Consider the following 62,521-nt stretch of genomic DNA (forward strand, 5'->3'; position numbering starts at 1 on the left):
CCCAGAGCCCTGTCTCGGTTTACATAGCTCTGCTCACTTCCTCTCAGACTCCCAGGGGAAAACAAGATTCTCATGGCCACGCTGCGTCTCTGGTAAGGTTCCCTGAGTCTTGTGAGGGCTCGAAACTTGAGACGGGCTTTGCTCCACGTTCTGCCTAGGAGATGGCGGCCCCCGAACCTGGACCTCCAGACCCACGTCTTGAGTCTCTCAGCTTTGATGAGCCCTGGAGGGTCTCCCACCCACCCTAGCCCCAGCCCCCCGCACAGTCATACAGTGCCTCAGCCCAAGCAATGTGTTCAGCTTGTTCCCACCTGTCCCTACCCCTAGTAGGCTCTTCTATCCCCCGCCCCCGCCCCCGCCACCGAGGCTGCTCAGGCACTCCCCGGAAGACTATAAGGCAAAGGCTCTCCAGCCCCACACCCCACCAGCACGCCTCTCTTTCAAGCCACGGCAGAGCTGGTAGGCTCTAGCAGTCATCCTTCTCCAAGAAACCAAGCATAAACTAAGCATAAACCTCTGCACACGTGCCCTCCCCCTCATACCCTCTGCCATCTTCCTCCCACTCAGTCTGCCACCCTATACCCTCAGCCATTTCTTCATGTGGCCCCTCCAACTCTTGGCTTAACTTGTTGATTCTCAATCCTAGCCGCACATCAGAATCCTTTGAGGGGATTCCTTCCTACCTTCCTTCCTTCCTTCCTTTCTTTCTTCTTTCTTTCTTTTGGGGGGGAAATTATATATATTTTTTTTAATTTAAATTCAACTTAGTTAACATATAGTGTATTATTAGTTTCAGGGGTAGAACTCAGTGATTCATCAGTTGCATAGAACACCCAGTGCTCTTTACATCAAGTGCCCTCCTTAATGCCCATCCCCCAGTTATGCCATCCTCCTACCCCCTCCCCTCCAGCAACCCTCAGTTTGTTTCCTAGAGTTCAGTGTCTCTTATGGATGCCTCCCTCTCTGTTTTCATCTCATTTTATTTTCCCTTCCCTTCTCTTATGTTCATCTGTTTTGTTTCTTAAATTACACGTATCAGTGAGGTCATATGGTATTTGTTTTTCTCTGACTGATTTATTTTGCTTAACATAATACCATCTAGTTCCATCCACATCATTGCAAATGGCAAGAGCTCATTCTTTTTGATGGCTGAGTAATATTTCAGTGTATGTTTGTGTGTGTATAAAAGATATGTAGATGCATATATCTATGTAAAGATTTTTTTATTTATTTGACAGAGAGAGAGATCACAAGTAGGCAGAGAGGCAGGCAGAGAGAGGGGGGGAAGCAGGCTCCCTGATGAGCAGAGAGCCTGATGTGGGGCTCAATCCCAGGACCCTGAGTTCATGACCTGAGCTGAAGGCAGGGGCTTAATGCACTGAGCCACCCAGGCGCCCCTGAATATATCTGTATAGATGGATAGATATAGATATATACCACCTCTTCTTTATCCATTCATCTGTCAATGGACATCTGGTCTCTTTCCATATTCTGGCATTTGTGGACACTCCTGCTATGAACATTGGGGTGCATGTGTCCCCTTCGAATCACGTTTGTATCCTTTGGATAAATACCCAGTACTGCAGTTGCAGTTGTAGGGTAGATCTACTTTTAACTTTCTGAGGAACCTCCATACTGTTTTCCAGAGTGGCTGCGCCAGTTTGCATTCCCACCAATAGTGTAAGAGGGTTTCCTTTTCTCCACATTCTCACCAACATCTGTCGTTTCCTGACTTGTTAGTTTTAGCCATTCTGATTGGTAATGAGGTGGCATCTCATTGTGGTTTTGATTTGTTGGAAGACTTTATTTTTAAGTAATCTCTGCATCCAACGTGGGGTTCAAACTTAGAACACCGATATCAAGAGCCGCCAGCTCTACCGACTGAGCCAGAGAGGCGCCCCCTCTTGGGGAGATTTCGCAAAGGATACCGCCACCCAAACAGGCCTGATTACCCAAATTTGTGAGGTCCAGTGTAAAATGAATTTGCAGGGCCCTCTGTTCCAAAATTATTAAGAAGTTCAAGATCGCATGGAACTAAGCCTCGGGTCCTTCCGAATGTGGGGCCCAGTGGGACTTGTTCCTATGAAGCCGGCCCTAGAGGCAGGCATTTTCCCTAAACATTCAGATTTAATTAGCCTAGGTGGGGCCCTAGAATCTGCATTATAAAAGCTTCCTAGGAGTGCTAAGGTGACCAAGCTGGCTGCTGCTGGCCGACCCAAAAAGAGATATTGCATCTGCTTCCCAAATGGAAACTTTATTCTTGTGCTCTTGACCTTGGGGCTAGGAATTGGGTTTACATCTTCCTTCAGAACATTTCTTTCCTGGTTTTGCAAATTACCTGCTCTACTGAGGCTAAGGTCATTCAGGTGTTTTCCTTGTCCTAGTCTAGGTCATTTCTCCACTTCATTTGGTACATTTCTTCATCCAACCAATATTTAACAAATGGTTCACAACTTTCTCTACCCCCATTCAGGTTGCTGCTTCAGAATCCTTACAACTGGCCCAGGCATGATCTTGGCCTCTTGTCTCCTTGCCCTCCCATCTCCAGTGACCTCCGCCTTCCTCCTCCTCAGCCCCCACTCCCATGCCCATGTAGACTTGACTGACACTCCAGACTTCTCCATCTCTGAATCTCAAACCCAAGTCCTCTCATCCATATGCTAACTTTTCCCTCAATCCATAACCCCCCTACGTCTGTTACTCGAGTCCACTGGGGACCTTGGACAATGACCCCTCCAGATATTCCTTGTCCATTGTTTTCACTCTCTTCAGCTTCTATTCTATCTTGCTTAGACTCAATGGTCTAGTCATCTAATTACTCCCTTCCACATACTAAACAGTCTCTTTCTCCTCTGTCCTCACATCACTGATCTACTAAAATTCAAACCTGGGATGAACGTCAGCATCCATCTTCCCCACACCTGCTCTTGGCTGGCAGAGTCCTGCTGGAGGCAAATCCCACAGCTGCATGGACCAGCTTGCATCCTGTCACACTGAGAAAAGAGAACCAATTGCCCAACACGCATTCCCGAGTTTGCACCCGACTCTCTGTCCTCCTGTGGAGGGCCAGCTCCTTCGCAAATGCTCTCTGCCTCCCTCACCTCCTATCTTCTCGGGAGCTGTTTGTAGGAACTATCTTCCTATTTCTTCATCTCTTCTCTGTTCTGGATCCTTCCCATCAGTAGGTAAGTGCCCTGGATTCTGCAGTTTTTAATAAGGGAGCAAGGGAGAAAAAGAAAAGGAAAGATGAGGTGAAATTAAGGAGAGGAGAGGAGAAAACAGAAGAGGAAAGAAAAGAAGTCTCATTTCCTTCCAGCTCCTGCCTTCTTGCTCTTTCCTTCATGGCCACACTTTCTGAACATGTTGTCTCTCTCTCTCTCACCTCCCATTTACTCCTCACTCCCTTCCCCTGGCTCTCATTCCACCACTACAATGAAACAGTCCTTGTTAAGATCACCATTTACTTCCATTCAAAACAGAACAGCCATGTTGGGCGTCTTCTTCCTTGACCTGTCTCACCACCACTGGAACTGGAACTCTCTCCTGGCCTGAAATACACTCTCCCAGTGGCCATTCCCCACCATTTTCCTTTCCTAGTTCTCCAGCCGCCCCTCTTCAGTTCCGTTAGGCATTCTTCCTCCTCTATATATCTGTATGTTGGACTTCTTTAAGGCTCCATTTGTAGGCCCTCTCATTTCTCCCTCTACTCTCTATTCCTGGATAATCTCATCCATTTTCATCATTGCAAATATCATGTAAATGCTGACTCGTTTTATCTGCCGAGACATGAAATGCAAGTGTCCATTTCTCTCACATTACATAAGCATCCTGGGCTGATATGATAATGCTATGGTTTGGGGGTACCCAGGATCCTTCTATCTGGTTCCTCTGCCACTCCAAATGCATTGCATTCATCTGCATAGTCCCAGATAACTCCATGCCCATATTCCAGCCTTCAGGAAGAGGTAAAGTAGCAGGGAGCAGACAGGCCCCTTCTTTAAGGACACTACCCAGAAATTGCAGGCATCACTTCTGCAAACATCCCATTAGCCATAACTTCAACAGCTGGTCACACCTAGCTCCAAGGAAAACTGGGAACTGTAGGCTCTATTCTGGGTGGTCGCATGCCCCCTTAAATTTCTCTTGGCATGGAAGAAGGGGAAAACCAATACTTAGAGAAAACTAGAAGAATTGGCCACAGGCATCAGCTGGATGTGCCAATTCTTTATTTTGTCAAATAAGGACATTTAAAAAAAATACCACCTATTGCCATCGCTTCATAAAAGAAAGGACATTTTTAATACCCAAACTGGAGAAGACATAATCTCAAAATAGAAAACAGTCTTTTAAATTAAACAAATTTAGAGTTATGGAAGATGGCATTGTATCATCCTCCTTGTTCTCATTTCCCTTGAAACTGGCACAAGCGTCCATCTCCTGGCCTGAACCGGAAGCCAGGACTGAAGCACGGCTGTTAGAGCTTTGTCAGCATCACCTTTATTTCTCCAGGCTGCCCTGATTTAGGGGGATGGCTACGATCACTCCCAGCTGGTAGCACTACAGAAATACAAGCTTCCACTCCTTCAAGTCCCTTCCCATTTCCAAATGCTCCAGGGCAGTTCACGTTCACTGCTGTGGCTTGCAGGACCTAACCCCACTGGAGGACTGTACATTACATCAGGGGTCTCTAGAAAGCTTGGCCAAGTCAATGCCATACACCCCAAGAGGGGAATTCCCCAGCAGAGATAATGCCATCTCCTTTTGCCCAATCTTAAAAAGTCACACCTTTTCTAACAATGGTCCTTTCTCCCCAATATCCTTTCCATGTAGAACAAGTCCAGGACACCACCCCAGAGGTCCTCCTAAAGGATGCTGAGCAGTAGATGCTCATCAAGCAGTAGATGCTCATCTAGCAGTAGATGTTCATCTATCAATAGCCACATCTATCACAGAAGGACTCAATGGCTTGCCTTGATTTACTTTAAGGTGAGTCCCTTCCCCAGACCTCTTCCCTTCTCTGTTGTCAAGAGAGTCATCCCCAAGCTCAGACCCCTCAACACGTTTCTCGGACACACCTGCAGGTAGAGAGTCATTCAGATTAGGTCACGGAATAGAAGTGAAGCTAAATGGCTGAGAACTCTCCCCTGGCTCAGGGCAATTAAGAAGGGGTGCTCTGCACCCTGTTTCTTTTCCTCCCTTTGTAGGATATATTTTGGGGCATTGGGGGCAGGCTTTCTGCTGTGTTGTTGGAAAGGAAGCCTTGGGTGAGTTAGTTTTCTGACCTACTTCTCTTGTGTCCTACCTTCCGAAAATGAAATGTTTTGATTTCACATGGGATCCTTCACTGCATGTTCCGGATCCTAAAAACCAAGATTTTGTTGTTGCTCTTGTTGTTGTCAAGAATCCTCCCGGCTTTTTGCCATGTAGACATTGCTAAATTAGAATCCTAAAATTTCAGTGCTAGAGGGAGCTTAGGGATCATAAGATCCTACAGCTTCGTTTTATGGGTAAGGAAGGTGAGGGGCAGAAGGTAAGAAGGCCGCCTGGGATTCCACAGTAGTCAGCCCCAAGGTCCAGGTCCCAAGATTCTGTGTCCTTGGCCAGGACATGGGGGGGAGGGGGCACCTGGCCTGAGAAACTGGAGCATCACCTTGAAGGATGAGACACCGGGACCGGCATGTTCTCGACAGCCTCCCCTTGCCCCTGAACGTCATAATAGCTGCTTGCCCTCCGTGCCACATGAAGCTGATAAACAGAGGGAATTCTCACGGGAGGGCTCTTCGAGATCAGTTAAGAAAAGTTTCTCTTGTTTACAGCCGAGTGCATCCTAAGATGCAGCGCCAACAGGGTTTGTTTCTTTGTTTATTTTAACCAAGAAGGGAAATTAGTGGCAAAAGAATATTTTGATAATGAATGGAAAGTTAGTCATGACATTTTTGAGGGGGGAAAATATAAATAAACTTTTTTAAAAACGGAGCTGTCTCAACGGATGATAGAGAGGACTCATGGGTTTCAGCCGGCATGAAGAGACACTTGGGGTGCCCTGCGGGACCTGCTGTGGGGCTCTGCTTCCCCCGTGCACGTACTGGAAGCCTGGAGGCTGGGGGGAGTGAGGTGTGTGTGGATGCGTGCGTATACGTCTGCCTGTGATCTCCTAAAGCAATCCTTGTTAATGGAAAGGTTTTTAAATATTTGCAAACGGATCTCAGAACTTGACAAAACACAACGGTATCTATTTCAAAACAACCTGGGAGTATTTGGTGTCTGCTTGGGCCTGGAAATTTCCACTGTGGCCAGCGCTCCGCAGCATTTTCCTTCCAGCCCAACTCACTTCAAGTGGCATGATTTGATTAAGCATTTCTTCACTTTTAATTGCATGCCAAGGCCCCAGGGCATCATTTGTTGGGTGGCCCTAAGTGGGCCGGAGTGGGGGCGGAAAGACATGTCAATCAGAAAGGTTTGTGCCTGACTTGCTCCCCAGTGTAATTCTGCCCTGTACCTGGCAAGCCTTCCCATTATTAGGAACAGGCCTGCCTTGGCTGATGATGGTTTTCAACAGTTCAGGGCAAGGAGCATTCAGGGGAGAGCCTGCTCCTAGGGATCTCCTGGCCCACAGGAAGGTGGGAGGGCATCGCCTTGCACTTGGCTGAACTCCACTCACCACCTGGGAAATTACATCCCTCAGCTCCCCACTTGCAAACTCTCTTACCACAGTATTTTAGAAGAAAGGTTGTTTAATAATATCGAAGAAAGATCTTAACCTCCAAGCACCGTCTACGCCTCTATACAATGAGGTAGTGCTACAACCTCATGGGGTGAGGTGGGTGTTACAAATATCATAGATCGAGTTCTGGAACATGGTGAAACTCTGCAAATCATATTTATAGATGGCACCCTGGACTGTCTCAAGATCTATTATTCCCTTCCTCCCTCTGCAGAGAAGGCCCATCCTGTTCAGACATCCGCCCCACTCCCACATAGCTGGGGAGCCCGGGGCAGCGCAGAATCAGAAAGGGGCCCTCCGTTCTCAGTAGCCAGCGATTCCTTCAGTATGACTCTGCAACACACTGATGGCCAGTGAGACATGAACAGGACCTGCAGCTGGGGGTACAGTGAAGCAGGAAAGGGAGAGTCCTCTCCACCGAGAGAAAGCCACAGGAAAAATCTCCCTCACTCCTCAGGAGGCTAGTTCTCAGGTTGATGCTGCCATCTTGAAACCAGCTGGAGGATGAGGCCAGTTTCCAAGGATGACAAGGCATAGAGAAGGAAAAAGACTGAGTCCTGGAGAACCATACCATCGATGTTCCCAACCGAATACACTCAGTGGGACTGGTCTTCTCTCAATCTTCTCCAGCTGGAAATCTTCATTGCCCCTCCACTAGTGAACTGCCCCTCCCACTAGTGAGCCACCCCCCACCCCCACCAACTAGGGAGCCATCCCCCCAACTAATGAGTCACTCCCCCACAACTGAGTGCCCCCCCAACTAGTGAGCCATCCCTCCCACCAATGAGTCTCCCCTCCAGTAACGAGCCATCCCTGATAGTGAGCCGTCCCCCCAGTAGTGACCTGAGCCTGACTAGTAAGCAGTGATTCATTCATCCTTCCTCACAAACAGGAGCCTGAAGGGGAGACAGGCCTGGGTTAGAAGGGTCTTCTGGACTTTCCCAGGAGAGTGGGAGCCAGGAGGACGGAGGAGAGAACCCTAGCAAAAGTAGGAGCACTGGCTCACCAGAGGAGAGAGTAAAGGAAATGTCATCTCAGAGAAGATTTGCAAACGAACAACACTGCTGTGCGTTTTCAGATACTGCTCCTGGGACGTGCTAAGAAGTTGTGGACTTTATGGGGTTTTGGCATTATAACTCCTCCATCCACTGGGAGGTTCTGGCCTCAAAGAACAGAAACCCTGACTGGAACTGGCATAATCAATATGGGAATGTATTATTTTATATCATAAATATTCCCTGTAGGGAGCCTCAGGGCCAGTTGAATAAGTGGTTCGAGAATGTCAACAAGGACCCAGTTCTTTTCCTCTCTCTGCTTTTGGTGTGGGCTTCATTCTCTGTCTGGTATCAAGACGGCTGCAGGAATTCCAGGCATTCTAATAATGACCCCCACCAAGGAAACAGCTGCCTTTGCATTCCATGCCGCTCAAGGACCGCTGACTACAGAGGAATGGGTTTTGAATGAGGACAACATCCAAGGTCCCAGTGCCCAGAGTGACATTTAGGTCCAGGGAAGCATTTGACAAACCATGAAAAGACAGCCCGCTGGCCCTGCACCCACCAAGGACAAAGAAGGAGGCTCAAGATCACGGTGGCCGGCTTGGAATGTGGAAACAACAGGCTCCACATCCCAGGGCGTTCAGGGCAGCCTCCATCCCAGATCACTTGATTTGAGCAGGATCACAGTAAGACACTCAACAAGCAACACAGACCTTGGTAAAGCAATCCTTGCCCAGAGCCCCCATGGCCTTGCGATCCTATGGAATGACGGTTGACCATGACCTGACTTGGCTGCCAGACCCTTGTCCCCAGCACCCCACTAGCATTTCTCAGACCCTGGGCTTCCGGATCCTCTGCAGAAAGACAGCTGCTAACCAACCTGTAGCCAGCTCACAGGATGGAGAGGGAGGAGACAGACCTGACTCTGTGTCAAATCTCTTTCAGAAGATGATCAAGAAATTCCCCCCGGAAAATGGAAGATATGTGCAACACACACGAGAAAGGTTTGATTATCCTTATTGTATTATGAACTCTTACAGACCAATTTATCTAAGTGAACACCTACATAAAAGATATAAAATTTACAACATATAAAAATGCTAACACTCACTAGTAATAAAAAAGTTTAAAAATGAGATGCATTTGTTTTTCTTTTCTTTTCCTTTCTTTTCTTTTTTTTTTGTCCTGTTTATTTCTTTCTTTATAAAATGGTCAAGAAATACCACACAGTGGCACTGCTGTTATTATGTCCTGCTAGGGGTGATACAAATTCATGCAATCTTTCTAGAGGTCAGTTTGGCAAAATAGAGCTAAAATACTTAAACACATATGTAACCTCTGAACCAGTGATTCCATATTCAAATATGTATCCTGAGGAAATAAGCAAAGGAGTGTGCAAGGCAGTCCTGCATACTCATGAATATTCACTCTGTGCTACTTTTGACATTGCGATGTCAAAATGTCAAATTACCAGAACTCTACTGGTATTTGGATTAACTAAATGGATGATGGCACATCCCTTCTGTACTCTGCAGTCACCAAAAAACAATGCAAAAAATAATAATGATTCATCAGAGTTAAAAGAGAAAGTTACAGGGGCGCCTGGGTGGCTCAGTGGGTTAAGCCGCTGCCTTCGGCTCAGGTCATGATCTCAGGGTCCTGGGATCGAGTCCCACATCGGGCTCTCTGCTCAGCGGGAAGCCTGCTTCCCTCTCTCTCTCTCTCTGCCTTCCTCTCCGTCTACTTGTGATCTCTCTCTGTCAAATAAATAAATAAAATCTTTAAAAAAAAAATCGTTGAAAAAGAGAAAGTTACAGATCATCAAGGCCAGTGTCAATTCTGGTAACCATTTGCACAGAACAACTTTGCATTCTCTTTACATTCAAACTTCATGCATATACAGTACACACAGAAGAAATTTTAAAATGTTTAGCAACTGGTTTCCAAGAACAAAGGGCCATGGCCCCAAATCCAGTTTGTCTCTGTGCTAGAATTGTTTTCATACCTTCGTATGCCAACTACCCCCCAACAAAGTGGTCTTACTTAATTATTTAATAGATTAAATAATTATTCAAACAAATAGCATTATTTAATTGCCCACATATTAGTAGCTTTATTAACTCTTTTGTGTGTTTTTACATTTTCCACTTTTTTTTAAAGAGATTTTATTTATTTATTTGTCAGAGAGAGAGAGAGAGAGAGCGCTAGCACACAAGCAGGGGAGTGCCAGAGGGTGAAGGAGAAGCAGGCTCCCCGCTGAGGAAGGAGCCTGATGTTGAGACTCAATCCCAAGACCCTGGGATCATGACCTGAGCCAAAGGCAGACGCTTAACTGACTGAGACATCCTAATACCACTTTCTTAAAATAGTGAAATTATGACTTATCCAAATAGTTGAGGAGTTCAGTGATAGGAACTCTTCATCTACTCTCCTCTATTCTGCCCTCCCGGCTTTGCCCCATGTCTGCTCTCCATTTTGGGAATCCCAAAAGGCACTCAAGCAACCACTTTCTTCAAAAAATAAGAAGCATCTGATCTTGGTTTCAATAACCAGATTTTTGTCCTCAACTGGGGGCAACATCCCTGCACTCTCTGGGGATGCCAAGCAGAGGGTCCAAATCTGGAGGCTCCTTAAAGTCCTGATTACCAGGCAGTTCTCCCACCATTGGGTGACAGTTCAAACACCTACTACACTTTGGGAGGGCTGTCCAACCCTACCCATCAAAGGCTTAAATGCACATTTCCCTTCTAGATTCTGCTCACACACTTACAGAAAGATGTCTGCACAAGTACACTCCCTGAATTGTTGTTGGAAATAGCAAAAAATATGGGATGTAGACTCACTGTCTATGGAGAGAGGATTATGATTGTATGGGAAATCCCTATGGGAAAACATGAGGCACAGCTACATGTGCTCATAGGAAAACACACTCAAAAGGTAGCAATAAGTAAAAACAAAACAAAATAAAAACCCCCCAAAAAACAAAAAAGAAACTAAATCTACAGAGCAAGTATGCTAGGATCCTATTTATGCTAAATGGAAAAAATAAATCCATGTGCACATAACATTTCTGGAAAGGTCCATGAGAAGCTGTAAGCAGTGTGATCTCTTGGGAATCAGAGGGAGAGGGAGGGGGTACTGGTTGGGGCTCCTTTTCTTTCTACTTTGTAGTGTTTTGTAATGTTATAACTTTTTGTCATGGGTAGTAATAATTTTTAAAGGGGAGACTGAGTGGCTCAGTTGTTAAACAAACGTCTGCCTTCAGCTCAGGTCATGAGCCCAGGGTCCTGGAATGGAGCCCTGCATCAGGCTCCCTGCTCAGCGGGAGGCCTGTTTCCTCCCTCCCACTCCCCCTGCTTTTGTTCCCTCTCTCATGGTCTCTCTCTCTGTAAAATAGATAAATAAAATCTTTAAAAATAATAATAAATAGTTTTTTTAAATATATATTTTAAGATTTTATTTGTTTATTTGGGAGAGAGAGAGAGAGCATGAGAAGGAGGAGGGTCAGAGGGAGAAGCAGACTCCCTTCCAAGCAGGGAGCCCAATGAGGGACTCAATCCCCAGATTCCAGGATCATGACCTGAGCCAAAGGCAGTCGCTTGAGCAACTGAGCCACCCAGGAGCCCAATAATAATTTTTAAAGATCTGCTTCCTGATATTTTACAGAGGGCCTAGGCAAAACAGTGGATGTGGACCACTGAGCTGGGTGAGTGCTCTTCACCTTGGGTGTTCATTTACGTGTCAGGGACTTGCCCACAGAGTGATTTCCATTTCAGCAGTCAAGGTCATCTCAGGGCAATGTTTCTCAGACTTTTCCACAGAAGTACCCCTGATGACAAAACAGAACAAACACGTAACCTCAAGGGATGAAGGAAATTGGCCCAAATCTCTGCCTCCAGCAAAATTTCTTTAGTGTGCAATCTATCTTAAAAATTCAAGAACGTTCTGAATTTTATTCCACCATAGAGTTGTCTTTGCCTTATAGTAACAACAAATTTTTCTCTTCAAATTTTATTTGTGGAATTCGGGTCACTGTCTTAGTAAACCCCTCCCTCCCACTTTAAGTGGATAAAAATCTCCAGATGAAACTTAACAAGAAAAAGATTTATTCATAGTCAGGCTCTGAGGCAAGAAAAGTTTAAGTGATAGGGGGAAGTCAAGATGAGAAATTTCTGGAAACCAGGACTTGATACCAGCTGAAAGGTGCAGATTCCATGTTCATGTAGAAGAGGAGCTGATAAAACATGGGGCTAGGGTTTGCAGAGTGCTGCTCCTGATGGGAAATGAGAACCAAGGATTAGAAATATTCTACCCACCAGTCTGAGAAGTAGCAAGAACACCCATCATCTACTCAGACTTTGGGGAAGAAAGAGAAAAATACTAGAAATCAGACACCCAAGCTGGCACTGTTGATGAATATAAATTCACACTATCTGCCCTGCACAGTGGTCCCAAGCCACAACATCAATGTCAAAAGTAGTTCCATACTAAAGAAATCCATAAGGGTCCTGGTGGAAAAAAAAAATCAAAACTGCCCTGTAGAGGTGGTCCTCAAACTCAGACAACTGGGACTTACCGTGAAAATATGAGCCACACTGAAGATAAACAGAAATAGTAAAGTGCGTGAGGCATGAATCGCCATGAGGGAAAATCACAGATGCCACAGCTGGGGAAAAGTGAATATCAAGAACCAAAGATGGGGTGCCTGTGTGGCTCAGTTGGTTAAGCGACTGCCTTCAGCTCAGATCATGATCCCGGAGTCCCAGGATCGTGTCCCGCTTCGGGCTCCCAGCTCCATAGACAGTCTGCTTCTCCCTCTGACCTTCTTCTCTCTCATGCTCTCTCTCACTCCCTCTCTCTCAAATAAATAAATAAAATCTTGAAAAAAAAAAGAATCAAAGATAATAGGACAATATAAAAGAGATACCTAACGTATTCAGACATATAAAAGAAGAAATATAAGCCACAGGCCCAGAATGAAAATAGAATGGGGATAGGCCCAAAGAACCCAATAGAAGTTTGAGAAAGAAAACATATAAACTTCCAATGGGAAACTAGAGTTGATGTAGTGTTTCTGTCACAGATGAGGAGAGTATCAGTGAACAAAAAGATCAGAGGAAATTACCCAACATGCCTCAAAAAAATAAAGAGATGGAAAACGTGAGAGAGAAAATGAGAAAAGTGAACATTTGAATGGGAAAAACCAACTTATAACTAAGAGAAATCCCAAGACAGAAAAGAAAGCACTGAGCAATTTTCAAAGACATAAGGGCTTAGATCTTCAATATCAGAGTAAGATATGAACCCTCAGTTAAAGAAGTACACCAAAATCTGAGAATGATCATTAAAATAAACCCATCCTTACATGCATCCTAGTGAAACTACAGACTACCAAAGACAAAGAGAAAAATCCATCTTCAAAGCTTTACAAGGCAAGTGGGAAAAAAAATTAACAAGGCTAACGGAGAACTAAATCATATAATAAATAAGAGAAATAGAGAACATCTCCTTTTCAAGTGGCCACAGAACAAACCTCAAAATTCCCAAAAAACAAAAACAGAACAGAAAACATCCTTTAATGACAATGTAGAAATTAACGTAAAATATGAAGACAAAAAGCCCTTACTTGCTGGAAAACTTTAAACACTCAAACAACTGTGGAGTCAAAGGAAAAAATACAAACTGATAGCACAGAACAAGAGGGTAATAATGAAGATATGACTGTTAACGCTTACAGCAGTAGAGCAAAAGCAGCACGGAATGAAAATGCATATGCCTTATATAGTTTCATTAACAAACAGAAAAATTAAAAATAAGTGAAAGAAATAACATAATAAGTATGTTAGAAAAATCATCAAATAGACTGAAGGATAGGATAGCTAAAGGAAAAAATTAATAAAAATGTAAATAAATAAAATATAATGATTATGAAATAGAACACTATGGAACTAGTTAATTTAAAAGCTGGGGTTTTTTTGAAGAACAAAATAATAAAATATACAAATTTATGGCTAATGAAATCGAGGAAGGAAGAAAGGGCAAATATATAAAATAAGATTAAATGGATCCAATAACTGGAAAAACCATGGAAATTAAACAAATCATCTAAAAGTAGTTTGTCCGGCATCATAAAAATAATTTTTCAAATACATTTGGAAACATGGATGAAAAGGACAGTGTTTTAGAGCTGAGGTCTCCAATACAGCAGCCACTAGCCACACATGGAAACTGAGCACTGAAAATGTGGCCAGTCTTAGCCCGGTGTTGTAAGTATAAAACACACACTGGATTTTGAAGAGTTATGAAGCAAAAAAATGAACATTTCACTAGTAACTACAATTGATCATGTGTTGATAATATTGACAATGATAATATTTGAGATATATTTGGTTAATGTAATATTATTTAAAAGAACTCTACCAGCTTTTTTCACTTTTTAAATGTGGTTACCAGAAAACTTTAAATTGTATGTGTGACTTATATTATATTTATGTTTGAGAGTGCTATGAAAGAAAAAAATGTTTAAAACTGACTCCAGAAAAGATGGAAAATCAAATAAACTAATAGCTGCACAGGAGCAAAGAAATTTGTCCCACAGTTTCTCCCTGCCACTCTGCAATAAAAACTCCAGACCAAGATGATTTTCTGTTACAGAGGAATAATTCCAGTGGTATTATGCTACAGAATTTTTCAGAGAAATGTTTTTAAATGCTCTTCATGAAATAAGCATAATACCAAAAGCTGACAAGGAGTGCTCACCAAAAACAAAAACAAAAACAAACAAACAAAAAACCCCACAAACAACAACAACACCCCCCCCAAAAAAGAAAAAGGAAACCCAACCCTCATACATTACTTTCACTTATGGATACTAAAACAAGAAACCAACAAACAATGACAACAACAAACACTGCATAAAATACTGACAAACAGGGTATTTGGGCTTCTAGGTAGAATACAATAGGTCAGAAAGATCGACATTCTCTGTAAGGTAGTAACAACAACTGGGTAAGTTTGAAATAACTGTTATTTTCAAGACAGTCGAGAACCATGAAAACAGGGACTAGATAAACAGAAAATTCTGGAGAAGTAAAATATCATCATACATGAGCTGATACTCACCAGTTGGTTGTGGGCTGATGTCAGCTTGGCTCAAACACATTACACAGAAAGAGAAAGCAGCAGAACTTTTGGTTAATGCAATGGATTAGAAATTAAAAGAATCCAAAACATGGGATGCCTGGGTGGCTCAGTTGGTTGGGTATCCAACTCTTGATTTCGGCTCAGGTCATGATCTCGAGGTCCTAGGATCAAGCCCCAAGTCGGGCTCTGCACTTGGCAGGGAGTCTGCCTGAGATTCTCTCTCTCCCTCTGCCTCTCCCCCAGTGTGCTCGCTCTCTCTGTCTCTCTCTCTCTCTCTCAAATAATTTCTTTAAGAAAAAAAAAAAAGAGTCCAGGGATGCCTGGGTAGCTCAGTCAGTTAAGCATCAGACTTCAGCTCAAGTCATGATCTCAGGGTCCTGGGACTGTGCCTGTGCTCAGCCAGGAGTATGCTTGTCCTTCCCCCTCTGCCCATCTCTGCCTCATGCTCTCCCTGTCTCTCTCAAATACATATGTAAAATCTTTTTTTTTTAAAGAGTCCAAAACACAAGGCTAATTTTCCTGAGATGTCTGCTAAGTTTGGGGCAGGGCTGGGGGTGGTAGGGGATGGGTGGGTCCAAAAGGCTGGGACTGGGCTAGAAAGGCAGAGAGAAATATTCTGCAGTCTTGTAGGTTCTTAGGAAACAGTCCCATTGAGTGGAAAGGCCTGCCAGACATGTGATCAGTCTCTCCCTCAAGACATATGCCAAATTTTAATGTGCTTGGAGTGGTTGCTTAGCTCAAGCCTCCAAAAAGCAGGACTTCCAGGGCAAACCAGAGGCAGAATGCATCTTACTAACCTGGAATCCGGCCCCAACTCAGCTCAGTCTCTGATCAGACTACAGCAATCTGCTTTTCACCTTATTCACCTATGAGAAGGAAAAGGCAACTCTCACTGGTGAAGATACCATCTGCAGCCTCTGTGCTTCTAAAATAACATGATAAATGTGTTAAAGGAAATAAATGGAATCCATGAAGATAATCAGGTGGGCATTCTACAAATGAAAATATAATAGCTGAAATTAAGAACTTGGTTTTAAAAGAAGGCTGTATACAGCAGAAGACAGGACTGGTAAACTCAAAAATAGATCAACACAGAAATCCAATATAAAGCACAGAAAGAATAGAGCGCAACTGATACGTGAGACATAGTCTAAAGGTCTAATATGTGTATAATTGGAGTCAAGAGAGGAAAGAAACAAGGGCAGAAGCAAAGTTTGAGGAGACAATGGCCACGAATTTTATAATATTGATGAAAGATGTCAACCCATTGATCCAGAGTCTCAGTGAACCCCAAGGAAGATAAATAAAAAGAAAAATGCATCTAGACATATCTAAGTAAAGCAATGAAGATCAACAACAAAGAAAATCTTAAAGGCATCCAGAAAAAAAAAAAATGCACATGACCTTCAATGAAGCAACAGTAAAATTGATGATTGACTTTTTCAACAGAAACTGTGAAAACCCACAAGACAATGAATGGAATGATAAATTTAAAGCACTGAAAGAAAAAAAAATATCAAAGTAGGATTCTATAACCAGCAAAAGTCCTTCAGATAAAGGCAAAATCAAAAATTTTCAGGCACCAAACAAACAAACAAACAAACCTGGAAATAATTCATCCCCTGTGGAAAAGCACTACTTGAAATACTAAAGGACATTTCTTTTTGAGTAAAGGAAAAATGTTCCCAGATGGAAGCACAGAACTTCAGAAAAGAACAAAGAACAATGGAAACAATAAATACATGGGAAAAGAGAAAAGAATATTTTCTGATTTGAAACCAGAATAATAAAAAGAATGTCTTGTGAGCTTTACAACATATGTAGGAGGTAAAATTATACAACAATACCCTAAGTGTGGGATGGAGTAAATGGGCTTAAACTGTTGTAAGATTATTGCATTATTAATTAAGAGATAAAAGTACCAGTTTAAGGGCCCTTGAGTGGCTCATTCTTTTAAGCGTCTGACTCTCAATTTCATCTCAGGTCATGATCTCAGGGTCATGAGATCGAGCCCCACATAGGGCTCCATGCTGGGTCCCTCTTTGTCCCTCCCTCTACCACTACCTCCCTCTCATAAAAAAAATACCAATTTAAGGTCAAAGATAATAAGTCAGAGATGCATAATGAAATCTTTAGGGCAATCACCCCCCCAAAGAAGTATAATTAAAAAGCTAAAGGACCATGAGGTGCCTGGCTGGCTCAGTTGGAAGAGCATGTGTCTCTTGATCTTGGGGTTTGTGAGCTGAAGCTTCACATTGGGCATGAGAGTACGTAAGTGAATAAATAAAAACATAAATTTTAAAAAGCTAATGGATGCGAAAATAGAGTAGAAAAATATATGATTAATTCTCAGCTCTGGTTGTTGATTTATTTCTTTAAAATTCTGTTCATTTCTATTTTGAAATCATGTTATCAAGGACATACAAAGTTCAGATTCTTGGGTTTTCTTGTTGAATTGACCCTTTTAGCAGAAGGAAACACTTCCTTTTCACTCTAGTAATACCTCTTGCCTTAAAGTACAATTAGTCTGTCATTAAGTCAGCCAAATTTCTTTTTGCTAGTCCTGTGTCGTATAACTTTGTTACCCTCTACTTTCATCCTTAACCTGGTCCTTATATTTGATTTGTGCTCACCGTAAACAGTCTATGCCTGGGTCTCAACTTTTTAAATTTAGTCTGACTGCTTTATTCTTCTATTTGGAGCATTTTACATTTACATTTCAACTAATTACCAATAGAGCTGCATGAAATCCTACCATTGCTATTTGTTTTTTATTTGTTCCATCTGTTCTATTCCTTTGTTCCTCATTTTTTGCCTTTTTTGAGGATTAATCATGTATTTTTCTATTCCATTAGCTTTTCATACCTTCATGTGCAGACTCTTATGCAAATATTGCTTACATACATTTATTCCCACACACATAAGCACACGCATAAACTCATTTACTTATATACCTAAGTTTTGTGCACTTTTCCTATCAACAAAATGTTAACCAATATACTAACAAACAGGGTTTATCAGCAAGTGACAATAATAATGCACACCAGGACCAAACGTGGCTTATTCAAGAAGCGAAGACGATTCAGTATTAGGAAACCCACTTAATTCTAAGGAGAAAATTAGGTAGTCACCTTCATACATGTTCAAATAGAATTTGAGAAAATTTGACAATTCATTCTTTATTTTTCACAGGCAACAACATGGGAATAAATAGATACCTTTTAAGTATTTATCTGAACCTCAAAACCAAAAACACACTCAATCCAGAAATACTAGAAGCTTTTTCCCTTTAAGTCAGGAATAAGACAACTGTTTGCTCACTACCACACTATTATTTAATTTTGTACTGGAGGTACTAGCCAACACAACTAGAAAAAGAACACAATTGAAAGTATACAAATCAAGCAAAAAGAGGTAAAACTACCACTATTTGCAGGGGATTTGTTTTATTCCTTGAAATCCTAAGAAAAATGAATGGAAACCACTACAATCAATAAGAGAATATGGTAGGATGGGAGGATATGTAAAATTAATCTACAGAAATCAATAGTTTTTGTTTATACAAGCAAATCAATTAAGTAATATAATGTAAGAAAATACATCATTTACAATAAAAAAGATAAAATAACTAAAAGTAAGCTTAACAGGATACTGTTAAGCAAGGCCTACATAATTTTTTAAATGTTCATAAGTGAACCAAAAAAAAAAAAGAGAGAGAGAGAGAGAGCGAGAAAGAGAGGAAGAGATTGGGGTGCCTGGGTGGCTCAGTTGGTTAAGCATCTGCCTTTGGCTCAGGTCATGATCCCAGTGTCCTGGGATCAAGTCCCACATTGAGCTCCTTGCTTAGCAGGGAGCCTGCTTCTCCCTCTGCCTGCTACTCCCTTGCTTCTGCTCTCTCTCCCTCTGACAAATAAATAAATAAAATCTTAAAAAAGAGAGAGAGAGGGACGCCTGGGTGGCTCAGTTGGTTAAGCAGCTGCCTTCGGCTCAGGTCATCATGCCAGCGTCCTGGGATCGAGTCCCACATCGGGCTCCTTGCTCGGCAGGGATCCTGCTTCTCCCTCTGCCTCTGCCTGCCATTCTGTCTGCCTGTGCTCGCTCTCTCTCCCTCTCTCTCTGACAAATAAATCAATAAAATCTAAAAAAAAAAAAGAGAGAGAGAGAAAGAGAGAGGAAGAGAAAGTACAAGAATTGAGTAGATTAAAAGACATACCATGTCCTTAGATAGGGAGACTTTGCCTTATGTCAATATCCCTCAACTTACAAGTGTTAATTTATAAATATTATTGCAATAAAAATATAAAAAGAAATTTTTATCTATTCAAGGTGATTTTAACTTTCACATGGATAAATTAACAAGAATAACCCAAGTAATTTTGATAAAGAAAATAAATGAGGAATAGCTACATCATGTTTTTAAATGCACATAAAATCTTCAATAATTAAAGCATTGTAATTATAGAATATGACTAATCAGACTGACATATGGCACAGAATTGAAAAACCTGAAAAATATCCAAATACATACAGAAATTTTAAGATAAAGGTAACATCTCAAATACATAGGGGAAAGATGGACCAGCCGATAAGTGGTTTTGCTAACAAATATTTTGAAATTTTTATTCATTTGAGAGAGAGAGAGAGAATGAGTGGGGTTGGGGGGGCACAGAAGGAGAGTGAGGGGGACAAGCAGACTCCCTGCATCAGGGAGTCTTAAGTCAGACACTCAACCAACTGAGCCACCCAGGCGCTCTAATAACAAATATTTTGTATATAGACTTCGCATCTATGGTAGAATAAATTCCATCTGCATAAACCTTAAATATGAAAATTTAAAACATAAAAAAAATGGGAGATGAAGAAAGTCTTGCTAACTATGACTCAAAATCTGGAAGCCACGAAACAAATGGTTGACAATCTCAACTACATGAAAATCAGAACCTTCCGCGCAAAAGAAAGCAAACAAATCTTGGAAACCTCCCAAAGCAGGGGCACCCGGGTGGCTCAGTGGGTTAGGCGCCCGGCTCTTGTTCTTTGCTCAGGTCTTGGTCTCGAGGTCTTGAGTTCAAGCCCTGCATTGGGCTCCATGCTGTGGCACCTTCTAAAACAGAACAAAACAAACCAAACAAAAAACCATCCTAAGCAAAGTAAATAAGTAAATGACAAAATGAGAAATATGCGTCACTCATTCCACAGGGCCTTTGCTTCCCCACAGAGCTGCTGCACATGCATAAGTCAAAGACCAACAAACCAATAGGAAAATGGACATGGATATGAACAGTTTGCAGGAAATACGCTTGGTTCCTAAACATATGAAAATGGGCTCAATGTCAATCATAACAAGAACTCTACATCCTAAAACCATACTGATCTAAAAATAACTTATCAGAAATGGCAAAAATCCAAAAGCTTGAAAACCAACTTGGTTGGGGAGCTCTGGAGACACAGGCGTGCTCTCTCCTCAGGCGTTTACCAGGAACAGACTTTGGCATGGGCCCTGCAGAGGGCAGTTTGGCAACATCTGTCCACATTAGAGATGCATTTACCTTTGACTCAGCCATTTTACTTCTAGGAATTTACCTTCTGCATAAACATAATTACACACTACGTGAGTTGCAAAGTTATCCATGGCAGCTGTGTTGGAAAGCAAAAGATTGCGAACAGCTTAAATGTCCTTATACAGGAGAGTGTTTAGGCAACTTTTGCATAGTAAGTAAGCATCAGTGAAGGAGAAAAATGACATGCTTTACGTACCATGATGGAAAGATCTCCGAGACACAGTTAACTGAAAAGAACAAGGTACAGAACAGCAAGTAGGAGTTGGAAGTGGGAGAAGAATATATAGTCAATTTGCTTGTATGTGCAATAAAGAAAGGAAGGGAGGAGGAGGAGAGGTGGAGAGGAGGGGAAGAAGGGAGAGAGAGAGAGAGAAGGAAGGAAGGAAGGAAGAGGACAGAACGAAAGAAGGAAGGAAGAAATATTTATCTAAAGATAAATTAATAAAAGTGGCTACTTTTTGAGGTGAGGGATGAAAAATGAGCTGATGAGAAAAGGTGTTTTGCACTATGTAATGTTTTATAACGGTTGGTTTTCTGAATCATATGCTATAGTACGTACTCAAAACTGTGAAATCAATAACTGTTTGGCTATGAGAAGAAACACAGGACAATGCCCCCTCTCCCTCCCTCCCTTGTCCCCAGAGCAACCTGGCTCCCATGGGGCTGAGCTGAGGGACAAGCACATGGCTGTTGTGGTTTCACAGAGCCTGGGTGGGTCTAGCTGAGGCCCGGAAGGGTTTAGGACGTGTTCAGGCCTGTCCAGGGAGGTCAAGGGTGCTTCTAGAGCTGGAAGCACGGGGCTGGGAGACTGCGGTGAGAAGTCCCATGATTTCAGAATGGAGACTTGGCTCCCATGTGACGAGGAGGTGCCTGGGGGTTCTGAGGGCTGACCACTGCTGCATTCTAGCGCTGCTAAGAGCCAGCCCTGGGCCAGCCGGCCAACTCTGCAAAAGGCTCTGAGTGGCACAGCATTGTGCCGTTTTCTGAACCAGCTTCAGCCAACTTCTCTATCCCTGATCACCCTCCTTGCCTGGCGAGATGCCTCAGGCAGAATTACAAAAGCAAAGAAGACTCAGCAACATGGAAAGGAGGCTGGCCTGCTAAAGGAAGTCACTTCCCCGCCAGCGCTGACCCCAGGACCCTGGTGGACTGGCCCAGTGAGGGAGTGAGGCTGAGGCCTAGACACCTGACTGCTTATGTGATTTCTCCAGGGGAAACATTCCATTCAGCAACGGCGTAGTCATTTCCTTCTTCACGAGACCTTTTATCACCGTGTGGCTGGAGGGCCACCCGCAGTAGCCCCAGTGGTGGTCTGGCAAGGCCGGCCTCCGTGCCTCGGGGTGGCTGCCAGCAGCTGCCGGCTACCCCAACCCAAGAAGAGACAGGTGAGCCACAGAGCTCTCCCTGCTTGTCAATGTCAGGCATGCCTTGGTTCACAAGCACCTGCTATGACCCCCCACAGTCCCGGGGTACCTCTGGGGTTCCTCCCCAAAGCTCCCGGTCTCTTCACCCCTTCAGGGCCCATCTGCACAATTCAGCAAATGTTAAAAACTGCTTTGTGTCGGTCACGAATTGCTTTTGCAGCTCAAGACCGTGCGTAGCCCCTATCAGAGCAAGGGTCTGTGTTATCCTTCCTCGTGTTCTCTGGAGCCCCGCCCCCCTGCACAGGCTTGAACACACAGGGAGGCTTCCAGTGAATGCTGACTGGTTGCCCGCCAGTCTCCAAGTTAGTGATGGAGTTACAGTACAGTCAGAGAAGCCCCAAGGGGGAATCTTCAGCACTGCTGTCCACTGGCTGTCCCAAGGCTCACCTCATCCCCATTGCCCACTCCCTCTCCAGGGACAGCACCTGCCTTCGGTTTCCTCCAGCTGGGAGGGCCACAGTCCCACCTCAGATCCATTGCACTGGCCGGCCCCCCACCCCCACCCCTGGAAGGTTCTTCCCACAGAAATCCATAGGGCTCAGTTCCTCACCTCTTGGGTCTCTGCTCAAAGATGGCCTTTTCAATGAGCCCTTCCCTACTCACCCTATTCACTAATCCCTCCCTGGGGTGCCTGGGTGGCTCAGTGGGTTAACCATCTGACTCTGGATTGTGGGTCGGGTCATGATCCCAGGGTCACAAGAGAGAGCCCAGCCACGAGACTCTGAGCTCAGAGGGGGAATCTGCTTAAGATGCTCTCTCCCTCTCCCTCTGCTCCTCCCAGCCCTCCCCACAATGAGCATGTGCACACACGTCCTCTTGCTCAAAAGAAAAGAAAAGAAAAGAAAAGAAAAGAAAAGAAAATCATCCCCCTACCTTCCAAGTCCCTACCCCCCTTTCCTGCTAGCCACTGATCATCACCTCGAATATTCTATAGCTCTGGTTTATGCCCTGTGTTTCCCACAACAATATGAGCTTCCCAAGAGTAGAGATTGCTGTTTTTGTTCATTGCTGTCTCTCCAGGCATACAAGAATGTCTGGAACAGATTAGGTGCTCAGTTAATATGTGCTGAAAGCATTAATATATGCACCAATCCATTAATTCAGCCATGACTCTTTGTCAAAGTTAATTCAACTGAGTTTATATATTATTTGCATTTGTGGGTAAAAATACTTCCATATATTTCCTGACAAGCAGTTTCATAGATACCATTTCATTTCATTTTAGTTTCAGAAACTGTTATAATCCTGATTTTGCAGAGGTGAAAACTAAGACACAGAAAAGTTAGATTTTCCGGGACCTTTAGCTGGTCCCTAGCAAAACTGGGGCATCCAGCTTTTCTGTCTCCCTGGGCTTGGCTTGGTTCAGCCACTTCAGGCTTTTGGAATGGGGATGGCCCCTTCTTTCTGTATCATGGTGCTTCCCGAAGATTCATACTCTTCTTTAAGAAGAAAAACCTGTATTTTTCCCTTTTCCTTCTCCTTTCTTCCTCCCAGATAGCTCATGGCCCATTGTCCCCCTCCTCCCTTCCACTTCAAGAAGAAGCCCGTTGTGATTGCCTGCTGGCAGAACCAGCTCTTGGGCAAGGTTGCATTCTAATTTTTGGACTCTCTTCCCTAGGTTCTTTCACATTGCAAGGACCAGACACAGGCCCGGATCCCCCTGAATAACGTGGATTTATTGCAATAATTCACGTGGAGTTAAGAAAGATAGGAATCTCTAACACAGCCCAGCTTCATGGAAATGCAGCCGCCTAACTCCAGGGCTGGAACACAGGCTCCCCAGCGCCTCCCCCTTCTCGGTCTGGCTAGCTCCTCTCCGTGTATCTGGGATCTGCATCCCCTCCTCCTCCGCACTGGCCGACTGAGCAAGATGTCCCTTCTTTGTGGCCCTGGAAATTTCTGTGCGTCTCTGGATTATGGCACTGATCCATTGCACGGGGTTTGGTCTGCTCTCCATCTCCCTCCTCACCTTCCTAATAAATCCACCTTTGCTAACTCCCAATCTTTTGCTCTCTAGGACCCACCGGCCACTTCTAAAAGGTCTCCGCAGTCCTCGGATGGATAGATCTAGAAAGATGCCCGATTCATTCATTCTCCCTACACGTACTGAGCTGCGAGGCCCAACGGAGGAACTTGGGGGACAATTCCAGAACGGACTTTCAGCTGGCTTGGGCAAGAGGGGGGCTGAGAACGGTGCTTTCTGTTTCTCTCTCTCTCTCTCTTTCTCTCACACACACACACACACACACACACACACACACACACACACACAAAAGCAAGCGCGGGTGCGCGCGTGCGCGCGCGCGCGGGACCTTAGCTACGTCTCCAACCCCCCCCCCCCCCCCCCCCATGATACAGGCATCACCGGCTTTTCTTGCATAAAACAATAACAACAACAACAAAACAAAACCAGCTTCTCGCAAGGTGACTCGGGAAAAGCGCCTGGAAGCCGAGAGCACCGGCTTGGGGACCGGCCAGGGGACCCGCTAGAGGGCCGGCTCGGGGATCGGCCCAGGGACCGGCTCGGGGACCGCGGCGGAATGCGGAGCGCGCGACGCCGCCAGGGGCCGCCGCGGCCGCCGGCGCATGGAATTTTCCACCGGCCGGCGGAGCTTGCACAATCGCGTCTCATTGGCCGAGCGGGGGTGTCTGTCCCGCGTGGGGACGGAGATTAGATTAGCCAGGGAGCCCTCCTCAGTGGGCTTGGCAGGGTTCTGATTAATCAGGCCAGCGGGGCCAGGGACGGGAGGCCAGGGAGGGTGGGAGCCAGGAGGAGCCCAAGCCTGTTATCAAAGCCAGCTCAGCTGAAGCCTTTGAATGTCACCTTTCTGCACAGAAAATGCGCCAGTGAGCCGGGAACGGTCCGGGGGAGACATGAGAATTTGCCTCTTTATAGTAACATTCCCCTGGAAACCGCAGGAAAATAAGATTCCCAAAGCTAAATCCTGCTGTTTCCCCCATCTTCCCCGCCCCCCTCCTCAGGCCCCATTTAAAGTCTTTCTTCCAGACCCTGGTATTTAACCCTTTGAGCATGCAATGGCCCATCCCCGGCGTCAGTCAAGAAATGCAGACAGTGAAAGACAATTAGAAACAGAGAGAGCAGGACCTATTAGGTCTGTTGGAGAATCAGCATGAACTCCCTACACAGGAATTAAAATATGCAGCAAGACGTGTGAGAGAACATCACTGTGCTCAAATAGATTGTTGGCTTAATGGAATCTATGTGTGAGCCGGTCATGTTGATTTATGATTAAAAATACTACGCTTGTTTTGTTTGCTTCTGAAGTTTCTGGCATTTGGAAGCTCCTTTCTGGAACTTACTGTTAAATCTGCCACAAAGACGAGCTCAGGCTCCCGAGGAATGTTTGGTGAGTGAATGAATGATGTCCCCCGCAGTCTGCAGATCCGTCCTTAGAATGACAACAGTGTGAGCTCCTGGGTCCTAGTGCTGGTTCTGTCATTTCTAGTCACAGGACTTTGGACAACTCCTTTCTCTCAAACCCTGATTCCTTGCTTTTAAATTAGGTATGGGTTTGGGATGCCTCGGTGGCTCAGTTGGTTAAACGTCTGCCTTCAGCTCAAGTTATGATCCCAGAGGCGTGAGATCAAGTCCCACATGGGGTTCTCTGCTCCGGGAACCTGCTTCTCCTTCTTCTGCGTGCTGCTCCCCTTGCTTGTGTTCTTGCTCAATCTCTCTGATAAATAAAATATTTTTTTAAAAATGCCACAGATAGTTTCCTCAAGAAGTTAAGTAACAAAATTATTGTGTGATCCTGCTATCCCCACTCCCACGTATCCATGGAAGAGAACTGAAAACAGGTACTCAAAACAGATACTCCTACACAACTGTCCACACAGCACTATTCACAAGAGCCCAATGGCACAACCCAGGTGTCCATCAGCAGATGAACCCACATAAACAAAAGGTGGGTACACGTACCACGGACTGCTGCTCAGCCGTAAAAAGGAAGTCCCGACACACCCTGCTGCATGGGTGAACCCCGAAAACGTGATGCTAAGGGAAAGAAGACACAGAAGGTCACACGTCCTGTGACTGCATTTATGGGACGTGTCCAGTAGAGGTGACTCTAGAGAGACAGGAAGTGGCTGGTGGTTGCCCAGGGCTGGGGTATCACTTGCTTCAATGAGTCTGTGCTTTCTTTTAGGGGTGATGAAAATGTTTTGGAAAGGAGGAGAGGCGGTAGTTACATAACACCAGACGTACTGAAATGTTCTCTCCCAAATGGCTAATTTTACGTTGTATGAGTTTCACTCCAATTAAAGAAATTTAATGGGACTAATAATAAAGTTACCCGACTGAGGATTAAATGTGACATCGATGCGGAAATGTCTGAGCAAGTGAAACATCTTATTCTTTGATTCTGTGTTATTCCTCGGGCCACGTAGTGGTGAGAACTGGGGGCTTTGTGAGGTTGACCCAAAGCCCAGCACGTGGGAGCTCCCCAGAGGTCTGTTCCGAAGGCAGAAGGTCCTTGAGGGATGGCGAAAACTACCTGAAATGCTGAATGGTAGGATTGGAATTTTTTAAAAATTTTGATGCAGGCTCCTCAGAGGACCCAAGCCCAGCACTGGCGCTGGGACTTGCCACACAGAACGGGGAGCCAGGAGGTCTGGGCTGCTGGCAACTCTGCCTTCCTTCCACATGGGACCTCAGGCTTAAGGCTCTTGCCAGGAGTCATTGATCTCAGCAGCTGGGTTTTTGAAGCACCTACTACACTGGGCTGCTCTCAGAATTAAGCAAAGTCACACATGTGCTAGAAACCAAGTCCAAGCTCAACAAATGTTAGCTGGTGTCATTAAGCCAAAGGTAAATGACGAATGACAAACACGGGGTGGGGGCACCTGGGTGGCTCCGTGGAGTCTCTGCCTTCGGCTCAGGGCATGATCTCGGGGTCCTGGGATGGAGCCCCGCATGGGGCTCCCTGCTCAGCAGGGGGCCTGCCTCTCCCTCTCCCTGTGTGTGTGCACTCTCTCTCTCCCAAGCAAATATATAAAATCTTTAGAAAACAACCCTGGGTGGTTTGGGCTCTGCTGGGGGCTGGCAAGTTGAGGAAGACAAGGGGCCAGTTTGAACACTGAAAACAAAAAGGGAGGCACCTTGAAGTTGTTCTTGTCGTGGCTTTAAATAAGGTGCATTACTGCAGGGTTGGGCATGGGGGCAGCTGGGAGACAGAACAATGAGGAGAAGGGACAGAACTTCAAAGGGGATGTTCTGAAAATAAAAGAAAGCAAATGTGTCAGATGGCGGGAGTGGCTCAGACAGAGAATGACACAAATTTGGGAGTCTCCACAGGGCATGGGATGAGACTTCTTTTGTTGTTGCAGTGAAAGGGGAACTGAAATTTTGTCCCCTGCAACAGGGCACTTGGAAAGTCCAGCTCTCAAAGCAGAATCCACTGCACCTGGGGACTCCCTCAGAGGAAAACCGCTAATGAACTAAAGTCAGTGGAGACCCACCGCGCAGGCGCCCTTGAACCCCTCGTCTTGTTCCCACCTGAGTTGAAAGTTCCCATTATAAGAGGAAGCTTTCTGCAAATCATCCTGGAGCCAACAGTCTTTAGCAGCAAAAGGGAGGGCTACACGGTGCCGCATTTAATGGGAATAAGGATGGTTTATGATTTCCCATGGCAACTTGACTCACCTTCTGTAATAACCAGCTTCAATGGTCCCCCTTTCCATGCTGTAACTGGAGTCCCCCCATTCCCTAGCCACATGCCAGTGTTAATGCCGGGGTACCCCCAAGTGAAGGACCAGCCTCTGGGACACTCCCTGTATTGTCAGCCTGTGTCCCCAAAGCCTTACTCCCACTGGCTGCAGGGCAGGGAGCCCAGTGAATGGGCATTCTAGAAAGAGCGGGTCACCACACCCCAGAAGTGTGGGATGTTTGGACTTTGTTGGAAAGCAGTGTCTTCAGATCTATATAATCAAAGATAGAGATGGAGAGAACAAGGGTATCAGACCAATACCTTGTACATCGTAAACGTACACAATGTTATATGTGAATTAAATCCCCCCCAAAACCGCAAAAAGATACAGACACACAGTGTTAACTACTATTAACAGTATAGAGATATTGAGATTTTATTAAAAATTGAATATAAAAAAGGAGAAGTGTCTTCTACTAGAAATAACCTGAAACCACAATTCTATGTGATTTTTATGCTTATGGTCTATCTCCCTTTCCCACTACCTGCCTCCCTCCCCTCCCAATGCCTGCCTCCACCCCTTCTAAAACTGACACAGGGAAAATACTTTGCCTTGGATGGCAAGAAATTCACAAAAAACATACTAAGCAATTATGTTAAGTGTATTCGGCGACTAGAGTCATAACTGATTTCAAGAGCTTCTTCACTTTTTAAATACAAGTAACACATGTTTCTTGTAGAAATTTTAAAAACACAAGAAAAAAAATTAGAACACTCAGGCACCCCAATCTTGCCATTCAGAAATGACTATAGAAATTTTCAATTCTGGGGCTCCTGGGTGGCTCAGTCGTTAAGTGTCGTTAATTGTCTGTCTTCGGCCCAGGTCCTGCCATGGAGCCTCAAGCAGGGCTCAGAGGTGAGTCACCTTGTCCCTCTCCCTCTGCCCCTCCCACACTCATGTTCCCTGGCTCTCAGTCTCTCTCTCAAATGAATAAAATCTTTAAAAAAATTTTTTTAATTCCTATTTACATTGCTTTAATAATACCCATGTGTACAGATGTATACACACATGCACACGCACGTCCACATGCACACACATGGAACCAGCTCAAGCTGATGAGCATGGGGGGCCCAAGTGAGCTCATTTGTGGGGGCAGAGAGAACTGGGAAGTCAATGCTAAATGCATGGGGGCGTAGGGGCAGCCAGAAGACGAGGAGGTCCGCATGACTGTTGACATGGCCTCTGGTTCCCTGCCTGTCCCTGAGCCAGGGCTCAGCCCCCTGGAACAGCCCATCTTCATCTTCCTCGTCCTTTGCAGAAAACAGCATGGGACCAAGACAGATGTTTGCAGCAAAGTGGGCGGGGTGGACACCTGGGGCAGACGTCCCCGGGCACTAGCAGCAAAAGCAGGGCTGGGACTCTCTCCACACACCTCTACAGGTGATGGAAACCAGGGGGCCAGAGGGAGACTATGGGGTGATTATGGTCCTAAAAGGAGGGAAACACCCCCAAAGGCTCCTCGGAGATAGCTGGGGGGACTGTGGAGGCAGGTGCTACCTCGTGGAGACTGAGGACTACCGGCAGGAGAATTCGAGTAATTATGATTAAAGTGACTTCATTCTTTCCCAAAACCAATGAAGCCTGGGAAAATGAGTGATCGATATATCACCATATATATATATATACATATATATATATATATGTATATATATATATATCTTTTATCTTAATATAACATTGGATTATACCATAATTTGATTAGTAAACAGTTTTCTTTGCTAAACAAGATCTCATGAGTATATTTTTCATGTGGGTAGAGATAACTACAATCAGTTTCAAACTGTGCTCTAGAGTTTTATCAAATTCTAGAGACTACAGAGGATGCTTCAATATCCCCCCAGCAGGGAGAGGGAGTGGAAGGTGGAAGGTTCCCATACTCAGCACACTGACGATGGTCTACTTTTAACAGTTTTTTTTTTAAGATTTTATTTATTTATTTGACAGTAAGAGGGAGATCACAAGTAGGCAGAGAGGCAGGCAGAGAGATACGGGGAAGCAGGCTCCCCGCTGAGCTGAGCGCCCGATGTGGGGCTCGATCCCAGGACCCTGAGATCATGACCTGAGCTGAAGGCAGAGGCTTAACCCACTGAGCCACCCAGGTGCCCCTACTTTTAATGGTTCTATGTGCTAAGTTTCTATGAAAGGCTGAGTATTAATAAGGGGAGGTGCCCACCACTAGAACTAATTTGAAACCACAGTTCTACACAATTTTTTTAAAAGCTTTTTTTCTGTGTTCATTTGAAAGAGTGCAAGTGAGAACATAAGGAGGGGGAGGGTCAGAGAGAGAAGGAGAAGCAGATTCCCCACCCAACAGGGTGCCCAACGTGGGGCTCAATCCCAGGACCGCAGGATCACGACCTAAGCTTGAGCAGAAGGCAGATGTTCAACCACCTGCAAGGTGCCCCTTTACGCAATTTTTAAAATGTCTTTTAGCATTTCATCTTGCGGGGAGATGATAACGTATTGCTCAAGCCTCTAGTTTTGGACATTTAGATGCACAGAAGTGGGGAGTTGTGTTCAAATGCAAATATCACCCTCCTCAGAGACAGTGATGTCAATTAGGATTTTGTTTTTCTCATACAATGAAAAGTCTGGAAGGAGGCAGGGCTGACATCGGGTTAGTGAATAATGGATGGCCAACATCCCATCTGAGTTCTGGGGAGAATAAAGGGGAGAGAGGAACAGGTTCATAGGTCAGAAGGGGCTGGTAACTGAGTGGATTCGCTTCATCAACATTTCACCTGGAGAGGTCGCCCAAAACAAATCCGCCCCTTTGAGCAAAGAGTCCAGAAAATGTGTTCGGCTGAATTGCTCCCCTCTGCCCCCGCCCCCCACAAAACGGGGGTTCTGTTAATAAGGAAGAAGCTTAGGAAAACTTAGCCATCGTCTTAAACTCCTTTCACCCTCTTGGAAGCTACAGCACCAACTAAATTTTAACTTAAGTTCGAGTCATAGAAATAAAATTATGCCTTCCAAGACCCGTACCACTTCACTAATTCCCACAGCAGTACCCAACCAAAAAGTATCCCTTTAACACAATTATTACCAGAGTCTCTTTTTATTTTAACTCTGTTACTTTAATCAGCAAATTTTTTCACGATTGTTTTTTCCTCTTGGAAAATATCTTTAAAATACGGAAGTCTTGTTTTGATCCATATCAGTGTGACATGAATGCTCTGAGCGGGGGTTTCTTAAATTTTAATACCTGCAGAAATAACCTGGGATCGTAGGAAAATGCGGATTCTGATGCCACAGGCCTGTAGTCAGCTGAGGATCTGCATTTCTTTTTGTTTTTTATTTTTTAATTTCTTTTTTAAAAGATTTTATTTATTTATTTGACAGACATAAATCACAAGTAGGGAGAGAGGCAGGTGGGGGGTTGGGGGAAGCAGGCTCCCTGCTGAGCAGAAAGCCCAATGTGGGACACTATTCGGGACCCATCTGAGGATCCTGAGATCATGACCTGAGCCGAAGGCAGAGGCTTTAACCCACTGAGCTACCCAGGCGCCCCTATTTTTTAATTTTTAATTTTACTCTTTTACTTTTTTTTTTTTTTTTTTGAGAGAATCTGTATTTCTAAGAAGCTCTCCAAATGATGCAGGTGCTTGCCTCCACAGACCTCCTTTGATAGTGAGCCGTCCCAGCTGCCCGACCAGAGCAATTCCTTGTTAAGACAGAATATGGGGGACGCCTGGGTGGCTCAGTGGGTTAAGTGTCTGCCTTCAGCTCAGGCCATGATCCCAAGGTCCTGGGATCGAGTCCTGCATCAGGCTCCCTGCCCAGTGGGGAGCCTGCTTCTCCCTCTCCCTCTGCCTGCCACTCCCCCTGTTTGTGCTCTCTTGCTCTGTCAAATAAAATCTTTAAAAACAACAAAAAAAAGAACACGCCTGGATTAGTGAGTGAGAACGGCTCTCTCTTCCCGAAGAGGACCTCTGCACAGAGAGCCGGGTCAGACCAGCAACCACCCCGAGTGAGGATTTGGTCCCGAAGCCAAATCTCCCATCCATATGCTCCTGCTGGGGGGAATAAATTCGTTCTGCTCAATTCAACCGGGGCTTTTGAGGGAGCCAAGCGGCTCCTGCAAAAAAATGAGAGCAGCTTTACCCAGGTTAAAGTCGGGGGTCGGGAAGGGAAAAGACAGGAAAGTCAAGCACGTCTGCAGCTCCTGTCCAAACAAGAGACCAAGAGCCTGGGGAGGCCCGTGAGCCCCTGGGAGAGGCGGCAGGGTATTTGGGCAGGATCAATGGCTGAAGTACTAATTCGTCTTTGGCTCCCTTATTCCCCACCCACACCAATTTCCATCTGGCAGCCAAGCTTCACACTTCCTTGCCTTAGGGATCTGAGCCAGCTGTAAGGATTCCTGCTTTTGTAAATGCTAAATCCCTGCTTGAGATTATGCCAAGGGCCTGGAAGATGGGAGAAGAAGGGAAAAGAAAGGGAGGCAGTAAGAGCCCAGAGAAGTGCCCAGACAAGTGCCCCCAGACACCCCTACCCGGTTCCCCATTCCCACGGAGGCAGAGTCTGAGGGCTGGGCACCCAGACAGTGGGAGGGTGGGGAGAAGGGGGACTGCCTTCTGGGGGTTGGGGGATTACCTCTGTTGATACTCCTTATCTTAAAGCCGACTTTGTCTGATCTTAAGGTCACCACGCCAGCTTTTTAGGCTTTGACATGGCACAGAACATCTTCTCCCATCCTTTTCCTTTTAGCCTGACTATGTCCTTATATTTAAAGTATGTCTCCTGTAAGCCTTTTTGTCATCACTGGAGAGGGCTGGGGGGCCTACCAACAACTAGGGGGAGCAGGCTTTATGGGGCTTAGAAAGTCTCCACGGGTCATAAGAAGAAAAGGTTTCTAACGCTACTAATAGAAATTAAGCACCTTTTTAAACAATGGGAAACCAGAACGCAGGCGAGCGCAGTTTCATAGACGAGAAGTCGAGGTCATGGGACTGCAGCTCCCGTGGTTACTGGATACCCCGCACACCCAGCCATGTGACCAGGGTGAGGGCCTCTCGATCCGGGAAGAGGACTTGAGAGCATGTGTGTGTGTGTGTGTGTGTGTGTGTGTGTGTGTGTGTCCTCCTGCCTGGTGCACTTGGCCTGTGAAGTGTCTGTTTCCCTATCAACAGGGCTCACAACAGTGAAACCGTCCCCCTCCAGGACCATGAATACACTCGGCTGCCCTTAGCTCAAACCTACCAACCGTGCAGCGCCGGCCACAGAGCCGGACGACCCCGAAATCCCTGAAAACACGGCCAAGAAAGCCACCAGCATCATACGGGCAGGTCTGTGTTATTCTGGGGTATCACCAATGACACTGTGCTGGCTGGCCACTAAGGATGGCTCTGTTGAGATGGAATGTGACCAGGCAGTGCCAGGACCCATCAAACGCACCCGGCCCACGGGGGAGCAGCATCTGATACGGGGGCTCCCCTCGGGGGAAGGATCACGGCTACAAAATGTGGAACAGGAGCCCTGACTGCTCCTCAGCAAATAATTAGGCCTGAACCGTAGCATTACTTGCTATCTCTATGTCCAAGGTCAGTGCGAATGAATAGATCTCTTTGCTTGCTTTCGTCCCTCAAAGCAAATGTTTCAGCCATCTCCCTTTTCCTCCTCAATTCAGAGTACATTGTCCAGCACCTCTGAGCCACTCTGAAAACAAGCCTGTATGGGTATAATGGAAATAAAGCCATTTCCATGAGAAATGGCTTTTCTCGTTTAACCCCCACTCACAAGAGCTTACTCAACCGGAGAGGAAAAAAAAGCAGTGCTTTTCAAAGTATGAAAAACTACCCATTATCCATCAGAGAGAAGCCAGTGGAAATCAGGAGCTTTTGGCTTCAGGAAGAACGAGTGAATTTGAGGCTCATTTTTTTAAATGGAAAACTTCTTCTTCTTTTTTTTTTTCTTTGCCTGCTCACAGCAACTCATGCACAGTGTGAAGCCCAAACCAGATCTTCTGAAAATCATATTGTTCTAGGGCTGGGGGGCTGAGAGAGACAGCGAAGGTTTTCAGCTGAAGGATAAGAATGTTTTCCCCCCTTGGCCAGACTGAATCCCATCCACTTACCCCCGTCCAAGGATCCCATGCCTTGCCCCCACTGTCCCCAGGTGGCAACTGGCTAGATTTCATTAATTAATACCAAAGCCCCCTGCTGGCAAGCACCAAGTCCCACCTGCTGCCCCGTCTTCGCAGGGTCAGTCCCAGCCTTTCCTTTCTCGCCACCCTTCTCTGCCCCTGGCTTCTCAGCTCCTGCAGAAACAGAGGGAGGTGTGTGCGCATGCAGGGGTGGGGGTGGGGTGCGTGCCCCAAGGGGTCCTGTGGTTGCTGACACCCAGCACAGGACTTCTCTCTGCTGCTTGGAGATGGCAGTAGAAGGCCACGGCCACCTCCGCCTGAGCTTCTGACCACTTGGCAAGAGCAGACGAAGATGCAAGCGGATGGAAGCGGTCCTTCACCAACTGCCCTTGGCTTTCGGGAGACAGTCAGGACGGCGTTTCCTGGCTCTGCTGTTGCCCTGGACTGCCACCGGTGGATACTGTCAAAGCAACAGGCAGGGGGCGGGGGGTAGAGAACGGGATTTCTTCTTAACCCCAAGGCTGGGGTGGCTTGAGCCAGGAGAAAGCCTTGCAAAGTAAACACCCAGGATGGGTGTCAGTAGTCTCGACCCATGGAATGGCCTTGGCGTTTCCATGAACTAACAAAGATAATACGAGTTTTGCCCTTGCTTGCACACAAATTCCACCAGCCAGCTGTTCCTGTGGCGTGCACAGCACCCAATTGTTCAGAGGTAATTCTACCCTCGAGGGTCCATTCCCTGTTTCCAGGTGGGAACTTGCAAGGCTGATTCCTTCCTCACCGCACGGTTTTCTGTAGCTGGCATTTATAAGGTGGAATTTGAAAAACAAACAAAACAGCAGCGGCCTCTCTGTCACCTGATCCTCAGGCAGATTTGCCTGAGAGAAGGTCTGGAGATGAATGACTCTGGAAGTAACCTAACGATGCCATCTGTGACTGCTTTGCCGAGGACTCGGGGGAAGAGGACATAGTAAGGAATGGGTGCCCCTGGATTCTGCTCTTAGTCCTGATGTCAGGAGTCTATGCAGGTCCAGGTGCATGGAGAAAACGAGCATGTTCTAGGTTTTCCCTCATCTAGCAAGCAGCGATGATCCTTCACCTTCGCAGGACTGCCTAGCAGATTAAGTAAGAAATGGTTGTATCAGGGTTCTCCAGGAAAGCAGAACCCATAGGATAAATGGAGATAGAGACAGACAGACACACAGAGACAGGTGCATTATAAGAAACTTGCTCATGCCATTGCGTAAGCTGGCAAGTCCCAAGATCTTCAGGGTAAGGAGGACAGAGAGACCCTCATGGGAGCCAGGGGTATATTTCCAGTCCAGCTCTGAAGGCCTGAGGTCCAGGACAGCCAGCCGTGAAGTTCTAACCCAAGGCCAGGAGGCTCCACACCCCAGAAGAGCTGACATTTCGGTTCAAGCCCAAGCAGGGGAAAGCCAGTGTCCCAGCTCAATGGGACAGGCAAGAGAAGCATCTCTTACTCAAGGGAGAGTCAGTCTTTTTGTTCTATCCAGGCCTTCAACTGACTGGATGAGGTCCCCACACACTGCAAGGAGGGGGGACCTGCTTTACCCAGTCTACCAATGTAAGTGTTATTCTCCACCCCAAACACTCTCCACGAAAACACTCGGAATAACATTGGACCAAATATCTGGGCAGACAAGTTGATACATAAAATGAACCATCAGAGCGGAGTAAGAGGCAGCAGCATGTACTGGAAAGAACATCATTTCTGGATCTCAGCAGCCCAAGGTCAAGGCGCGGCTGTCACTAACTAGTTGGGTCATGTGTAGGTTACTCTGTCTCTCTGGGGCTGCCTCAGTGGCCTCTTCGGGGAGATGAGGATAACAAAAGTCAGCATATGTAAATATGTGGCATACAGGCACCAAAGCCTTAGTTGTTTCAAATGCGAAAAGTACTTTGTTAAGGTTCAGTGTGCCCTTTGCATGAAGGGTACATTGTTATTTAAGGTAAAAGAGACACCAGACATGGAAAATAGAGGCGTGAATATCCAGAAAGAAAAACAATGGACCAGGAACGACACTGACCCATCGGCACGTCCTTACTCTTCGATTAGAGTAGACCAGGAGCTCAGGGGTTTGGAGAGGCATAATGACTACCCGCCTGTGGGTTCCTCTCCTTTAAGGAAACTTCTTCTCTATTTCCCCAGGAGGTCTGTGGGCCCGTATTTACCTTGGAACCTAATGGTGCGGCGGCTGTGGTCTTTGCAGAGTGTGGACATGTTTCACATTATATGCATGAGAGTTGGATGGTCACGAAACCTAATATATTTGGGGCCTGATACCATCATCCACCATAAAAGCCAAATATTTTCCCATCTAGAAGTCAAGTTGGGAAAAGCTCTCTCGCAGTGGGTTGGGGTTTTAAAGACACGGTTATGGCTGCAAAGATGGTCTGCTCGTCCAGATAAGACCAGAGCCAACCTGACACCTCATTGCAGCCTGGCCCTCTTCCAAGGCTCTGTTATGCATGTGGGTGGTGTTAACAGCGTCCTTCTGGCAGCTGAGTGGACCAAGAGAACAGCCTAATGGTTAGAGTAAACCTAGCTGGGCCAGCAAGAAATGTGGTGGCTGGACTGGCCAGATAAGACTGCGGGGGGCCAGCAGGACGGTGCTTCCTGAGTGTGAGATATTTGGGATTTGGCAAACCCAAAGAAGCTGATTGCCAAGCCCCATTGCCCCTCGTTCCCTTGGTGTATTTCAAAGGAAATTAAATCCACATGTTTCTGATTTGCTGACACTTAAAGCTCATCCAGAGGTGGTTTTGCAAGAGTGGTTTGGACACAAGAAGGCTAGAGAAACTTTAATGATTATTGTTATTTTTCATTTTGAAATGCAGACCTGTACGCTTACATAATGAATGCCATGCCTACAAAACCAGAGCCCAGTGTTGCCTGACCAAAACTTTTTGTCCTGGGCCCACCAGAGACAGACAATTAAAGTCAATTCAAGAAGACAAACATCCAACCTAGAAATCCATCTTGCAAATGGCACTGTTAATAGCCCCTTCTGATTGGGTAGCACCTAAGAACCCCCAAACCTAGAGTTCAAAGCCCTCTGCACAGTATGGATTGAGTCTACTGATTTCATTATTCCCTCAGACTCTGGCCAAGGAGATAAAAAGCTAAATCCAAGATGGCATCATCTCGGTAGGTCCCAAGAATCAAGGCCCGAGGATGTGGGGCATTGGCACCTCCAAGGCAAGAGGGCATCACAAAGGTTTTCTGTAGAATGTTCTGAAATGTCTTGCCAGGTCCCTAAATGAAACCTAGACAAGGAGAAACCCAAATTCTGCTTCAGGGAAATAAAATCACATTAGACACTTAGAAAGAATCAGTGCTTCTGGACAGAACATGTGATCTCTCCGAGTCTAGTCACATGAAAACTATTGGCCAGAAAGCTCGGGGACCAATGGGTCCCCTTCTTCTGAACCAAGGATAAACACTTTCGGTTTCTCCTATCCCCTCCCCCTCCATAGCCACTGCATATAGCTTTTCCTCAAGATTCACCTCAGAGGAATTCTCCAGACAGAAGAGGTGGCTTTGTTCCCTCTGGCTGTTCCCACCTGTTTTCCTAGCCCTGGGCCATCAACCGCTTGACTGGCAGCTTGCTTGTTAGTCTTCACCACTTGTATCCCCCAGCCCCTAGCGCAGGGTCTGGGACATGATGTGTCTTTAAACCTCTCATCAATGAGGTGATGAGGGGCTGAGATGAAGACCTGGGACTTCATGTAGAACTCGGCCCTCTCCAGTTTCTCTCTCTGCTCCTGCAGTTTCTCTGGGTTTCTCTTGGTACACTTTAGCATACACTTCTGGCTCCCTCTTGCCCTAGACACTCCACACACGCTTCTTATTTCTTTTTTCTTTCCCACAAATCCCTTATTTCTTTTCATCCAGGTAACCCTTGCTTATCAGGTCAGCTTAGAAGTCCCTTTCTCTAGGAAATGTTTTCTTTCCAGCCCCGGGATGTGCTTCCCTCCCTCCTCTGCATAGTTGATACACATTCATATCTAACTAATTAAATACAAGGTCATGTGCACCGCCTCCCTTCCCACCAAACTGCTGCTCCTGGACACCAGGAACCATGTCTGTCTCCCTCATCCCATCCCCAGCACTGGCACTGAGAAATCGGTGTCGGTTCACTGACTGATGACTTCTCACACCAGCCTTATACTGGTCATTGCCACCAACAGAGCTCATTTCTGTGAATTGTACAAACTAAGAGCAATGAGTGTTTTCAGACACTTGGAAACCAGCACCCATTTGAATGAGTTTGCTAGGGGGGCCATAACAAACATCACCAATGGGCGGCTTCAAGAACAGAAACGTTCTGGTTCGAAGTTCTAGAAGTGGGAGTCTTGAGATCAAGGAGTTCACTGGGTTGGTGCCTTCTGAGGGCTGTGAGGTGGGGTCTACTCCGGGCCTCTCTTTTAGCTTTTCCTGGTTTGCTGGCAATCTTTGGCACCCCTGGGCTTGGGGAAGCACCTTGTCCATCTCTGCCCGCATCGTCACATGGCATTCTCCCTATGTGCACGTGTGCCTCTCTGTCCAAATATCCCAAGATCCCTTTTTCTAAGCACACCAGTCATATTGGATCAGAGGTCCCCCTGATAACCTCATCTTAACTTAATCATCTGCAAACACCCAAATTTCCAAATTAGTTCACTTTCATAGGTATCGAGGGTTAGGACTTTGATACCTTTTGGGGGAACGCAGTTTAACCTATAACACTACTCTTCTGGTAAAGAAAAAAGAAAAAGTAGCTTAAAATTGGCATTAAAATACAGTAACCATTTGATTTATTGTCCATGCAGGGACATTTTATTTTGAGAATGAAAGGGGGCCCTATTAATAATTTTGCAGGGACAATGGGCGTAAACCAGCCCCATCCCAGGCAGACAGTGTCTGATGTGTGGCCTCCCTCTGGGGCTAGGCTCACTGCCCAGGCTTTCCCATGCAAGGATGCATCGTACCTGCACTTCAAATCCCTCTGTGTTTGTGTTCCCAGCAAGTTCAGCCTGTTTTATACACAGTCGCGGTGAGACCGAGGGATTAGCTGTATTCCGGTGATAGTTAATTCACTGTTTCCAGTTACCAAATGCAAGCCCAATCTCAGCAATTAATTTGACCAGATCAAATCAGGCCCTCTTACACCTGTTCCCCTGTTTTAATTAGGCTCTAATCTCCCCGGGGGAGTTGGAGGCACCGAGCACCATTACCTAAGCCTTAGATTAGGAAGGCAGTGTCAGATACCCCATGTCGCCATAAAGCACAGGCACCATCCCTGAAACAGGTCCCGCCCTTCGGTCTCAAAATTTGCCTTGACAACTGTGATCCCCCCAGCATGGCTGAGGGAACCATCCCTTTTTTTTTTGTTACAGACTTCCTTTCATCTCCTCCCAAGGGAAGGCAACGTTCCCAGTGGTGCTTCTTTCTGAGGTAATTGTTGGACAGGAGTCAGCCAGTTAAGACTGCCCATCTAATTAACAGAGTCTGTTATGATTTATCAGGATAATGAGATGGGGAACAAAGACATCGATTCCCCCCCCCCCTTCCTGATATTTTGGCCTCTTTTCTTCCTTTTGGAAAATGACCCAACGTTAATGAGAAAGGAGTTGCTTATTGTTGGGGTGCAAATAGAGAGATAAATGACATCGGTAATTAAGTCTCAAGCCCTCTTTGGTATACAGAGTCATTTGTCAGGCAATATTATTCAATTAATTAATTCTATTAGGGCTACCACATTTCTCTGACTCCAGCCATTCAACCATCAGTGATGATAAGTCACATGATACATAAATAGAATAGTTAGTAAATGCATCCTGAGTCCAGGAAGAAAGGATTTTAGCCACCCCAGGAAGCCTCGCTAGAAGCATTTGATTTGAAAACATGTAAAATGATCATACTTAGCCATGTACTTCTTCCCAACACATACGGAACGAATGCTCTGGGCATTCCTTACTTTGAATGCCTGGGAGGAGGAAGGGGGACATCAGCGTGGTCCAGATCACCTTCTTACACCAAATCAGTGGACACTGTCAAGGCCTCTGGTCAGCTGCCTATCTGTTGTCAGAGAAGGGACAAGCGACAGGAAATGTGATTGTCTCAAGGCAATACAATGAGAGAGAAGGTTCTCGAACCATGGGGTCGGGTGTTTTTTTCATATAAAACTAATCATTCACAGATATTTATCAAAATGAGAATTGGTTTACCAACAGTGGGCGGTCAGTTTTTGTCTGCTTCCTGTCCTCTTTTGTCAAGGGGAGAATCCTGACCCATCCATCTCTCACTGCTCACTACTCAAGGTAATTCTGTCTCTGTTGATGATCGAGTTAACAGAAAACACACCACATTCTCTTTAATCCCCTTCCTCTTTCCACTCTCCTTCTCAACTCTTGCCGACTTTCTCAGAATTCTTTACACCCTCCTAGTGTGAAACTTGCCTTCAAAAAAAAGGGGGGTGGGGCAGTCCAGAACCACATTTAAGAAATTAGAACTAAAGGAATTAGTATCATGACATTCTAAAGAGAAAGGCCAGCAACTCCTTCAGTCTTGACAAATCCCCTTTTATACCTTGTCGTCTGCCTCCAAATCCACCTTTCCTTAACCCCCCAATGTGAGCCAAAATAAAATACTATCTCTGTGTTTCATTTATCACTTTCTTCTGCTTTGAGTGGTTGCTAATACTACGGGAGCATTGTGATCTGCTCTTTTTCATTGTGACACAGCAGTATTTCAGCTAGATTCAGGATTAAATATGCCCTGTGTGCTGGCGTGGGAACCTTTCTACCATTCCTAGGAAAACAGCTCACATTCCAAACAGCTGACTTCCAAAGTCCAGAATATGATCTGCTTATAAGCTGGGTAGCTGCCTACACAGTTCTAGCCTCTTTTCTCCTCCTGACTAATCAAGGCATCTTTTGTTTCCTGAGCTCATTCTCTGGGAAGGAGTGTGAAATCCACATTGAAGGCCCCCAAAGCCCACAAACCCCAGTGAGAAGGAAAAAGCCCAGGGAAGTGGTTTTCAAACTTAAGCCAGCATCAGAATCACCTGGAAGGCTCTCAGAACAGACTGTGGGAGATCTGGGGAGGGACCCAGAATTGGAATTTCTACCCCCACCCTGCTCCTAGTGGAAAATTTGCCTTCAGAAAAAGATGGTCTCGTCTAGGGATCACATTTTGAGAACCACTGGCCTAGACACTATAGGTACAAAAAGGCTACGGAGCAGGGGGGTAAGTAGATTTCACAATCCTGAGCATCTGGCCAATAACCTGGCTGAGGCAAAGGCCACCATTCCCTGGGAGGGATCAGGACAAAAGCCCTCCCTGGGTCTCCTCCACCTTTCCTTGTAGGCAGAGACCATGCCCTAGAGTCAGGCCACTAATTTCCTTGGAAGAAGCCAGCATCACTTGCAGTTTTAGAATTAGATCCAGAAATAGTGCAGAAGACTCCCAAGATTGGAGGATCTCTGAAAGTTGGTGAAAACTTTTTTTCTCATTTTGTTCTCTGTTTCCCTTAGATGTCATACATACTCACAGGTGTTGAACAGGCTTGACAAGGCCTGGGGATCTTCTACTGTTCTTCATGGTTGACTCAGACACCCACCAACCTGTTAGAGCAGAACGGGGACCTGACAATTCTCATTTGACAAGCTGTGAGTCCAACAGACATCCGGCCCAGTGTTTCCCAAGCTTCTCTTTGAATGCCACTCACAGAGATATACAACCCACCCAATCCCTGAGCAATCCATATTCATATCTTAACTCTAGCACATTATTCTAGTGTCTAGCCCGGGTTCCTCACAGAAAGCAGAGCTGGGGACAAGGGCTTTTGTACAGGAAGCTTATTTTGGAGAGTGATCCCAGCAAACAGGAATCAAGACAGGAGGGAGTGAAGCAAAGAAGGAAGGAGAGAAGTTGGCCATGTGGTCCATCTCGTCTCCTGTGAGGACCCTTCTAAGAAGCTGTGTAGAAGGCACATTGGAATTTTCAGCCTGAGGGAAGACAAAGGAAAGCATTATCCCATGGACTTCCATTCCCTTTTGGAAGGTGGTCTTATGGGGCGTTGACTCTCTTACAACTTCTACATTGTACAGGCATGTTCAGGAGACCAGGAGACAGTCCCTGAGGAGCCCAAGTCTGAAAGAGAGACATATGGTGCAGCTGAAACAAGGCACAGTCTGGGTCCACCTGCCAGCAATGGCTGGCATCAAAGGTGGGCCAGGAGGTGAGAGACACGCACAGATGTCCAATACAGTGTATCATGAAAAGAAGAGACTGGGAGTAAAAGATATTTTCTATCTTCCCCACATACATTGTAAATTTCATGTTGGTATAATCTTTAATATTCAATATATTTTAAAATTTAATTGAATGTGAGGATTAACACAGAATTTCTGGAGTGTGTGTCTAAAACCCATAAACTTTACAAGGTGCCCACATGCCCTATTTCTAGAAAATTCTACCATTTTTTTTTAAGATTTTATTTATTCATTTGGCAGAGAGAGAGAAGGGGCACCCAAGCAGGGGGAGCGGCAAGCAGAGGGAAAAGCAGGCTCTCTGTTGAGCAAGGATCCCGATGTAGGACCCAACCCCAGAACTCCGGGATTATGATCTGAGCCAAAGGCAGATGCTTAACCAACAGAGCCACCTAGGCATCCCAAATTCTACCATTTCTGTGCCCAAAAGTCACTAGGAAACAATGACAAGACAATAAATTTCATGGTGACAATTGCAAGGCCACCAGATACGAGAAGGAAGTCAATAAAAGAATTATTTTGTATTAGCTGTTTGGTGCTTACATTAAAACACAGGTTGAAATTAATTAGGAAAATCGCCTTCATGACCTCATGTCTGAAATTCCTATATTTTGTGCTTAGAAAATCAACTTGCTGCTAGTTGTAATCACTTCTATGCAATCGTTGGTTCTTTATCAATGAAAACCAAAGGTAGACATAATTGTCACTGTCTTTTCTTCCTGTAATATTTAGTTTCTGAAGTCCAGGGGCATCTTCAGAGGGATAGATTTTGATGAGAAAAAGATCGTCTTCAGATAAAGAGAAGATTAGCATCAGGTAATTTACTGCATTAACAACATGAATTTTAGCATCTGTGTTGCTAACGCTTCTAGTCTCGAACAAAGGATCCACTCAAGATATGGACCAAAGAACATATGGCTAAGAAGAAGGGCCATTTGAAACTGTACGACAGGTTAGAAGCTTTGGGGGTTCACCTCAGTTAAACTAACTGAGGCCCAACTCTATGAGCATGCTCAGTTAGGCCACCATCCCCGCCACGCATGGGTACATGATACCCATTCAGGGGTTCTGGGATCATTCTGGGATGAGAGATAGAAACATTTAAATACTTTCTAAAAAAAACTTTCTATCATTAAAATGTTGAAAAACATGCTAAAGTACAGAAACAAGAATAATGAGCCTTCAAATACTTCTCCAGATCAGTTATCATGGCCAAACTTAAATTCGTTAAAAAAAAATTTTTTTTTAATCTAAACACGCATCATTTTTGCTCTTAAAGGCAAGAAACCTGGGAAGATTTTCATGATCCCCTGAGGTTTGTGACCTGCTGGTTCTTTGGTTCACTGACCTTGTTCAATCCTCTCTTTATACAAGGGAATGCTATGCTTCTCCCATTCTCTCTGGCTTTCTCTCATGCTTGCAGCAAATTAAGTGAACTCTGCCTATCATTTCAGCAACGGTGACATACAATCCCAGTGTTAAAGGATGGAATTTTCCAATGTAAGAAGCAGCAGAAAGTGAACAGAGGAAACGTTGCCATGAGCAAAGGCTCCTCAACACAGTATCTCCAACTGTGCTACAAAGCAGCCCAGCGTTTGGATGAAAAGTGGGGAAAAAAAAAAATCTGACAATGGAGTGATTGTTCTCCCTCCACAAGCAATGCTACTATTTCTAACCCCTCGATGGGCTGTGCTGGCACCAGACACACATCGTCTAGGTCTTCCTCCCAGTGGCGGGCAAGCCTAAAGGCAAAGGGGAAAGGTCCCATTGTTTTCCAAGAGACCAAGAGTCACACACCAGGGCTGCAGCCACCAGAACCTTTCTTCACTGAGCAAGGGCAGGAAGATCAGAGCAATCACTCACCTTGTCTCATTTGTTCATGAAGAACCCAAAGCCAGCGGCGTAGATCGGCTTCTTGCTTTTTGTCCAACTACTTGCCTACTACTCTAGAAAAACAACCCAGGTCTGCCAAGAATCCACAATCTCCTAAATCTTAAAATAATGACTAGCCTATCCAGAGTTTCCATCCAAGGCACTGTTGGTTCCTATACAAGAAAACCCTCTGGGGTGAGAGTCGGGAGGCCAAGAAAGGCATGTGGTTATTTTTGCCACACTTTGGAAAGAATAGGAAGTCTATTTTTGACATCAGCTGTTCAGCTTTCAAATAATTTCGACCCGTAAATCATACCTCATTTAAAAATTGATTACCAATCTTAACTTTCTGTCTTTTCAGTTTTGTACTATTTCGGGTGCGTGCACACACGCGCACGTGAGAGTGCCCAACCACACACGTTCTCATGCCTACATTCTATTTCCTGGTCATGTGTGAGCTAAATAAAGTTTTGACATAGGTTCAAGAGTCAAGGCCCCCATTTTCATATGACAACCTCTATCTTTAAAAATAATAATAATAATAAACAACAGTGATCAGGTGGAGAGTTGGCGGCTTGGTTCAGAGGACAGTGCTTCTAAGACGGACCACAGTGTTCAGTGCAATGAGCCATTAAAGAAGGAACTAATCGTTTAAGAGATAGAGGAGGGATATGGAATAGAGAGGGGCAAGGGGCAAGTAAAGGAATCACACAGTAGTTGTTGACTGTTGCCGCAGACGGGCGAGTCATTACCGGTCAACCCTGAGCTGAAGGCAGAGATCGGACACGATGTTCCCTGAGGGCTTGCGAACCCTAATAAGGACGGCAATGTCACTGAGCACCAACCACTGCATTTGCTCACAGAAGTGGAAATGGCTTCTCCACACAGGGGCCCCTTCCTTGAAGGAAAAGCCAAGAATACGCGTTTCATTGGTTTAAAGAGAAAAAGGTATGTATTTCATATAGTCATGAAAGCATTTGCAGTCCAGAGTTGAGCCAGTCTTTTAGTTACAAAACAGAGAGCCACACCGTGTGACCAAAATGATTCCTAACATGAAAGCATGACGTTGTTTTTGCTCTTACCTCATTTCAAAGGCAAAGAAAATTGCTATTCTTTGAAGCCTGTGGTTTGTATTGTTCATCTAATGTGAAAGAAAATTACAAACAGAAGGCAGCTTCCCCTGCCTTCCTCACCTCCGCATCATCAGACACGCACTCCTGGCAACTCCTGGAGTACTCGGTGGACAGTCCCTGTCTTCCTCCAGCCTCTGAGACAGGCGCCCCTGCCCCTCGTGGCCACCTCGCCCAGGACGTGACCTAGGAGCTTAATCAGTGCTGTTCACTGACTTGAATGCATTTGGGGATTATAAGATTTTACTCCTATCAAATTAACCTCTTTTTATGCAAATAGAAGAGATGGAAGTGGAAGAAAATAAGTCACAGTTTTAAGTTTAGCATCAAACTTCACTCCATACGGCGAGAGTAATGCAAATATTAAACCAAAAGGAAACCGAGCTGGAACGCTGCAGGGAGACCAACTGTGCCAGTGTGGCTGGGACTGCCCGTTTCTGGACTGCCATTCCCACATCCCAGGAAACCCCTCCGTCCTGGGCAAACCTTGGCAGGCGATCACCCTGCAGGCCCTCAGTGACTCTCAGAGACCGAAATCCAAATATCCACTCAGTTGGAAATCAGCAAGATTGGAGAGGACTTAGCATAAGTGTTTGACACACCCTGGACCCTCCTCTCTGTGAGGCTCTATCCCCGCCCCATCGACTTCTTCCACTGCACTCAAAACCACGTGATTACTTCTCTGGTTATTCATTTATCCTGTGTTCTCCCTACTCAGTGTGAGTGAGCTCCATGCGGTCAGGGAAATCATCGAGCTGGCTTCCCACCGTAGGCCCAGAACATTCCCCGGCAAACAGAGGACTTTCAAGAAACACGTCTTAGGTGCAGAACTCTCTCCCAGATCATGGAATCTGACAGAATTGTTATATTCTACTGATTCCAAGATGCAGTTTTGCACGACGTAAACAGCTCTAGAATCCAGATGCATCCCAGCCAGCCGTGCCTTAGCCATTGGTCTAAGTGGTGGGGGTCATGACATCACTGCCTTTGCCTCTGTTTGTGTATCCACTTGGCTTCTCACACAGTCCTCACTTCGGTTGTGAGGCATGTGCATCTGTTAGTTCAACCCAAGAGCTTAACTGCCATTTAGAAATGTTCTCAAAAAAAAAAAAAAAAAAAAAATCCACCGTGATTCAGCATTGAAATGACAAGCTATTTTGTACTCAGAAAGGCACAGAAGCCAAACAGTAGGATGTGAATGTGGTATTAGTAACGAATATTTGTCACAGAGGAATGATCATTAAGTCCATGTTTTCTTGCAAAGGAACAACCAAGTGCCTCAGAAACCTCAGAAAGGGAGAGACCAACAAGGACAGACAAGCTGTGTTACTTTCTGTCATCGAGATATCTGTCTCATTGCTAAATTTCTCAGAAGACATGAAGATTAACTTCAAAAAACTCTGCTGTGATTGATTCCTAGGTCAGTCAGGTTGTTAAAGGCACCCCTCAGTCTACTGACAGTGTTTTTCCCTTCTTAGATAAAATAATGGTGGGTCTTACATCCAAGGGTATCTTAGACTTGACTTAATGAAATAAGGTAATAGCCTTTTCCAATCTTTTATTCAGGTCTGGAACAGCCCTGCCAGGGACCATCAAGGAGACTGCCGGTACATGACAGGGTCAGGAAAGTGTAGCCACTCATTAGGTTTGTGCAACTCTTCCAGAACCTTCTGGTGATTGTTCTCACCGGCCCTTACTACTAGCTGGGCATGTGGAGGGCTCTCTGGTTCTAACACCAACTTTAGTTTTCGGGTACCCATCAATGTCCCAAGGGTGCCCTCTCATGCAGAGTGCCCTCCTGCGCTTGCCCACTTCTGCTTCTCACCCCGGACTCCTTGCTAAGCTTGAATGATGTCCATTGACAGAATCTCGTTATAGCCTCAGCATTGCACCTACCAAGTCCTGTCCTGCAGGGCCTGAGAAATCTCAAACATTAATTGCAATGTGTACCTTGAGGACAGTTATCGACCATCTTTGGTGACAGCAAGCTGAATAATTCTGAGAAAGGATTTAATTGTGTTCCCTCTATGGGATGGAAACAAGAGATGCTCAGGAACAGTGCAGGTACTACAACACCAGACAAAACGTAGTCAGTGGCCCAACCAGAAAAGTACAGTTAGAGGAGTTATCAGAGACAGTCCAACTCATAATTATGAACAGTGATCATACATTGGGTTAAACATTTTTCTAAAAGTCTCTAGAGTCTCTCAATATATTGTTATCTGTTTGTCCTTAAGTAGTTTGTTCATTCATTTATTCTCTTTTATTAAAGACTTTATTTATTTGAGAGATGGAGGGAGAGCACAGAGGGAGAGTGAGAGGGAGAAGCAGACTCCCTGCTGAGCAGAGAACCCAAAGTGGGGCTCGATCCCAGGACCCTGAGTTCATGACCCAAGCCAAAGGCAGATGCTTAACTGACTGAGCTACCCAGGCGCCCTCATTTATTCTTCTATTAACCAGACAAGTGAGTACCTGCCATATGTCGGTCCACTCCTCTAGGCACAGGACATAGAAGAACAAACAAAAAAGACAATTTCTATATAATGTATAGCATAGGATGGGTTTTTAACCTGGGGTCCACAGACTCTCTCCCCAGGTGGTGTGTGAACTTGGGTGAGGAAAAAAAACAAAACAAAACATTGTCTCCACTAACCTCTCACTCCTGGGAAAGACTGATTTGTCTGTCATTATAGTTTCATTTTTTCAAAAAGTTCATATAAATGGAATTATGCAGTATATAGAATTTCCGAGATTGGCGTGTCTCACATAGCATAACCCTTTGGGATTCATCCAAGTTGTTATGTGTGTCAATAGTTCATCCCTTTGATTGCTAAACAGCTGTATTCCACTGTAGGGATGCACCCCTGTTTACTTACACATTCTGCTACTGAAAGACATTTGGATTGTTTCTAGATATTGATGAGTATCAACAGAGCTGTTCTAAACATTCAGGTAGATTTTTGTGGAACCTAAGTTTTCAGTTCACTTGGGAAAATACCCAGGAGTAGGACTGCTGGATCATAGGCAAGTCTTTGTTTGGCTGTATAAGAAACCACCAAGTGGTTTTCCAGAGGGACTGTGCCATTTGGCATTCCCACTGGGAATGTATGAATTCCAATTGCTCTGCATTGTCATGAGTGCTCAGTATGATCAGTATTTTTTTTATTTTCAGTATCCTATTTTGCCATTCTGGGCATGTAGTTATATCTCATCAGGGTTTAACTTGCATTGCTTTTAATGGTCATTGATTTTGAACAGTTCTTCATGCGCTTAGGTATGCTAGATATTTGCCAATATTTTGTTGAGAATTTTTGCAACTGTGTTCCTGGTGGGTATTGTTCTGTACTCTGCTTTTGTTGTACCATCTTTGTTTGGCTTCAGTATCAGGCTAATGCTGGCCTTATTATTTGAGAAGTGTTCCTCTTATATGAGAAGTGTTACCTCCCCTTCTATGTTCTGGAAAAGATTGTGTAGAATTTGTTGTATTTTTTCTGTAACTATTTGGTAGAATTTGCTAGTGTGAACCATCACTAGCAGTATTTTGTAGAACCTGCTAGAATGATCTGAGCCTGGAGATTTCAGAAAATAGGCTTCTAACTACAAATTCATTTTTTAAAACAGTTATAGGGCTACTCAACTTACCTATATTTCATCTCAGGGGAATTTGGGTAGTTTGTGTTTTTTGCAGAATTCATCCATTTTATCACAATTGTTGACTTTATGAACAGAGTTTGTAGTGGTAACACATTTCTTATCCTTGATATTGGTTATTTGTGTTCTCTCTTTTCCTAGAATTCTCATTTGAGATTTATCAATTTCATTAATCTTCTCAAAGAACCAAGTTTTGGTTTCACTGCTTTTCTCTGTTGGTTTTGAAATTGTTTTCAATTTGATTAATTTGTGTTCTTATTTCTATTATTCCTTTTCTTTTGCTTGTTTTGGGTTTACTTTGCTCTTCTTTTTCTAATTTCTTAAGATAGCATCTTGGATTATTGGTTTGATAGCTTTCCCATTCCAAATATGAGCATTTTAATTGTGTAAATTTTCCTTTAAGTTCTGCTTTACCTGCATCCCATAAGTTTTGATATACATTTTCATAGTCATTCAATTCAAAATATTTTCTAATTTCCCTGGGAATTCCTTTTTGACTCATGGATCATTTAGGTATTGTTTAATTTCCAAGGGTCTGGAATTTTTCCTGTTATCATCCTGTTATTGACTTCCAGTCTAATTCCATTATAGTCAGAGAACATACTTTGCATGATTTCAATTCTCTAAATTTGTTAAAACATTTTTATTATGGCACAGGATATGATTTATCTGGTGACAGTTCCATGTATACTTGAGAAGAATATGTACTGTGCTGTTTGGGGGTGTAGTATTTTATAGGTGTCAATTCAAACCAGTAATTTATAGTATATGCCCTTTTTAGCTTTCTATCCCCTAGTTCTACATATGACCAAGAGAGGACTACTGAGGTGTCTAGCTATTATTGTGGATTTGTCTATCTCTTTTTTTGGTTGTTAGTTTTTGCTTCGTGTATTTTCAAGCTCTTTTATTTGGTAAACAAATTTAGGATTATGCATCTTCTTAATAAATTACTCCTTTTATCATTATGTATTGCCCTTTTTATTCTTTGTTCTAAAGTCTTTGTCTGATACTACTGCAGCCACTACAGCTTTCTTTCGGTTAGTGAGATGCACTTTCCATCTTTTATGTTTATACTACATAGATCATTATATTTGAAGTGAGTTTTTCCTTATAGACAATATAATTGAGTCATTTTAAAAATCTGTTCTGGCAACCTGTGCTTTAATTAGTGTGTTTAGTCCATTTACATTTAATGTAATTACTTATATCTTTGGATTTAAGTCTACCATTTTATTATTTGTTTTCTGCTTGTCTATTTTTAGTTTCTAGCTTTCCCCTTTCCTTGTAGTTTCTTTTCTCTTTGTTTAAACATTTTTTTAGTTTCTATTTTATCTATAGCATCTTTACTGTGTATCTCTTTGTGTAATGTTTAAGTTGTTCTAGGGATTAAAATAGACATATTTAACTTTTCATAGTCTATATAGAATTGGTATCTACCACTTCAAGTGATATATTAACACTACATACATTCCCTTACCCTCCCTCCCTCTTGTTGGGTTGTCACATTTGTCACATCAACATACACTAAAAATCCCACTAAACAATGTTACAATTTTTGTTTTTAACCAAACTATATCTTTAAAAACTTAAAAGATGAAGAGTATTACATTTATCCAGGTATTCACCATTTCTGTTGCTTTTTCTTAATTCTTCTGGTCTCAGCTTGCCTTCTGGTGTCATTTACCATCTGTCTGAAGAAATACCCTTAGTAATACACCTGGTGATACCAAAGTCTCTTAGTTTCCCTTCACCTGAGAATGTCTTTATTTGATCTTCATTCCTGAAGGGAATTTCTATGGGATATAGAATTATGGGTTGACAGTTCTTTTAAAATGTTCTTCAAAAACGTTTCATTTCTTTCTGGAGAAATCTGTGGCTATTTAAATTACACTCCCCTGTAAGTTAATGTGTAATTTTTCTCTGGGTGCTTTAAGGACGGTGCCTGGGTGGCTTAGTCAGTTAAGCGGCTGCCTTTGGCTCAGGTCATGAACCCAGGGTCCTGGGTTCAAGTCCCACATCAGGCTCCCAGCTCAGTGGAGTCTGCCTCTCCCTCCCAACTCATGCTCACTCTCTCTCACAAAAATAAAGAAATAAATAAAAATCTTTAAATATATTTTTTCTTTAGTTTTCAGCAGTTTGTGTCTGGGCATGGATTTCTTTGGTTTGTCTTGTTTGGAGCTTCCTAGACTTCTTGAGTCTGTAGGTTTATGTCTTTCTCCAAATTTGGCAAGTTTTCAGCCATTGTTTCTTCAAACATTTTCTGTACACACGTCTTTTATTTCTAGGACTCCCATGAAAAGAGACATTTTGGTGTTTTCTGCTAATGAGCCTATACAGTGAGAGTTTTATTTTAGTGATAGTGTTTTTCCATTCTAAAGTCTCCTTTCAGCTCTTCTTTATATCTTACATTTCTTTTTTGAGACTTTTTGTCTTTATTCATTTTACATGTTATAGTATTTTAGAATGCTGCTTTAAATTCTGTGTCATCTAAGCATTGGCTTCTGTTGACTGTCTTTTCCCATGCAAACTGAGATTCCTCCCAATTCTTCATGTGTGCTGAGTAATTTTTAACTGTATCCTGGATATTTGATGATTATGTTACAAGACTATAGGACTCTAGACTGTGACCAAATCCTATGGAGAATGTTGATTTTTTTTTTTTTTTTTTAAACAAAGAATCTTCCAGGTTCAATTCAGGTCACAAGTTCCAACCAGTCTTCTATGGGTTGTAGTTCTAATATATGTTCTGTTTTCCATGACTTCAGGTCTGTCCCTGGGTACATTATTAGGTGGCGGTCCAAAACCTGGGCAATGAATGTATTTGTATTTCAGTTCTCAAAAGCAATGGTATGCTATTTAGGGTCAGTCTATTCTTGTGAATCTCAAGGGTGAGCCCAGAAGTTCATTAACAACTTCATGAGGCTGCTTTCTCTAGCTCTTCCCTCTCTCTGGTACTTTCCAGTTTCCAGGGGCTCAACTTTTTGGTCCTCTGGCCAGAGATCTGGGGCTTTACTTAGCCTGCTCTTCTATGCACTTTCCCTAACTGTATCTGCACCCAGGGACAAATGGTGGGAAGACACAGGAAAAAAAAAAAAAACTCTGGGGGTTTACTCCCCATGCTCTTGGGGCCACAGCTCCTCTGATCAGAGGAAAGACCTTCTTCCTTCAGTTTTAGGCTTCTGAGAGCTCTCATGCTCCTGAGTCCACAGGATTGCTTGGAAGGCTGAGTCACAAGAGAATAGAGAAGAACAAACAAAACTATACAGGGGATTTCTCCACTCCTTCTAAATATTAGGAGACGTCCTTTCTGCTCACTGTAGTGCTTCTCCTGGGGTTCTCTCTATTGGCACCAGTGCCTACTTTTGGGATTTGGGCTGTACTGAATCCAGGCTGGATGGTTTTAGAACGGGAAAATGATATCTCACAGCTAGTTCAGGCATACTTCAGATTCTGTCTTCACCACGCTACCAACTCCTAGAGCAGCATTTGCTTGGAGACAGAGTGGGATGTGCTTATTGCATCTCACCCTGAGGCAGAACTCAATGTGTTTTATTTTATACATTTAAAAAATGATTCTAAGATACGATTCATAGGCTTCATTAGCTTCCAAAGACATCCATGGCACAGAAAGGACCTTTAGACAAGAAGGAAGGACAGACATATCAACAGTCACTTGCAAATCCCATTAGGAATAGCTAGGATCTACGGAAGCCCTGAGAGAACACCTAGGCTAGTTTGAGATCAGGGATGGCTTCCCAGTGGTCAAGAGAGCAAGAATATTCTCAGCAGATGGAAAGTCATGCTCATGAGCCAGAAAAGAACCAGTGTGGAAAGTGTAGGTCACAGCAAACAGTTCAGAGTGGCCAAGACATGAACTTCTCTTGGCTCTTGAGACCATGCACAGAAGAGAATCAATTGTTTTATTGATAGCATTGATGAATTACTAAATTCAATGAAATCCTAAGTCCACTGGAAGCTGTCATCCTGATGATATCCATTGTGGAATCCAACTCCAGATCTCAATCTCAGTTCCATACATAGACTCGGTATGTAGGCATTTAACATTTGAATAAGGAACCCATTCATTTTGTATGCTTGGCAACAAACTCTGTTGTGGATACATATACCATTGGATAGCTATTTTAAATTGCTATTTTGGAGATCAAAAATTCAATGAGAGACTGAAAGCAAAATATAAAAATGAAGATAGCAAAAGAGTAAAATAGCCAAATGAAAAAAATTTTAATTCCAGCTTTTCATTATTATAAACTAGAAAGACCACAATTAACAGACATAATCAGTATAATACATATCTCTGTGCTTTTTGAAAAATTCAAATTTGTCAGAGCTTGGGGCAGAGTGTGGAACAAATATGATGAAACAGAGAAAGTGTGCTAAGAAAGAAAAAAAGAACTGAATTCCCAAGGCAGGTAAATCCAGAACATAGTAACAGATTCAAAAAATCCCCACAAACACATGTAGGCCAGTTGCAAGAAATCCAGTGGCTCTGACACAGAGATTGTGAATTGAATCTGCCCTAAGGCACTGAACTCATTTCCTTACCAAGCAATAGAAGAATATTTGGGGGGGGGGGAGAAGAAGGACCATGTATTTACACTACTGAGAGTTACTTGCACAAAATATTACTGGCTAAGGATAAAAAAACAAAAAGACAATAAAGAGCTAGTTCACTTATTTATCTTAAAAGAGCATATGGTACCATCCCATTCAACATAACTTGCTTGGAAGTCAAAATGATTGAAGAACAAATTAGGGGACTTCCACTCAGCCTCTCAACTGACCTTTCTACCAACAACAAAGCCTACACCAAGGTAGTGTGTTACAGACTAAACTGTGTTCCCCAAATTCACCTGTTGAACCCTTAATCTTCAGTACCTCGGAATGTGACTAAATTTGAAGATAAGACCTTAAAAAGTTAACTAAGGTTAAATGAGGTCATTAGGGTGGGCCCTGATCCAGTCTGATGGGTGTCCTTAGAAGAAGAAAAAATTTGGACATACAGAAAGATGCCAGGAATGTGCACACACAAAGGAAAGACCACGTAGAAACACAGCAAAGAGATGGCCACCTGCCAGCCAAGGAGAGAGGCCTCAAAAGAAACCAAACCTAATGACACCTTGATCTTGGACTTCCAGCTTCCAGAATGGAGACAAAAATTTTTGTTGTTAAAGCTCCCCAGCATGTGGTCCTCTATTATAGCAGCCTGAGCTGACTGATGGGGGAAGGTAAATGGAACTCACAGGCTCGTGAGGAAGCTGACCCAGGGATAAATGATAACAAGACCCAGGACCCACGTCAGGGTGATAAAAGCAAGCGGGTGGGCCCATAAACAGGGCACAAAGGGAAAAAAGAAGTGATTCCAGTAAATACCCAATTAGGTCAAAGAATAAACTCAACTTCAAAAACCATCAGCACTGGTACTTCCTCTAGAAGCTAGAATCATCCCGGATCTGGCAGACTGAAATGCCATCTGGGATCAGCCTGGAAATCTGAAACTATCTCCTGACCAAGGTAGTCTCCCCATCAAGAGGTTTGGAATCCTATTACTTTAAAGGTGTAAACCAGCCCCAAGCAAACCAGCATAAAAAGTATAGCATGCTAACAGTATACAACCATTCCTCCCTCCTGAACTTTCTCATGATGGTGCACAGGTTTATCTGAATGACCAATGAACTGGACTGATCTCAGGGCATAGCTCGAAAACTCAGTGAAATGAAAATCATACAGAAAACAGAAGAGGTAGGGAGTACATATTCAAGAATACTGCATACTGGGCAAATATTGGCAATTGAATATTGAGAAAAATGACATGGAGATGAAAACTTGAAAAACAGGCAGAATACTCCTTACTCCTTAAAGAATAATTTTGGGACCAGAAATAAACTCAAATTCCAAGCAGAATTAATAACAACAATTTGAAAAGCAAAAAAAGAATCATGCCTAGACGTAATCTGGTGAATTCCCAAATGCCAGCTATCAGGGAATGAAAACAAATTATTTATACAGGGAAGAGAATTCGAATATCACCAGATTCCTCACTGGGAGCACCTGGAACACTGAGGCAGTAGAGCCAGGCTTAAGGCTTTTGAGAGGTAAGGTCTCTGATCCAAGATCCCCCTGACTGGTCAATACCATGCATTTAAAAAAAAAAAAAATGAAAAAGAAAAAAGAAGACCAAAGACATCAGACATCTCAATAAATAGGACTCGATTAAATTCCTCCACTAAATGACACACAATCTGAAATAGAGTTTTAAAGAACTATTTGTTCCATGCTATTTATGAAAAACAGCCAAGTGAAATGACAAAGAAAGCTTGGAAAGAAAGAGATGGAAAAATATATCAGGCAAGAATAAACAAAATGAGAGTGGGGGCAGGGCCAAGATCAGACAAAGTGGAATTTAAGACCAATAGCTTTAAATAGCATGAAGGAGATTAGGAGAAGGCTCCAACTTAATGGACCCCAACCCAAACGCCACCCCCAAAGCCCCACCTCCTCACCACCACCACCTTGGGGATGAGGCTTCCACATCTGCATTGGGTGGTGGGGAGGAGGGAAGCAAACATTCAGTCCATAACAATTAGGCCACAAAAGAAACAGTAAAAATATAGACATCCTGGTCAACATGGAAGAGTGAGACGATGAGGAAAGATTTCCTGCTCCGAACAAACGGAAATATTGAATAAAATACAACAGAAATTTGTTGCACAGCTGAGCTCAAAAGCCAACAGACCGGGGAAAAAAAGGTGGCACAGAACACTCAGGTTATTGCTTAAGTGTCTATACCAGTGCAAAGCCTGGCAGAGTATGACAGGAACAAATCCTTCGAACAGGCCGGGGACATCAGGGCCAGGACTGGGGTCCATACAGGCAGAGGAGCGCAGGTCGCTGTGCCAGGAGAGGCTGGCACTGGCATGAACCCAGGACCCGCCAGGAGCAACTTGGCTCCTGAAACCGAACTAGAAGAACTCTACCCATGGACCCGGGAAGCTTGCTTCTGACCCAGACCAAGCCACAGGTGGGAAAAGAATTACCCATGCATTACGGGAATGACCGAACTAATATATTACAAAGTTTCCTCTTATCCATGAATTCAGAGTTGCCCCCACAGTTATTACTGATTACTGATTGGGGCACAGGTGCAAAATGACTGAACCTTTCCTCCCACTGCCGACTACGTGTACTATGAAGAACCACAGACAACTGGACATGTCTATACAGTCTGCTTCTTCACCTGAAGAAATAGGTGTTGGGACACAAAGACCACACCACAGTGGGTTCTTTCCACCCCGAACCCCAACTGACTCTGCCAGGCTGAGGTCAAAGGCATCACACATTTTAGAAACTGCAAGAAGGTCAGAGACAGAATGACTGGAGGCTTCAGAAAGGATCACATTTCTTTGAACCTCAGTTTCTTTGTCTGAAAATGGGAATGATAATAACTATTTGGGGAAGATTATCATGACAATCAAATGAGAGATGGTAACTATAATTTAAAAATGGGCATTATTATGGTTATTATTATTATTATTACTACATGTTTAGATATAAAGCCTTCCTTGGTGTGAAGTAAAAAAATGGCCTTAATGATTTATTTTTATTTTTGGTTGCTAGAATTCCTCTCTACTGCCAAATAATATTCCAGTATCCCACCGTACGGCTACATCATGTTATTTACCCAGTCATCGGTTGGATGACATTTGGGTTATTTCTATGTTTTGACTATTAGGAACAGCGCTACAATGGACCTTCACATGTAAGTTTTGTGTGGACAAACATTCTTCAGTTTTCCTGGGTTTACATACATATATAGGATTGGGAATCCTGAGTCCCATATAACTCTATGTCTAAATTTCTGAGGAACGGCCAGACTGTTTTCCAAATCAGACGCACCATTTCACATCCCCACCAGCAGCATATGAAGGTTCTGATTTCCCTATTGGTAGGATGCTTTTCAGAGCAACTTGGGGCCACTGAAAACAGAAAATTGGGATATTCAGCATCGCCGCCTCTTTCTTGGAGAGCATCACACATTGTTAAAAATTCACTTCCCTTTCATTGGTACAAACTGGGACAGAACAATAGGGTTTGATCAGTCTTTCTCCTAATTTGTGGGGATGTCCAGCATGGCAAACACCTCCCCTTCTGATTCCATGTTCTCTCCAGGAAGGAAACGACAGAGGCAGAAGCATCTCACTCAAGTATCTACTTGGTCCAACATACTAGAAAACAGTCGGAGAACCTGGTCAAAAATGGGAAGAAATGTGGATTCTAATCCATGACTTTAGAACATGTGAAAAGCTTCACGTAAAATACAACCGTAGCTTTCACAGGTCTATTTGAGCAATTAAGAAACCTCCTTGTTTCCAAAGAGAGAGCTTTTCCTAGTCCTTTTTCCAGGCTGAAGAGAGCAGAGACCAGAGTGACAAAGAAATAAGCCGAGGGGCCACGGTGGGTGTAACCGAATGCTGTCCCCAAGTGCCTAGAGTTCAGTGATCTTTTCAAATGGTCTGAACAGTGCTCGCTTCGGCAGCACATATACTCAAATGGTCTGAACAGAAAGATAGAAGGGCAAAATAAATACCATGCTCAAACTTCTCACCAGAAGCCCAAACCATCATGCTCTGCAGCAGCGGCATTCCTGGAGAGAACCATCCCCCAAGGCCGAAATGGACTTCGGGTATGATGCATGGGGTTGGCCATACTTTGACTCTTAGTCTTACTCTTACTCCACATACGTTGAATAGAAGGGTTCATTCGGAGCGTTCCTTCAAGTGTAAAATGTAATTTTGTTAGTCACAGGCAAAAAAAGTCATCGTGGTACAGAATGACTAAGAGGATGCTACATCCTTTTTTCCACAATCAACTACACGAGGGGGAAAAAAAATACCAATGGAATATTCTTTTATGTGTTGCTTCCCCTATGTAATTCAAAGCGCAAGGCGGTAGGGTAATAAAATTAAATATGCCATAATGGAAAAAAACAGTTCCACTATAAATAAGCTTTATGACTCCATCTGAGAAAGAAAACAGGGAGCTGGATCGTGTGCAACTCTTCCCTTTCAAAACCAAACCACAATCAAAAACAAAACAGGTTCAAAAACACAAGAGAGATCTATCTGGGATTTGCAGCTGTGATAGAGACCCATGGAGTGAGACCGTGCCACACGAGTATGCCCGAGTGTGGTGCTGGGTTTTATTTGGGAGATGCCTCTCAGGGGCTCCTGAGTTGGGGGACACCCCCAAGCTGGGACGAACAGCGTGAGGTGGCATTTGAGCCTTGAACAGAAGCAGAAGAGCAGCCCCAGGGTAGGGGGTGGGGAGTGAGTTTAAGAATCTGCAGACTGCCATCCGAGAGTGACACAGCCCTGCACGTCCAAAGGCTCCCGGGGCTCGGTATTGCTCTCTATGGCTTGGGAAGGCGTCCTCAACCTTCCCCATCAGCGGACCCTTTTGAGAGAGAAGGGGATACTTTCCGAGAAAGGCCTTGAAGGCGGTGTCAACACCAGACAGGCTGGCATCTGAGGTTTACCTGTGTCTCTGTGTCTTAGGTCAGGGTAATCATCGACCTCAGGTTGACAATGTGCCCATGTGTCACCCAATTAATTTTTATGATGATTGGACCTCCAATGGCTAACCTCCCCATTTGTGTTTCTTACTCCCAAAACAGTCTAAACCATTGGCTCCTCTGGTCACCCACTAGGCATCGCTGGGTAGGTAGCACTGCTGCCACCACCAGAGTCTGTCACCATGAGAAAGGGGTTCCACGTTCCCACCCATGACTCCTTTGGCTCCCAGCCACTCTCTGCCTTTACTCCTGTGCTCCAGGGAGTTTCAGCCACCTTCTCCCATGATGGTGTCAGGGCCTGGGTTTCCCCTGAATCCCTCTGCCTCTGAACTCTTCCTCTCCAGTGTGACAGGTGCATCCATCAGAGTCCTAAACATTCTGTCACTCGGAATCCCTTCCTTTCCATTCTGGCCACACTGGCTTCACCCACAGCTCTCAGCAAAACCAAAACCAAAACCCAAACCAAACAAACAAAAACTAAAAAACCACAAACAAAAAGCAAAACAAAACAAAAAAACCCAACACCTCCTTAAGGTTAGGAAAAAATTCCATTGCCTTTTGCTCACCAAGGGGCTGGTTAATCATGAATTGCACAAGAATTAGTGAATCCTTCTCTTTCAAAGAATGACCATATAATCCTCTATCCAGAGGAGAATCAATGTCATGCTCTTTCAAGCTATTGTCCTCACGTTACCTCATCTCCTTCCCATCAAAGCACAACTTCCAATAAGTCAAACTCATGATGACTCACATACAAATATATACCTGTGTCCAAAATGTATTTCACTTATTAATGAGAAAGCCAGTACGATAGCAAAGATGGTTCCAAGAACATTTGCAGAACCTACGACCTTTAAACACAAAACAGAATGGTAGAATCACTGCTCAGTGAGGTACAAAACTGATTAATGCCTTACATGGGAATAAAACCATAACCCTTGTGGTTATTTTTCTAAGGGACAGAAATCGACAAGTTAACATGTAATTCTACCGTGTCTGGGCTTATCAACCAGTAAACAGTGAAGCCAAACACAAGTATATTCTCCTCAAGAATTAAATAATCCTTGGGTGAGCATGTCAAACAGTGTCTCAGTATGACATTGAGAGGACGTGCCCCTTTGCCTTATGTCTAAGTTTTGGATAATTTTTCTTAACAATCCCTAAAGAGAGAAAATTCTAAACTAGTTATCTCAAAATCTCCACACGTATTCCCTCCTGAACTTAAGAAAGAAAAAAAGAAAACCATAAGGGCATCACTCACACTCCATTGGGCCCTTGATGACCAAAGAATGATTGTCACCTGGTAGGATCTCAGACAGCATGACTCAGTGGTAGGAATGGTATTTTGGCAGGTGGCCCTCCCATCACACAGATGGCTACCAGCTCTCCCAAGGCCAGTCCTGGCCAAGAATACAGACACTTCGAGTTCCAGGATAGCTCATTCAGGAACAGATTAGGTGAGTTTGTACCTTCATCGAGACATCACAGGATTGGAACTTCAAGGAACCTTCTGGAAAGTCTCCCTGGATCTTCTAGAACAGATGGTGTTTCTTCTATTCAGTCCTCCCAGCACTGAGCAAGCCCACCATCAGCCCATGCCAAGCTATCATCAGCCTCCCTGGCAAGGATCTCTTCTTCAAGCTCTCTTAATCAATTTAAGGCCATTTCTTCTATTCTCTGTGAAAATGGTTTGCAATTGATCAGTGTTTTCATCTAGAACCTCTTGATTAAAGCCAATTTTTAAACCCTAATTTCTTTTAGGCTAAATAATCCAAATGGCTATCATCTTATTTTTTTATCTTTATTTTTTTATTTTTTTTAAGATTTTTATTTATTTATTTGACAGAGAGATCACAAGCAGGCAGAGAGAGGAGGAAGCAGGCTCCCTGCTGAGCAGAGAGCCCGACGCGGGGCTCGATCCCAGAACTCCGAGATCATGACCTGAGCCGAAGGCAGCGGCTTAACCCACTGAGCCACCCAGGCGCCCCTCATCTTTTTAATTCTATTATTAGCTGTGCTTCGCTAAGCCCTCTTGCGTCTCTCCTAAGATCAGGAAGAGGACAACAAAGCCCCTGGGGATGATTTCACAAACCAGGTCTGCTGTCTTCCGCACCATTGGAGCGCTCTCTACTCAAAAACCTGGCCTCACTCACATGTTTGCTATGATGACCCATTAGGCTGTCTCCCCTGTTGTTTTGCAGGTTCCCTCCTCCCTCCCTTTCCTTTTCTCTTTCCTTCTTTCCCTCTTCCCTTCCTCCCTTACCCTCTCCCTCACTCTCTCATTCTTTCCTTCTCTGTTTTTTTCCTTTTTTTCCAATACTTTTTTCCAATACTTCAATTTTTCCAATACTTTAGCTTTTAGGCTTTTTTCTTTTTTTAACTGAGTACGATTAACATACAGTGTTATATTAGTTTCAGATACTGCTCAATCTTATTGGTCTTAGAAATATTTCTACTATGTTCTTCAGCACATGGTCATTGTTTGTTTCTTAAATTAGCCATTACAGTTAACAAAAAGAAGAAAATAAAAGTTACCCATCATCGCACTCCCCAGAGACAGCGTCTGCTCGTAAGTTGGTGTTTCACATCTCAGGGCTTCTTCCTGATGTATGTATTTTTAAGAAGCAACCAGACTGCACTGTATTGCTCTTCAGCTGCAGGACCGGGGTCCCACCCTGTCCCCTGCTCAGGGCCGCCTCCCTCCTCAGGCTGCTGGGTCATTGCATTAGACCGTCCCCATTGCTACAACCCAATTCAATGCAAGGCAGCTCCTGGTCTCAGAAGCAGTCCTAGCAGCAGCTCAGATTGGTTTAGGTAGCAAAATAAAATGAACCCACCAACACTGATGCATTTAACCAGAGAAAGCAGTAGGTAGAACACACTGGAAAGCCCTCGGGAGGTGCTCAGAAGGAAGGCAAAGCCGATGTTCATTCAAATCAAAACCTCTCCTTTGTTCCGTCTTCTGAGTCTACCCAGGTTTCCACCAGGGACCTTCTCCAGGGTGCCCTGGGGCCCCCACAACGGCCTTACCAGGCCGCCTCCATCAGGGCCCTAGCGTAATCACGGGCACAGCAGTGCAGCTAAAGCAGGGCTTGTGATGCCAAGTGAGTTTGCTTAGGGTCTATCCCAGTCCCTGGCAATGACCCTTAGGCTAGGTGGTTTTCTTCCCACCTGGTGCCTACCTAATGATATTTCTGTTTCAAGATTATGCTAACATCCAATCGCTGATTTTCTAGTGTATTTTATGAACTCCCACTGATACTACTAATCGGACCCATCTGATTTTTTTTTACTGTTTTATAAAGCTAGTTCTCTCTTTTTTTGATGCACGTTCTGTTTTATTTTCATATTAAGTTTATTATCTAAAATGCCATCAGGCATTGTTTAAATTTCATTTTACTCCCATCGATAGGTCATAAATATTTTCTCACACTCTTCCACGTGGATTTTTACAGGAGGCATAGTAAATCCATTCACAATTTATGTCAGTGATCTCCTATTACAGAACTTCTTGGTTTTAATAAAGAACAATCTGGTGAACATCCCGGTACCGTATGCAGAGCTCTGCACGTCACCATGACTCAAGGTGAAGGCCCGGAAGTAGAACTTGAGTCACAGGACACACATGCGTTTTTTTTTATGACTTTTGCTACTTATAGCCAACTCGGCCTTGGTAATTCATGTTTTACATCTGCAGGTGTTTTGCTGTCCTTTTCCTTACTGGTCTTTATCCAGTTTTTGACCCATCCATTCTCCACCTAGGATGTCTTGAAGGGCTGTTGGAACTGGCTCTCTTGGAAGGAGAGGTTTCAATGCCCAGGGCAGCTCTAATTCGAGATATACCGCTTCAGCTGGACGGATTCCTCTTCATTCATCCCATCCAACCTGCTGCAATGTGTCAGGCACCATTCCAGGCAGAATAAGTGCAGTGGGGAACAATCTGGCCAGGAAAGCAAGGGGCAAAGCAGGGGTGCGGGCCTGGTAGATAATAAATTGCTCTGTGTGTGTCTGGCCAACACAAAGATTCGAGGAAGTGTTCAGGAAGACGGCACTGCCAGAACCCAAGGGGTGAGAGCCAGAGGTGGGGAGGGGCTAGGGTGGGAGAGAAGATGGCGGGTGGTGAGAGGACCAGATAGAGTTAGGTTGCCCGGGCTATTAGGACCTTGGCCTTCACTCTGAGTGAAACAGAAGCCTTCACAGGGTTTACACAGACAACTGATGTGCTCAAGCTGCTGGGTTGAAGTCAGACCAGAGGGTGCCAGGACCAAATCCGGGAGCCCCATGAGGAGAGACGGGTGGGTTGAACAGTGTCCCCCCAAATCACATCCCCTGCAGAACCTCAGAAT

At 44.3% G+C, this 62,521-nt stretch overlaps 1 long non-coding RNA gene across 2 annotated transcripts; it reads right to left on the reverse strand.

The window, feature by feature from the left end:
* Window positions 1-31,411: 31,411 nt before the first annotated feature.
* On the reverse strand, window positions 31,412-44,131 carry LOC125094866 (uncharacterized). Of its 2 annotated transcripts, none has more exons than XR_007125723.1 (5): window positions 43,797-44,131; window positions 41,213-41,285; window positions 39,888-39,992; window positions 35,372-39,738; window positions 31,412-34,769 (listed from the first exon to the last, which is right to left on the reverse strand). It is a non-coding gene; the product is annotated as an uncharacterized LOC125094866 (long non-coding RNA). The 2 variants fall into 2 exon arrangements; XR_007125724.1 differs by having other exon boundaries at window positions 31,412-31,652; window positions 33,754-39,738.
* Window positions 44,132-62,521: the final 18,390 nt, after the last annotated feature.

Source organism: Lutra lutra, chromosome 1, assembly GCF_902655055.1.
Source record: "Lutra lutra chromosome 1, mLutLut1.2, whole genome shotgun sequence".
Lineage (NCBI taxonomy): Eukaryota > Metazoa > Chordata > Mammalia > Carnivora > Mustelidae > Lutra > Lutra lutra.